The 72,089-nt window shown below is 42.2% G+C and overlaps 1 protein-coding gene across 1 annotated transcript; it reads left to right on the top strand.

The window, feature by feature from the left end:
* The first annotated feature begins 24,819 nt into the window (after positions 1-24,819).
* On the top strand, positions 24,820-25,614 carry olig3 (oligodendrocyte transcription factor 3). The gene has a single exon (XM_041188611.1). It carries the CDS (start codon positions 24,820-24,822, stop codon positions 25,612-25,614), a length of 795 nt encoding a protein of 264 aa, XP_041044545.1.
* Positions 25,615-72,089: the final 46,475 nt, after the last annotated feature.

Here is a 72,089-nt window from a genome sequence, read left to right as displayed (position 1 = left end):
TTAGTTTAAAATGTTCTGTTGACAGGATCAAGAGTGTTTATCATCCTGTTCCAAAGCAGAAACATCTGCATTTTTATCTACCTCCCACTTAACAGATATGGTTAATGTGTAATTAATGAAACAACCTTTCTAGTGGATACATGCAGTCATCAACAGGTATCCTTCCAGCCTTGCTGAAGCAAAAATAAAGCTGGCCTGCCTTCCCTCCTTGTACTGCCATTCAGCTATAATAAACCCTGTTCCCAGCTTATCTGGCCAGCTTACATCTTAATCTTTTTTTATCAGCCTCCTTAGGGAGTTGAGATGAAAACCTTCATTTTCTGGTCACATGAGCCCATTGGAAGTGGATGAACCAAATGCCAAGTGACATACAAAGCAGAATAGAGGTTGCAGTGCTGAAAGGAATATAGAAAGGAGCCAAAAAGAGATGGACAATTGGCTGGATTGAAAGGACAGTTAAACAGTAGGGATTGGGATGCAGGCTAGTTCAGAGCTGTATCACATACATGGATTTGGCTTCAGCTGTCAAGGGAAGAGGCAAATGTTTGCAGCGTCATGAACCAATCAAATTTCTGGAATTTGGAGGGCAAATTAATCCTATTTGTTTTTTTGTGTTGCTGTTTTACTAAGGTTTTAATTATCCTGTCCTTATACCTGTTACATTGCATGCAACTTTATTTGCGAATACATTGTATTTGTGTATAAATTGCAGTTTGGATTATTTTCAAGCATTATTTTTTACACACTGTATTTAATATAATTGTCTACAAGTTTGAAGGGTTTACACTCATGGGTATACCAAAATTAACAATATTTCATTCTAAAATAGAAACAGAAAATGTTGGAAAGTACAAAGCAGGTCAGCCAACAAGTGAAGTGAAAAATAGCTTGTTTTTTTTTTGCACGTGACCCACCGGAACCCTAAACTGTCTTTGTAGGGCACATTGCCTTCATTTCCTGTTTCAATTCTGATTTCCAGAATGTATTGGTTTTCTTCTCATTCCATTAATACAGCCATTAATGCTTTTCTTTCCAACCTCACAGAAACAGGAGTAAACCTTGAAGCACATAAGGCAGAAATTCAACTCATGCTGGCTTACAGGGTGCAATTCATGGCGTGATCCCAAACAGTGTCCAAATATGTGGGCGTGTGGCTGGGTCTAGTCAGAATCTTAGAAAGTTTGGTGGGCTTTGATGCTGAGTGAGTTAGCTTGTATGTAGGTCCTAATGGGAGGGGTTAGTGTGGTGGTGAGGGTGGGGCAGGGAATGCACATAAGCATGAACCCAGGCAGCTAGCGGCCCAAATCCCTGGCTCCACTAAAATGAAACTCTAAAAAAAATGTTGTCCTCTGGCAGGCCCTTTGTGGACCATGGGTGAGGCCACTGAAGATCTGGAATAACTGGGTCCAAACTTCACCCACTTGATGACTGGTTTCACGTTGCAGTCCAATACCTATTTACATTTACAATATGCCTATGTCAAATTCTCATTCTGTACACCTAGTAGTCACCAGCTTCCAGTGTAGCAATCAGTGCACTTTCAGAGGAGAGTGCATGTGTGAGATTATAACACAAAATTGGTTAACCCATCACTGACTATTTTTCCAGCGCAAATAACGTTCAATTTCCCAGCCGATACATTATGAATGCCATCATTTTAGACTGAGCTGGGAAAGATCAATAATCGATCACAGACTGTCCAAAGTAAGAAACTGAAACAAAACGGGAGGTGGAGGAAAGGAGAGCAACTTCAGAATTCGTTCTTATGCATTCAGTAGGCACTAGGCAGAATGACATATTCACAGTGATCCTGCGATTATGCTGTGCAATGCTAGCCAGGATTTCCTATGAATGTGGCAATGGACTGACAGGACAAGTATTACACTTGCCCAATTGACCGACCGCAGATCATGGTGAATTTTCTCAGATCAGCCTCATTTAAGTTTTTGTGCCAACTCCTGGCAATGATCCTATCTACGGTTAGGAACTTACCACTGGGGGAAGCAATAAATAAATGCCCACTGCTGCAGAATTTGGATGCCTGCAATAATTTAAACGGCCAAGCAGTATTGCCATAGCTATGAATCTGGCCTCTACGAAAGAGTCAATACGGTAGCAATAATGTTTTCTTTCAATTCTTCCTCTTCTGACTGAAATTCCTACTGTAGTTTACAAACTCTATTTACAGGCCTCTCCATTGTCGAGTAATATTGAATGCATCCAACAGAACTTATATTAGAAAATATGTTGGGTGAAAAAAATGGCTGGGAATCCAGAGAGGACCTCTGCTCTATTTGTCACCCCTGCCTGCAACTATAACATTGGTCTTGTTCATTTTCGGGTCAATGGTTACCCCAAGGATCTTAATGTTGTGGGATTCAGCGATTGTAATGTCACTTAATATCAAGGGGAGATGATTAGATTCTCTCCTTTTGAAAATGGTCATTGCCTAGCACTTGTGTGGCACAAATGTCACTTGACAACGTGGCAAAGAAAAAAAGGAAAATCTTGCTTGATGCAATTGTTTTGAATTTCTAAATAGCAGAGGCATGAACTCATTTAAACTAAATAATTGCTCTTTAAGATGACAAAGAGAATAAATTCAGATAAATTTGCTAATTTTTTTACACTAGTGTTCATTAATGTAACTTCGAGTCCAATGCTGTTTTGATCCTGGCAACATTACTCAAACAGTTTGATGTGGTAAATTTATCATTCATGATTGCTCAAGGGATACATATTTGCTTCACCCAAATTATTAACTTTTCACTTTCAGTTGTTGACTCACCTGTAGAGTAGTTTCTGACTTTTCCATTTTGATTTCAGGCTTCCAGCATTTGCCGTTAAGCAAACGTTAGAAATTCAGGCATGTGCTTTGCATGATTTTAATGACTGGTTATAAAATTATATTTTCTGATGTTTTCTGATAGGAGAAGATCCTCTGGATGGAATTTAATGAAGACTCTGAGAATGGGAAATGCAGTGGGCGGAGTAATTTAATCGGGCGGGTTCAGAATGAAAAATTAAGTTGGTGGCATGGCAATAGAGAGTTGGGCCTTATGTTATGCCCTGGTGGGTTTTTACTCATAATACATCTGCATAGTATGAATGTTCATTATATTAAGACATTTTGAAATTAAGTCCTACCTCATGGCATCTGGTTCAGGTTTGTTTAAAGGTGACTTGCACCTAAGTTGGCTTAGTGCGGTTGTGTCCGAGGTGAGTGATTCTCGTTACTGAACTCTGTGGTGCAAGAGAGGGAGCAGGAAATTGACAGCTTGCACAGAGGCTCGGGAACAGCAAGGGCAAGTCAAGGGTGAGGGTGGGTGGGGGGTGTTCAGTCAGGGGCATGGAGGAGGAGGAGAGGGCTCTGAGGGAGTACAGAAGTTGGGGTCGGGGCATGCATGTGTGCAGTGAGAAGGGTCTGGTGTCCTGGGATAGTGGGAGTAGAGGGTGGTGGTGGGGTGCAGTCAGTGTAGATAAACAAAACGAGGGGCCTAAAGGGCGGTGTCAATACTGTTTACATGTAGTCCTTTGGGTCAAATCCAGGGTGCTGGCTGGCAGAGGGGTGCTCACAGTCACAGGCGGGAGTTCGATTTGGAAGGGGGGCAGGTCCATCCTGAGGGAGAGATATTCCAAGTCTTGTAGGATGGGTCACGGGATCCAATAGAAACTCTAAGGATGATGTGAGGAGGGTCTAGAATCAAAGGAGGAATCTCGACGGGGATGAGGTTGGCTCAAGGGGAGAGATAGTGTATGATGACAGGGTCCAGGGTGAAAGGGGAGGTTCAAGAGTTACAAAGGGAAGGCACACAGTGATGTTGGGAGGGTCATGGGTGATAGAGCAGCACCAGAGAGGGAGGGTGATCAGGAGGCAGCCATCCAGGGAAGGCCTAAAAGAATGTCAGTGGAAGCATGACAGTTGAGTCTAATCCTGCCCACACACAATCCGTGGACCTAGGGTGAACTTTCTGAGGCTTTACTGCATTAGCAGAATCTTGGACAAGTAGTGACTGATTGGAAAATCATGAGTGCCTTGCCCATGATTTTTTCCTCCTTTAAAGGTTATGGATGGAAATATTGAAGGCAATGCACGTCTGCCAATAAGTTATTTGGTAGCACAAATCCTTGAGAAGATTAGCTTTCCAGCTAATCAGTTACATCTTTCTGCCATCGGGAACAAATCCGGGTCCTGATTCTGATGACGTCGGCTGGCCACAAGGTTATGCAAGGCGATCAGTTAAGAGGACGCCTCTGTCTTCGCTGTCCAATTAAGGTCAGTGGGCAGGTCCACAAGGAAGGAGACCCCATCAGAGAACCCAAAGCTCTGGATGGACAGCAGCCCCACTGGAAGAGGTGGGCTCTGCCGATGCTGTTGGGGGCCATGGGAGCACCTCAAAATGGCTCTCTGCAGAATCCTGAAAATGAAAATCGTTCAGGGAGGAGAGGTTACATAGCTAGACTTGTAATGCTTGGAATACAGAGGTGAAGGGGTGATTTGATTGAGGTTTTTAGGATTTTGAAAGCACTTGATAGATGGGGAGAATTTTTTTCTGCTGGTGGAGGAGTCTAAAACAAAGCAATGTAACCTTAAAACCAGGCAAGGTCATTCAGGAGAGAAATTAGGAAACATGTCTTTATGAAAATGATAGGGGAACTGTGGAGCACTCAGAAAAAGCAATAAATGCTAGTTCAACTGATAATTTTAAACCTGAAATTAATAGCTTCTTGTTAGACAAGGGCATTAAAGGAAAAGGAGCCAAAGCAAATAGAGTTAGGATACAGATCAGCCATGCACCAATTGAATAGCGGAACAGGTTTGAGAGGCTGAATGGTCTATTGCTGTTCCTTTTTATTTTAATTATTACTTTCTGAGATGTTTGGCCTGCTCACTACTGTTAAATCGAAAGGAAAGCTCTGAAGCTAGCTCACTCTGGGGAGTTGCTCTGCAGGCTGAGAATACAAATTTACCAGGCACAGCATGGTTTTTGTGTAGTTGGGTGGCTGCAGACCAACCCTCGGGCTGGTTTGAAATGAAAGCCTCAGCTGGTTGCAGCAAAGTCCCTCCGGGCTGCATTGGGTGATTCTCCATTATTAATGTCATTAAAGAGGCCTTACAGGGAGGGTGCCCCTACTCATGGGTCTCTAGGTCAATAATAACTTAATATTTGTTTCTTTTAAAGTCAAAGAAATAGCTGTGGAGAAACTAATTTTCCACTATTAAAAAAAAAGTACCCTGAACAAAAGTACACTTATATTTACTGCCCCTTTAAATTAACAGGATTTTTGGATGCAATGCATAATATATCTTACTTGGAAACCAAGTATCTGGTTGTTCTACATGTACTGCATTGAATGAATTCTTTTATTTCAGGAAATAGGGAAAAAAAAACATTGCCAGATAGCTTCCCATTTGATAAAGGCTGATATATCAGTTTTTGCCTTGTCCCACCTGTTCACCAATGTCCTGCTAGGCTGGCGATGACTAAACCCTTTTACTGTGCCCCAGGTTTTCCAAGGCTTCCCTGATAGACTGGAGTGAATTTGTGTCAGCAGTTGGTAAAAGGTGATCAGAGCCACATTAATGAGAGAATGGCTTGATGGGGGAAAGAGTGGACAGCAATGTGGGGTTTCTGTGTGGGCAGATGTTCCAAGCCTCTTGCCTCATTTTCCTGGACACCCTAGTGCAGGGCAACATAAATCTGGTCTTTACTGATAGCCGGAAAGCTACAATCATGCATTGGCAAACCTGAAAGGCTTAACTTTCTTGCCCCTTCTGTGCATCACAAGGACCAGTCATGACAGGAATATGTTCCCTTAGTAGCTTTGAGATGTTGATGTGTTCTGCTTTATTGTAATTTTTATTTTAGTTTCGTATTTTGTTTATCTTAAATGCTTTATTATGGTCAGACCCCATCTGGTATATGGTGTTCATTACTTGGCACTGCATCTCAGGGAATATATGTTGGCCTTTGAGGGGGTAGAGTGCAGATTCACCAGAATGATATCAGGGCTGAAATGGTTAAATTATGAGACAGGTACAAGCCTTGTACTCACTTGTGTAGAAGATTAACGGATAATTCAATCCAGGTGTTTAAAATGATAAAGGGATTTGTTAAGGGAAATAAAGCTGACTTATTTCCTCTATGGGAATCCAAAACAAAGAGGAATAATCTTAAAATTAGAGTAAGACCATTCAGAAGTGAAAGGGAGCACTTCTTCACACTGGATATTAAATTCTGGAATTCTCTCCCCCAAAAGCTTAAAATTTTCCAGGCTAAGATCAATAGATTTTTGTTTGCTTTCAAAGGATATGTATCAAAAGTGCTTAATTATGTGGAGGCTAGATAAGCATATGAGGTGGAAGGGCATGGAGGGTTATGCTGATAGAGTAGCTGAGAAAGGTTGGAAGAGGTTGCGCATAAACCACAGCATAGACTTGTTGAGCAAAATGGCCTGCTTCTGTGCTGTACATTCGATGTAATTATATGTAAAAATGGAGTTGAAGTACGGATCAACCGTGATTTAATTGAATGGTGGAATAAGGGGCTAAATGGCCCTTGTGAGGCTAAATGGTCCTGTTTGTAAACTCCTATGAAATGAATAAGGGCAGGAGGAAGTATCATGCAACTTGATTTTAATAGTGAGCATAGTGATCAGGAAGTGCATGCAGAGTAACATGTTTAGAGGTTGGGAAGAACAGAACAATAAAGTTTATTGATTAAACAATCATCGTGATACTGATAAAATGAGAGAATCATGAAAGGCTGTAATGTAAAGCTGTTTGAAAGCTACAGGTAAGAAACTTGCAGATAACAAGCTTTTTCTTGTCTCTTGTCTAAGAGTGCAAGGGAAATGTTGGAAAACCTTACGTAGATACAGTTTTAGAATTGACATACTTTATCATTAATTAATTTTTTAACTTCAATCAAAAAGGGATATTGAAAGTAACTTTTATTGACTGTTTGGGCAGACAGTAGAGAGAATATGGTCAGCTCTTCAGGGAAGCTACATTGTTATGTTTCAATCGCCTTTACCAGCAAAACAATATTGTATAAGGTGATTGTACCTGTAATCAAAATGTTGTTGTGATGAGTGCCACTTTGATTAGAAATTCATTACACCTTGTAGAACACGCAAACCAATTAGGGCTTTGATACTCCAGGTATGTTTTAGCTGCAGTTTTCATATTGAAACACAGCAGGAATAAATTCTTTATAAACTATATAATAAAAAAGTGTTCATTTATTTTCTGTAAATTCAGTGAAGAATTACATAAGAAGTAAAATGACAGAACTTGCTGCTTTTCATTTGCACAGAGAATGTTAGAATTATAGGTTCTATATTCCTGGCCGGAGTTACCCCAAGTGAGCAAGCACAATGCTCGAAAATTGGGCAAAGCTCTATTACATTGGGTCTCAGTTCCGATTGTGCTAGCTGAATACTCCCAGTTGCATGTCAGCTGCAGGTCACTTTATTACATCTTCAAGAAGTGTTAACATCTGAATTCTATTTAAGTGTAGCCCAGCACTGTCACCCTAACCTGCAACCTGATTTCCCCTGTTTCCACTGATCTTAGTCATGTGTGGGCTGCCGCTATTTAAGCTTCGCACTAAAGTGGCAGAAGTAGGGTTTTAAATGATGGGAGATGGACTACAAGTGTCGCACCATTTCAAGGAATATATGGCCTATTCTGTTTCTTTTGAGGAATTAACTCTGATTCAGTTCAGTTCTGGTCAGAATTGTTTTAGGACATTTTGAAGTTCTGCGAATGTACCATCAGCTTTACAACAGTGACTACACTTTCTTTGGCTGTGGGATGTCACCTGGTCATGAAAGGCACTATATAAATGCAAGTTTTTATTCCTTTCTTTTATCTCTAGAAGCAGACTGGGTGTTCCCAATTAGGATTATCCTATTTGTGTAAATTAGACTAAGAGAAAGAAGAAAACTTGGAAACCCTCTTGGAAGCTAGGCAAGTGAGGCATCACCAAAAGAAGAGGGTGCATTCATTCTATAACCATGCTGGAAGAACAAATCGTACCTGTAACCTTTTCTATACTTAACAAAGCAATATATTTTCACTGCCAGCTGCCCAGTTACAATTTTCAAGAGCCACTCGCAAAATTTTGATTGAGGAAACATCCTCCTGACAAACCCCATAAGTCTATCCATCCTCACCACACTTCAGTGAGAATCAGTACCTGGAAGAGAGGATATTTTTAATATATATTCCACTGATGAAAAACTGCAATTCATTGCTTTAAAAAAATCATTTTGTGATTCGATAACTTGATTGAAATAGAATGGCATCAGTTGTTAATTGCAATAATTGCATAATCATGGAAGAATGAGTCTAAAGCTAGTATTTGACCTCAAGCAGGTTTATTTTCAAGACAGCTCAGCAAAGTAACAAACTCTCCCAGTTCCTTCCCCACCCCAGTGTTTTTGCTGACCCCCTTTACTGATGAGCCAATGCCCAATAACTGTTTTAACAGTGCAATTGTCTTAACAATGTAATTGATATACAATGTAATTGCCAGTCAACATGATTGTTATTGGACCTTGACAGCGTAATTACTGATTCAGTGACATCAGTCGTGTGATATTTCAGTTTAATGCCAAATTAATTTGTTTCAATTTTTCTAAACAGGTCATTTATTTTTGCATTTCTTAAGATATTGTGGATTCCAACTTGGACCGGTATGATGGACTTGTTTGTCTTGCTTTGTTAATTATCAGGAAATTTTTATTTGATCATGAATTGGGTCAGCGTATTTACTTTAAATGACTCCTCATCTGTATGTTTATGGCCTCTTGTTTGTCTTGAAAAAGTGGATCAAATAATAATTTGGAAGCAAGGAGGAAGAAATGTTCAAATTGCTAAGTGTTTAATGAAGGATTTATAAATGAATTCACTTGGAATACTAACCAGGAAAATCTTTGTGAATATATTTAGAAGATCTCTATAGGCTGCAGTCAGAACATACTGCTTTTAAAACACAGATTCCTGTACTAGTTACTTTGGGAGTTTAATTTATCATGCTGCACTATGATGTTGGTAAGATTTCTGGGATGATTATACGAAACCTGAAAGAAGACTAAATATCATGCGACTGAAAATCTGTGATCTTTTCACCACATTTCACTGGAACATCCACGAGAGTGTGTCGGGGGCTGCAAATTCAGCTCGGATCTGAAAATGTTGGATCCAGCCTTACACTGGGCGTTCCCTAGGGACTTGTAATAGACCGAGAACTCTACCCACTCCATAGAAAGTCAGTGGTGTGACAACAGGCACAGCTTGGAGCAGGAACTCTCAATGCTAAGGGATAATGTGTTCCCAGCTTTCAAAGTCCCAGCAAATCTTTGGCACCCAGTATACTCATGACAGCAGTCCTAATGATTGTTTTACTGATACTTAGGGTTTATCTAATCCATCTTTAGATCCAGGCCAAGAAAATAAAGGGAGCCAATAAGGTATCCTGAAGATGTTTCAGAGAGGTGAATAGCAGGGAAGGAGATAGCACACCCCACGCCCTGCCATACCCCCACTCCCAAATTCACCATCCATCATTGTAGGTTGTAGCCTCTCCAAGAAGGTGGGCACCCAAAAAGCACTGCTGGTGAGACTAATACTTGCCTGGTTCTTGCACATGAAGACATCGCCCACTTAACCCCAATAAGTTTTGGGCCCGAGGGAGGCAGGCCAGCACTTTTGTTGGAATGGCTTTCTTGCCCAGTTCTCCTTTTCATCTCCAACTTCTTTGCCAATATTGTTAGAACTTTAATTGCTGTCAGCACCCAAGTGTATTGGACGTCCTGGGCACAACACATACTAGGAAATCAGGCAAAGAAAATCATACATACAGTTTTATTCATTCATTTAAAGGAATGGAAAATGAAATGGGTTCTGTTGCAGTTACATGGTTCTTTCCAATCAATTTCTCTCTGTGTACTACACCCAGACAGCCCATTGCACCCAAACACAATAATAGTAAAATCAGACACATTGTGTGAAAAAAAAGGTTTTAAATTTGAACGAACTGCACTGAGTTGACTAAAATGTGAGAAATGTTTCTGAATTTTCAAAATATTTTATTTGTTACAGGTTGGTCAGTTAGGGGTGAATGATAAGGGCCTTTTTTCATCTCATATGTCAGCTTGCCTCAACTTGGTAGCACCTGTGTTCTTCAGTCAGGAAATTGAGGGTCCAAGCTCCAATTCAGGATTTGAGTGCCTAATCTAGGTTGATTTGGGGAAGGCAGCCATTCATGCATTTTGTTAAATTAAGGCCCTCTCTGCTGATTGAGATGTCTATTAACAGATACCATTGTATCTTTTGAAGAGTAGGAGTTCTCTTGGTGTTCTAGTCAACATTACAACCTCACTTAAAACAGTACTGTGTACCAGATGGCTTAATGTCTGGAGTGGGGGAACTGGTTGAGAACATTTTAAGAGATGCTTTCCACCCTCATGTCATTTGCAGAAATAATTCATGCTTCACTGGCCATTTGGTATTATTTGACAAGGCTTCGAAACTAGTGGTTAAGTGTTAACCTGTATAGTTTACTTAAATTGTTAGAAGTCCTTTGACAATGTGTCACTCATATACAAAAAATTAAAGAGCAGAAGCTCATAGAATTAAAGCCATCAGTTATCTGGATTATAAACTGGCTTGTCAATTGATGTCGATAAATGAAGAAGAATTCAGTTTGGGCAGAAATCTGCTCTAGGAGCCCAGTTATTGACAATTTGAAGATGCCAGAACCTGCAGATGTACTTGGTATTTGTTTTTATAACATAATAAGATTTGCTGACTATATCAAGCTATATGCAGCATATATGAGCTTTCAATGAACAATATCCAACAAGATTCTGGGAAATTAAACATAAAGGTATGAAATGTCAAATAGGTTTTAATTTTAGAATGTCAGGTAACATTCAAGAACTCTCTATCCCCAAACATCTTAAAGATCCTTCTCCAAATCTCTCCATCTCTCTTTGAATGTTCTCAATAGCCTTCCAAAAACCCATCTTTCTGACCAAGTTTTCTATCAACTCTCTCACCGTAACAAGTTTTGCTTTTTATTCCGTTCTGCAAGCTCTTTGATATTTTTTTTCTGTTAAGGGTACTATCTAAATGCAAGCTGTTGCTACAAATTATAATTCACACCTTTACCATATTCACACATAAGTCCATTACAACACAACTCGCCTGCAAGATGCATGATCACTTTTTGAAGTACAGAATAGGTTGCAGGATGGATATAGAATGTCATCCATGACCTCTCCACATTGGGAAACCGAGCAGTGCAGTAATATTGGGTAGTTATGTCAGGCTGCTGCTGCTGTTCAATAGAAAAGGTAATGAAAAGCCCTAGTTAAATGCATATGCAAACAGCACACTGCCTAATACTATAGGTGATCCCTACATTAGCCTAGAAGGAGGGAGAAGATGGTCTTGACTAGCAGTGCTTTACTGATTGTGCAGGTTGGCTGCCTATGCCCTTAAAGCAGATGGCAATGACCTCCAAATGATTTCATGCTGATCCAGAAGCTGCATATCCAGTTTCTCAGGGTCATTGCCTGGTAGGCATGCCAGAACCTGCAGATGTATTTGGTGATAGACTGACAGGTGGAGGCAATCTGGGCTCTGCTGCTGGCAGATCTCCCTGTCATGTCTTTATCTTGACCATTTCAGCCATGATATGCTGCATATATTTATGGTGCTTCAAACTCCCATCATTAAGCTAACTTGATTTGCTGACTACCATGAGACTACTTATTTGCCTGCTGTTTCCTGAGCTCACACGCATGTTTGTATTGTAAGAGTTAATCTTTCATGCTCCTCGTTTTCCCAGCTCCTCCTATTACAATAAAACTTCAATCACTTGGTTTTTCATTGAATTGCAAGTAATATAGTATATTTTAGGAGAAACAAAAGACTGCTTCAAACAAGGGTTTAAAACTAAAACCATTGATAATTAAAATTGATGTAAAAATAACAGGTAAAAGAAAGTTGTACTAAAGAGAGGGTGGAGAAATGACTTAATAGAGGTTTTCAAAATTAAGCAAGGCTTTGATTGAGTAGGCAGAGAAAGAGTTTCACTTATGGGGAAGAGCAAAACTTAAGCCCCATATTATAAGATAGTCTGAAAATAAAAAATGGAATTCAGAGTAAACCTCTCTACTCTCACAGTGGTGAGAATGTAGAACCCACTATCATATGATATAGTTCAGGTAAATAGTTTGTTTATAACGTTTATGGGGAAGCTAGAGAAATATATGAGGGAGAACAGAATAGGATTATGCTAACAGAGTTAGAAGAGGAAAAATGTGAGGAGGCTCAATGGAGCATAAATGCTAGTAAGGACTGGTTGGGCTGAATGGTCTAATTTTATACTATGTTTTTTTGTAATTCCATGTAACCAAAATCACAAATGACATCTTCTTATTATGACTAAGTATATTTTCCTCCTTCTCCTTCTTGACCACTCTGCAACTTTTTTCACAATTGACCACATCATTACCTCTCTGCCATTTTCCAGCTCATGGGTAATTCCGTCACCTGATTCCATTCACAACAATCTAATCATAGCCAGAGCAGCCCCATCAATGACTCCCTTTCCAACCTTCACAATGTTACCACCAGAGCCCTCCTATGGTGGATCCATATCCCCTCCTCTTCCTCATTCTGTGCAACATTATCGGCAAACATGGAGTCAGGGTCTACATTTACAGTGATAATGTCTAGCTCTACCTCTCCATTATCTCACTTGGTCTCTTCACTGCCTCTGTGCTGTCAGGCTGCTTATAAAGGATGAGCTACAACTTTTGAGTTAAACATCAGGAAAATTGAAGTCATTATATTTTCCCACCACCAAAAACTGGATACCCTTGCCAATAATTCCATTCCACTCCCTGGTCATTGTCTCAGACTGAAACAAATTGTTTACAATGTCAAACTCCTAAGATTTCAACCATATATCCCCTCACTAAGGAGGTGGGTAGTGTACCTGCCTCTGAGCCAGAAGCACCGGTTTCAAGTCCCACTCCAGGAGTGGAATCTTCTTCTTTCCCTGGTGGTAGGCTTGGAGGCAGGAAAGGCATTTAATTAGGCACGATGGTGGTGTATCTGAACCTTCCACCTCTGTCAGAATTAAATTCTGGGCGGGAAGGCCCATGATCGACCTTCTTGCCCCACCTACAATTGAGGCCCTTAATTGGCCAAATTAATGACTACTTAAGGGCCTCTTCCCGCCACCACTGGTATTAACCCAGCTGTAGGTAGGATTGTCTCCATGCAGCATGGCAGCCAACTTCCTGGGTTGGGGGTGTCTCTTGATCAAAGGCACTCACTGCCTGATCAAGGGACTGGACATCAGGAAAGAGGGGCCTGCTGAAAGCCACTCCTGGTCTTGCTGCCAACCCCCTGCACCCCTCTCCCCATGACCCCCGCCCTGCGAACACCCCCACCCCACCCCCATTACTTACTTGTGGTCTAGGTCACTCTGCGGCTCTGGGACTCCAGTGCTTGTCCTACCACCAGCAGCCACAGCCTCCACAGTGGCCCTGCTGAGCACAAGAGCTACCAGCCTCTGATTGGCTGGAGGCTCTCAGTAGGTGAGACTTCCACCTCCAGGGTCTTGATTGCAGAGGAAGGCCTACAACTGGCCTTGCCGTTGCCTGATTGGCATACGGTTCGGCAGGCCTTCCTGAAAAGAGATAGCGTGTGTCTCTTGCCAGCTTTCCAGCCAGCTGGCAAAACTCTGACATTCCAACAATATTCCACCCCAAGACTTGATGGCCAAGTGGTGCATTCATAATGTAGCCAAACGGGTTAAGTGTCAATCTGAAAATCCTTCCAACATATGCCAATGGCAGAAGGCAAGAACTGGAGAAATTCCTGGTCAGCCATCTGATGGAAATAAATTGCAATCTCTACCATCATTAGTCATAGCTCCAGAATACAACATGCATGTAAAAGTGAATGTTGCCACAACAGATTGATTCCTCGGATGGTTGGTTGGATCAGTTGGCCGAAGGCCACTGAGCGTCAGATTAGATCATAAGACCATAAGATGTAGAAGCAGAAGGAGGCAATTTGGCCCATTGAGTCTGCTCCACCATTCAATGAGATCATGGCTGATCTGATAATCCTCAACTCCACTTTCCTGCCTTTTCCCCATACCTCTTGATTCCTTTACTGATTAAAAATCTGTCCATCTCATTCTTGAACATACTTAATGACCTAGCCTCTACAGCCCTCTGCAGTAAAGAATTCCATAGATTGACTACCCTCTGAGAGAAGAAATTCCTCCTCATCTCTGTTTTAAATGGGCGCTCCTTTACTCTTTGATTATGCCCTCTGGTCCTAGACTCTCCCACAAGGGGAAACAACCTCTCAGCATCTACACTGTCAAGCCCCCTAAGAACCTTATATGTTTCAATAAGATCACCTCTCATCTTTCTAAACTCCAATGAGTACAGGCCCAACCTACTCAACCTCTCCTCATAAGAAAATCCCTGCATCCCAGGGATCAACCTAGTGAACCTTCTCTGGTCTGCCTCCAATGCCAGTATTTCTTTTGATGCTAACAGTGTTCGATCCTTGTTCGGGCTGGGCTGGATTAGGGACATGCCTCCTTGCCCTAGCCATGGTGGAGACTGCAGTGCTGTGGGTTTGACCTGCCTTCAAGGTAGAGAACTTAAGAGGAAGAAGATCCTCTCCATCAGAAAGATTGTCTTACTTGCACCTCCATTAGATCAACTGCTTCCACCATGGCCTTAGTGCCTCTGAAACTATCACTGATGCCATTGTTTCTACTTGATTCAACTATTCTAATGGTTTGCTTGCCAGCTTCTAAACATTCACCCTCTGGAAACTTCAGCTTAGCCAAAACTGGACTGCACATATCCTATGCCACAATGAATCCACTCACCCATTTTTTTATTGTCTTATATTGGCTTTTGACTCCCAAGCCTGACTTAAATTTAAACTTCTTTAAATCTCTCCTTGGCCTCACCTCTACTTATCATTGTATCCTCCTCCAGCCCTACAGCACACCGCTTCAAAATCCATTACTCACGTCTCTTGTACATTCCCCTTCACCTTGCCCCACCATTTGTTGGCTATGTCTTTAGTTGTCTAGGCCTCAAGCTTTGGAACTCTTTTTATCAACCCTCTCCATCTCCAAACCCATCTCTTCCTTGAAGATCTTCCTTAAAACAGAGTTTTTTAATCAATAATTTTGTCATTTTTCCAATTATGTCTTTCCAAAGCTCAGTGCCCTTTTTTTATATATACGAGAAGAACCATTGGAGTTTATTTTACATTATAGGTGCTATACAAATGTGGGGTGTTGTTGATGGCGTTGATACTACCTGTGAGAGTGCCAAATTGTTTGTCTGTTTTTTTAAATGCTGGACATTTTGATTATCCAGGCTGCAACTGAGGTGCCTATGAGCGTAAGATTGTATAATACTGACTTATTCTATAAAAGGAAATGCAACATATACTGAAAACTGGGAAAAAAAATATCTTAATCCATTTGATGAGTGGAGATTGAAGATGCTAGGTTGGTTTATTCTCCTGAAACATTGGGCAGAATTTTCCATTGGGCGGTCGGGCGGGTAGACAGCCGATTGCTGCTGAAGAAACAGGCCGCACTGCCATTTTCCGCGGGTGGGCCAATTAAGGTCCGCCCAGCGGGTAAGCAACTCCAGTGGAGAACGGCAAAATAGTCGGGGGGACGGGCAGCCTCAGACTGCTGGTTCCAATGGGGAACAGGCAGCCTGCATAAAGAGTGGCCAGGCAGGCTGCTTGAGGCAGTACACCATTGGCACTCATAGAGAGAGGGAGGGAGGTGCGAGTGGACAGCAGCATGAGCAGGAGGACGGGGGCAGGCTGTAGGAGAGGCCAGTGGGGGGAGTCACTGTGCCCCCCGATTTTCCGATGCATGCCTTGCTGTCCTCCTCCAAGAGCTGTCTATCCGTCGGCACTGGCTGTATCTAGAGCATGGGAGGAGGAGGGCCCCCCATGTCACCAGCAGGCGTGGCAGGAGGTGGGTGACACTGTAAGCACCCATGATGATGTGTGGCACCCTGGCACACAGTGCAGTAAACGATTCAATGATTTGCTGCATTCTGGAAGGGTGAGTACCATGTCTGTCTTGGACATTTGACCCAGAAGGCAGCCTTAGCCTTTGACCCCCCAACCCGCCACCGCCCCCCCACCACCCCCCCCCCCTTCTCACCAACCATGTCCTGCTGTCATTACTGCAGAGGGCATCTGTCGCATGCTGGCTGGGCAAATGGGTACTAACCATGCTTACACCAGCCTCAGTGGTTGAGGTGAAGAAGGGTTCTCCCCGCAGCTTATGTTGGTCTTTGTGGCATTTGAGTAGTCCGGGGGCAACCTGCAGGGGAGGCCGCACGACACATACTCAGAACACCAACACATGTCATATTGATGGTAATGAGATGTTGCAAGGGGTGCCTCAAGATGTTTTGGGCAAATGCCATCTGCTGGCATCGGCACCGCACCTAGTTGTGCCTCCTTGCCATGGGCGCTAAGACCCGTGTGATATTCAAATTGATGGACGCTGAATGTGTCCGAGGTGGCCGTTGGGGGAAGGGGTTGAGACCAGCCGTGCTATCTTCTGGGGACTGATCACCAGTAGTGTGGACAGAAGCCTCTGGAGGCCTCAGATGGGCCACTGTGGTTGGTGTGCGGCGTGCGCATGCAGACTACATGAGTGAGCAGCCCCAATAAATCCTATTCTCTGTTTTGCAGGCAAAAAGTCACCACAATGCCCAGGAGCACCAGAGGACTGGAGGTGGGTGCGCCCTCCTGTAGCGTCTCATGCCTTTTGAAGAGCAGGCCATGGAGCTGGGCAGGAGTCAAGAGTCCAGGGCGGCCTGGGGCGGTGAGGCTGGGGTCCAGCGGGCAGGTATTTGAGGTCCACAATCCCGTCCACTCTGTCTGCCCACAAGCAAACCACTGATGGTTGCTGCAATCATTAATGCTGAAACAAAGCTCATTAGTAGACTGAGACATTCTGATGTGTGGGTGATACAGAAGGAACCCTCGTCCTCTTGAGGATTCATGTCTCCACCACCTTCCAAAGTCACCTTATCCCATTTGTGACCACTATCCCCATGGTGTAACATGCCATTGGATCGCTGCTACACAGCCAAAGACTTATTGCACCTTAGGGGATTTGGGACCTCCACCACCCTCTCAGCCAGTGCGCCCCACATTACTCTGCCCAAAAGGTCCTCAGCACCTCAGCTGTGAACCTCATGGCGCTCAACTTAGATAAATGTCACCACGTTACTCATCCCTGCGCCAAGGGGAAATGTTGCCTTCTGCCCACCCGGTCTATGCCCCTCCTTACAGAATGAAGGCCAATAATGTGACCTCTCAATCTCCTGTGATCAATGGCAACTGTCGCTACTGTTTGCGATGTTTCCTCGCCCCACAACTATCCAGGCCACAATGCATCCAGGTCAGGTACCTCTGCACTCTCCCCACTCCAATGGTGCACAACATGCCATGTGGCATTCCTGAGGCCATCTGACCAGCCTGTCTGCATGTGTGTTTAATGTTTGGGGCTCATCTTGACTCTTATTCACCTCCTTAGGGTCTTGAAGGGTGAGTGACTTTTGAGGCTGGGGGGGTGAAGGGATGAAATGTTGAACTGAATGTACACTAACTGATGCAGTGTCCTTGTTGTTAATTTCAGCGTCACCACTAGAGGGACCCACACCTCGACCCTGCGGCCCCCCCTCCACACCTGAGGGCCAATTTGTGGCATATCATTTCAGCCAGCCAGGCACCAGCGCAGACACACACACCTCGGCGGGAACTTTACCGTTGACTAGTGTCCCAGGTCACATTGGAGAGGGCACATCACAATCGCTGGAGGAGATGGTAGGGACAGAGTGTGCCGATGGCTCCAGTAGCCGGAGGGCTGCAGGGGATGAGGCACATGCTGAGTCCGGCACTGATGACGTGCCTCTGGAATTGTCTCCATTGCAGCAGCTGCAGGACAGGCAGCAGGAAGTGTGTTTGCATCTCGCAGGGTTGCATGAGGGAATAGTTCAGTTGGTCTCTGCGACGGAGGAGTCTAGGCAGAGTGCAGGGCAGAGCATCAGGATTCCTTCAGTGAGAGACTGGCGACTCTCATAGAGAGGGGCTTCCACCAAATGGATCAAAATATGATTGGGATATGCTCTGACCTGCAAGCCCTCACAGCGGTTCTGACCCCAGGTGGTGTTTTCCATTGTGGAAGATGTTGTGTACACCAAGCACCGGCACTCAGTGCCCATGCATCTGTGGTGAACAGGGTTGTAGATTTGGACCTCACATTGGCGCAGCAGCTGCCTGCCGTCACTGTGAGCTCCTCTCATGGTGCTCCGCATGAGGGCAGCAGCTTCTCCGCCACTCTGCCAGTCAACATTTCTTCCGTTGAGGCTGCGACACCTGGGGAGGTGTCAGTTCTGGAACTGGCCACTCTCTTCCAGGCGGGGCCATCACAGGGTCCACAAGCCAGAGGACGCCCGCCAAAGTCACCGAGCCCAATAGGACAGCAGAGTCAGCAGGCTGTCTCACAAGCCACTCTGAGTGATGGGGCAGCACCTAGACGTAGCACCCGAAAACATAAGCATAAGGCATCTTAGGCACTCCACAGGTTTGTCACTGGTGATTTTGTGTTGGCCTTAGAATAGGGAGCCATAATTTTGTGATCACTAAAAAGTAGTGTTTTTATTTTGGACAAAATAAAGTCTACCTTTGTAACCATGGCTGACGGTCTTTTGTTTGTGGTACATTTATTATTTTTCACATATTTAACATGAGTATTTGAGTGGATATTGATGTTTCAGTACTAAGCCCTTATTTGCAGCTGAAAGGGTGGAAGATGTAGCACCTAAAGTGCCACGTGTGGAAGTGCCAGGCAATGCTGGTCCTGCTGATCCATGTGTGTGGAGCCAGCTGAAGGTTCTTTGGATTAAATTGTCACGGGTGTCCCTGCCTCCTTGGTGTAATAGCAGGTCAGGGTGCTGCCCTTCATCATCGCCCTGTGCTTCCTCATCCTCTGAGCCACTGCTGGATTCATCATGTGCAGCTTCATCCAGGGCTTCAAGGTCTTCAACATGAACTGCATCCCCCCTTTCCAGTGCAAGATTGTGCAGAGCGCAGCATGCTACCACAATCAGAGAGACGCAATCTGGGGGGTACTGGAGTGTGACCCCTGAGCGGTCCAGGCATTGGAAGCACATCTTGAGAAGACCGATGGCTCTCTCCACCACAGCCCTTGTGGTGCCCTGGCTCCTATTGTACCGATGCTGAACTTCTGTTCTTGGACGGCATAGTGGTGTCATGAGCCACCTTCCCAGGGGATAACCCTTGTCACCCAGCAGCCAACCATCCAGCCGAGCTGGAGCACTGAAGAGCCCCAGCACCTGGGAGTGTCTGAGCATGTAGGCGTCTTGGGAACTGCCTGGGTACCTTGCACATACTTGTAGAATGGAGTGGAAGCCCTTCCTGTTGATGAAGGCACCAGGTTCACCTGCCATGGAAGATTTAAAGGTACAATTTATCTTCCAATTTTTTTCCTCAGTCTTCCAATTTCTGGAGTCCCTGTGACGAACAATTTCTGTGACCAAAGGAACAAAAAAGTCATCAGGTGGCAGGCCTCTGCCTGCAGGATGTGCACAGAAACGGCCGGGGAATGACACTGCCCCAGTCCTTCCTCCCCACCCCCGGGGAGTGCCACCCAGGACCTATTTAGGTGTCTCTTCACAGCACTACCGCTGAGACCAGCAACTCAGTTGAGCGGGGTGGCGTCAAACGCGCCTCCCATAATTTAGTGGCACCATTATACTCCAAACCTAACTTCCTTAAATGTGTTGATTTTACTTTATTCCAGCCTCCGTTAGTTATTTTTAATCCCCTGCATGTTGACTTGATTGGAGGACCATGAGGCTTTTCACCTCGTCCTGTCTCTGTCGTGAACTAATTGAACCCTACTGAAACTTTTCTTATAGAACAGAATGAGGAGTTGAAAGTTTCTTTAAGGAGATTGGGCAATATGTTGATTTTTGGAAATGTTGCATTTTGATTATGGTTCAGCAGCTTGTAAGTAGAGCTTAATAAATATATTTCACTCTAAAGGAATCTGCCTTGTAATAAATACACAATTTCATAAAATTATTTGAATTGCAAAAGTCGCCTGCGTTAACACTGAAACAAACGGCGGATTGTTCCAAGATGTGTGTGGCGGAGGGGTATCTTAGTGTACACATTGATCGAATTAAATGTGAAATTTGTACATTTCTATGCTTATCAATTCAGCATTAAGTTTCGCTGAATTTTAGGCGGGGGAAGAGGTAGTGGAGAGAATCTGTTAACAGTATAGCAGTGTGCTGGTACTTTTGGGCTAGGCAGCATTTTAAATCTATCACACTTTGGTATCTGAATTATAGGCATCAATGTAATCACAAGCGCGGTGACATGATTAAACCTAGGTGCGAATCAGTGATCAGCGGTCATTGCCTGGTAGGTTCTCTATTGCAGTCTCATTCATATTCCTTTGGAGGGCACGGGAAACCATATACAATATACTTTTATGCAGAGATTATTGTCATTGTGGTTGAAGAATGCTTTCCTGTTTGGCGATTATTTTAATTTTCATTGTGTGATAAACTGCACCAATAAGTCTAAAAGGATATCATTCAGCAAATGATATTTTACCATTTCAAATATGGTCCAACTTCATATTATGAATTGAGTTCTCCCGGCTGTTAGCTATCATATTTCACTTTATAGTTTATTAACTATTCCGGAAACCTTTCAATTCAAGGATAAAGGTTGGCCTATAGTGTCTGTGACGGTACGACTGGTGTTAATTTTGCTCAGTGCCCCCCTCCTGCCAGCCACGAAGAGCGGAGCTTCCAGCACAACCCAGGCACAGATAGCCAGCCCCGGCAGCTTTCCTTCTAGCTGTGCTAAATTGTGTAGTGTGCAATCAGTGTGTGCTTCCCTGCTGGGTTGATTTCCTTTCCTGGGATAGCTGGGAGTAGGCAAGAAGATTCCCTAATGTCCTGCTAAGAGAATAGAGATTCCAGCAGCATCTCTCCCAGAAGCCTTCTCCCCTTGTCACCTCTCTCACACTGGGCCACTTTTAAAAGATCTTCAAGACCCTGAGCCACTTGCGCTTAGATCTATGTGTGCTCCCCACTCGTACAAAGAAATCCAGATTAGTAGGATTAGAGGAGATTCACATATGTCCAGTTCAAGCAATTGGTATTCAAAGCTTTACACTTTCAAATGCCACCAAGAAAGAAAAGAGAGGAAAGGATACCTCCTTCCCCCTCCCCCTAATGTTTGCGTTCAGCACGCTTGCAAGAGACAGCGCTGCCTGAGCACTGTGACACCGAGCTGAGGTGTAAACGGGCCGATGGGCATATTGTACACATATCAGTAACTTGCACCACCGGGAGACTCCGACAGGCTTAATCCCCAATGTGAATTATGAATATCTCGGTACTTCTTTTTCTTTTCAGAAGTTCTCTATAAATGCACGTTATAGCACTGTCCGTGCCCGCTGTCGAAAGCACAGTAATTAAACAAGACATGGAGTATAAACTCAGCTTCGCATTCAACAGACATTGCGTTTCACCAGAATTTCCCTTCCTATGCATGGAGCGGATGAAGCTATAGAAACAATTTTCAAGTAATTTAAACTGCAATGTATTTACCACACTTACTAAAGGCGAATGGCAGGTAACAGAAAATAATCCTGTCTAATGCCTTTCATCTTAATTATTTGTATTTGAGTATAGGACATGTAGATAGTAGATGAACTACATTGGATACAAGTAACATCTTTAGGAAGCTGTTAAGTTCACACAGTAGAAAAGTAAAGACATTTATATCTGAAACAGCAGCCAGACTGTGTGTGAATTAGCCAGCAGGAGTTTGTAAATATCCGTTTTCTCCTGAAGGATATAAGAACATGTTTTTTTAATAGTGAGCACGGTCCAGCTTTGTCTGTAAAACATCCCATTTTCATAAAATATGTAGACTTATTAGCCCTGACTGGTCACAGTTATTCTTGCCTCTCATTTTAAAAAGTTTCGCCCATTCACCAAGGAAAAGACAAGTGATCTGAAAGAAACCAGAGGGTAAAACTTCCAAACACACTTAACACACAAGAAACGTGAGATGTGTCAACGCCTCTGTCCTCCTGAACACTTACATTTGCAAAGCAGGTCACTATGAAGGAAATGGGGTCGATATCACATGTGTGTAAAGAGCTCATTTATATATCGACAACAGCTCGACAACTTCTGGCCACCTTCTCCATTTAATCAGCGCCTGCAGGTGACTGGATAACTGGTTCCGAAAGGTTAGTGTCTTGTAGCCCTTTCCGCTTCGGCGAGAATTAGCCAGAGCAGAGAGACTTGTAAAAACAAAACTGACCATCAAACTTCTGTAACAGTATCTAGCTCCCCGCCACTGTTCTTTCCTAAAGGAGATATTCGCACATGTAGTGGGCTAGTCAACAAACAGATTGCTCCAAGACTGAAAAGGCAAAATCATCCCTAGTTATGGAATTTAAACTAAAGTGTCGGCCTTGGACACTTTATTTGGTGACATTCACACGGAGAGATATGGTAATCTCGGGGTGAAATAATGAGCCTTAATTTCAACCCACCTTGAGGAAGTGGTAATGGGCATTCCCAGATGCCAGTGCCGGTTAACAATTTAATTTACAAAGTATCCCTTTTTATCACTCAGAATATAGAACTGTGAACGGTTTGGCTTTTGGGTTGTACTTTCCTTGTTTTCCAGAGGGCTGGTAGCATGGTTTCCGCTTGTTTTTCTTTAATTTCCCCCTGACCGATTATTTACCATAGAAATAAATGAGAGCCCAAGGGAAATACCACTTGCCTCGGTGTGCGTTTACCTTTTAATTATACATTGGCAAAACACACACACACACACACACTCATGATAAAGTCACAGTTATAACACAGTAACAGGCACGCATAAATAAACACAGGCACTAAATGCAGATTGAAACACAGACACATACTCAAGCGGAGATGCACACATACACGTACAGGCCGAAGTGCACATCAATACGAGAACAGTCCCAATACTGGCAGATTGAGAGCAGTGGGTGAGAACTTTCTTCTCTGTCCGTACTCCTGTGAATATCCTGTTCGCAGCCTGCAGAGGGTATTCAGGATGCTACTTACTAACCATTTGCTTCCACGATTAACGATCCGACAGTCTGGTTTTGATGATTTTTCGATTATCTTTAAATATATAGGGTTAACCTTAATGCATTGCCTACAAAATGTGATGACTCATTTAACCAATTAACTAGTTTACTATAACCGAAAGAGGTCATTTGGATCGTACACAGCTGGTTGACAGTGTTGTTTATTTATCAGGCATTTCGCCTGGAATGAACACATCTTTACACAGTTAACACTCTGATCCAGATCAACGCGTGATGCAAATAACGTTTGACAACAAAAATTGCGTTCGTTTAAAAAAAGTAAATTGTGTTTACGGTATTTTCAGAGGTGTAAGAGCTGATTCCGTTCATATTGGTATTTTAATTTGTTAATAACATAACATCTACATGCCCACATCATGCATGTTGTTTCATCATTGGGATCCTTACTAAACAAGGTATCCTCAGGGTCACTGATCGGGCTGTCCTGTTTCCCAGGATAACACTGTGAATGTTAGTTTTGTGAGTTCGCTTTCCCCTGCAGTTCTGTTCTCTTTCTCTCGGTGGGCTCTGCGGTTTTCAGTCGCTGGGAGGCGGTATGTTTCTCTCTCCTCAGACCCTTGTTTGCTCTCATCTTCCACCCACAGGCTCTGTAATCCCCCGTTTCTTATTCAATTGTCCCATTTCTTGATCCGAATCGTTATCTCACAACAAGGATTTTCTTGGAATCTGTTCCTCGATGCTTGTTCGATTGCCTAAGTGACCACCTTTTCTTAACAACATAATTACTTATAGAGATGCATTTTTCACGATAAACACGAAGCACTGGTGGGTTATTTGCATATTTTCTTCCAGTTGTCTGTCAGCAATTGCATGGTTTAAACTGTAGACTTGAAACGTTTACACAAAGTCAGCAATGTTTAGTTTAAAACTGCTGGTGTATCTTACTCTACAGCACACAAACTACAATATTGAAGAAAACTCGTGCATAAACCCAGAGATTCTGAAAGGCCTGCCTGCTGCTGAATATGTGTTTCTTTATGCGGGGATTTCTTCTAAATGGTAACTTCTAGCTTATCTGAATCACAAACTTGAAAGTCTGGGCCAATTCACATACTGCTATTTAAATGTTCGCTCGCTCCGAGGTAAGTCTCTCTCTCTCTTCAGATCGCCCATGGCAGGGTGTCCCATAAAGAAAAGCACAATGAATATGAATAGGACAGAGCTAAATGGAACCGTCAAAGCTGCGCCGCCCTCAATGATCTCCACGTCATACTAACAAGACCATTATGTATAGGAGGGAGCTTTGTTTCCCTGCACTCTGCACCTCTATAAAAAGCTTCTTTTAAAACCAAATCTCGTTCAACATCACAACTGGCCAAGAGGTCCAGCCTGCTTGGGGAGCGCTTCTGAGTTTATAGGAACCGCTGTGTGTGTGTGTGTATGTGTGTGCGTGTTTTTTGTTGTTGCTCGTTTCTGTCACTGACGTTGGAGGTTGGCATCAAAACAAGGTCTCAAACTATTGACTAGAGAACATCTCATAATAACGAGAGGCAATAAAATGAATTCTGACTCGAGCTCTCTCTCTAGCAGAGCTTCGTCGCCAGACGTGGACGAAATTTATCTGAGAGATCATCTCCAGCATCAGGACTCCAGGATGAATTCGGTGTCTTCAACGCAAAACGATCTGCTCCAGCAGCTCGCCAATGAACACAATATAACAACCCTCAACAGATCCGAGGACAAGACGGGAGGCAAGTTCAAAGTGAAAAAGCAACTCTCGGAGCAAGACTTGCAGAACCTTCGACTGAAGATCAACGGGAGAGAGCGCAAAAGGATGCATGACCTGAATCTGGCGATGGACGGGCTCAGAGAGGTCATGCCTTATGCCCATGGACCGTCAGTGAGGAAACTTTCCAAAATCGCCACTTTGCTGCTGGCCAGAAACTACATCCTGATGCTGTCGAATTCTCTGGAAGAGATGAAAAGATTAGTAGGGGAGATTTACGGCGGGCATCATTCAGCTTTCCATTGCGGGACAGTAGGACATTCTGCTGGGCACCCAGGACACTCCACATCTGCCCATCAGGTCCATCCCATCTTGGGCAGTGCCCTGACCTCCTCTTCTTCCTCAATCTCGGCTTCTCTACCGGGCATCAGCGCGGTGAGACCTCCTCATTCACTGTTGAAAACGTCCTCCGCGCCTCCTGTACCGTTAGGAAACACCTTTCAGCACTGGGCAGGATTGCCATGCCCCTGTACCATCTGCCAGGTGCCACCGCCACCTCACATCGCAGCCCTAAGCACAGCCAGCATGCCAAGGCTCTCTACAGATGGTAAAGACTTAATGAAGTAAGGTCTGATTTTGCCAGCTGTGATTATTATTAAAAGAAAGACGCCGCGTTGCATAAGAAGATTGACTTTTGAGTTGCATTAAAAAGACTGACCTTGTGTTGTATAAAAACCAGACTGTCAGCTAACTCCAACAGCGAGATCTGATTGCATGCATGCTTGTTTTTTTTGAATTGTGAATTTTGAAATCGGCATCTCGTGTAGCTAAGCAAGTTACGAAAAATGCAATTCCTTGTAACAAGGATTTGGTACTTTTGGGTATTTCTTTAACTGTATAAATAATTCACACCGACAGACGCATGGGAAGCAGTGCAAATACAGCAAGAGCAAGCAAGAGATAGAATGTGATTTTGCCAGTGTTTCGAATTCCTATAGTGCAAGATTGCTGAAATGTAGTTGTTAGCTGAGGTGTGTCTATGTTGTCCACGTCTGCTCAGATCCGCATGGCTTGTGGCATACAAATTCGTTGTAAAAGAAATCACACGTTCTTCAACATTTGCTGCAACTATTTTGTTACACATTGAAGACAACACTCGTGTCTTTTATTTTTGTATTATCTCAATGACTTATGGATATATTTATTAAAGCCCGGTGTCCCTGAATGATCACATTTCAATAAAAGTCAACTTAAAAACGAATTAGCCCAAGCGGTATTTTTTATTTTAAATTTGTTATTTAATTTGGAACGACTTTTATTTGACCACTGCCTGCAGCCCGTCGAGTTGGTTTCTGTCTGCAGCTCGCGAGAAAAGTTTGTGTTTAGATTAAGCTCCGTGCAAATGATCAAATTCAATTTACTAATCAACAGTACCATGGTTTTCTCATTTTGCCGAAAGTCAGGAATGTGCAGTTTACCGAACAGTCTTTAGCGTTTATAATGAGTGCTGTAGTAGGTGCCTGTAATACAATGTATCGAAAAGAATGAAAGGTAGCTAATGAAGCGCCCGCATTAAAGGATACACACCAATTTATCAGAAAGTTTACGAGACAGCTTCCTTTGTTGGAACTATCGCTATTACTATTTTATGTTACGGCAAATCTGGCGTCTACTTTATATGTGCCCATCAACAAGGGAAAACTTGTTCAGTAGATTAATTGGTAGGAACGGTATTCATACTGTATTATGTGTCCATATGACTCGCGTACAAATGTTTGTGAATACCTCCCGAAGAAATGTCCGCGTGTGAGACGGAAGGCTGCCACCATGGCTACAGATAGATCAACCAAAGTCTAAAACATAAAATACTGTGCTGTCTCTAAATGTTACACTGCCCTGCTCCATAATAGGGTAAACTCAAAGTTTTTGATAAGTCACTCTGAAATTGTGAGGGCACTTGCCACTGCAATAACGCCAATATCACAGGCACAGTGGCGAAAACAGGATAGTGCCAAAGATGGTGGTTAACCTATCTGTGTAAAAGCGCGCCGTTCCCTTTTCTTCCAACCCCTCTGGCGGTAGGTACAGGGCTGAGTTTTGTTGAATTTATTGTGCCCGCGCTATCTTTGCTCTTTTGCTTTAAAAGTAAGCCTGCGTTGCCCGAACTCCGCGAATTTCGATTAAAAGAAATTTCACTGGATTTAGTTTGACCGAAATCTTCAAGTTCAAACACGCTACTGCCAAGAGGATTGGTTGAAAGTGGGAGGCGTCGTCTCTGTGTTCAGAGTCGCCGCATGTTTCGCTGAGGGGAAGATAGGAATTGCACACAAGGGGGACCTGAAATGGGAACTGTAAATCGCATCTGCTATTGTGAATGTGTATATTACATACAAACATTTATGGTTTAGGAAAATATCACGCACAGTCTTGCATCTTTAAACAAAGATGCTAATAATAGACAAAACAAACCTGTTTTCCTTTATTCCACATCTGTTTGTGTTGTTGGGGCGTGGCAGTGGCGGGCGATGTAATTGCGTGGAAGCGGATTGTTTTGGAGATCTCCAGATGTGACATACCCCAGCAGTTTAAAATATAATTCATGGGAGTCTCAGTCTACATCATACTGAGATTGCAGATGCTACTAGTTCTTTTTTCATTCTCTCCAATAATAATGTCTGACACAGAGAGGAAAAGATTAGATTAAATTGGAGAATATTGCCATGTAAAACCATACATTTACTGCTTCGAATTTCTAGATGGCGATTTTGTTACTTGGTTTCATTGGGATTCACTACCTATGGAAGAGTAATGGATACTTCGTTATATCTTAACCCTTTTCCTTCCTTACACTCCCGAATTTCTACATCGAAGAATTGACAACGGGGCGGATTTAATGAAATTCTTCAGGGGTGTATCTTTAAATCATTAATCCGGGAACGACAATGTATTTTTTCTGGCCTTCTTGTCTCAGATGCACCGTTTGTCCCACACGAAATATAAATTCAGGACTGTAACTGGGGGAGAAAACCCTGCAGTTACTGTATTGTGAAAGCAACGTTTTGTTTAGTAATAATCTGCAGCATTACTCAGAGTAGCCATGACTTTAGATAAAATATTCTTCTTGCTTTCTCCCGGCTCAGGAGGCAGGATCTTTCCAGAAACTTTAAGTTGAAAACCGCCAGGGGAGATATGCATTGGTTCTGTCATTTCGTAGACGTGCACTTGCGTCTGAAATCTGTAATAAAGTCAAGCGTCCCTGTCTGCGTTTGATTTCTGTGACACTGTCACTTGGGCCTTTTTGATTTTACAAATGATTTATCTGTGATTGGTAAGGAAAACACAATTCCCATCGTCTATGTTTAATACATAAATTACGCGAGAACATAAATCCATCGATTGGAAATTAAAGCCAATGCAAATTCACACGAACAGGGCATATTACTGTGGAGTCGTGCAAATACTGGGATGATTGATTACAATACGGCTGCAAAGTGCTATCCTGTGAAACGAATACAGTTTTCACGTCTTTGCCCTCTTTTAAATTCGGCTTTCGTGTTTAGAGAAATTCCACGCAAGTGTCTGTTTGCAGAGGTTGCAGGCTGATTGTTCTCGGTGAGCAATGTGAGTACAACAGAGAGTCAGAAGCGTGTGCATTGCACAATGATGATTCAGAGCAACCATAATGCAAGATTATGCATTCCATCCACTTGTTAAATAATGGAAATGAGAGTGCGGATTGAGTCCCTCTTGTGTGTTTATAGATTGGAATCCTCTTGTTTTGTTTCCCCCAGATTTACTGTTAACACCATGAGCACAATAAAAGGTTTGTAATTTAACATTTTGGTTTCGGCTGCAAACAGCACCAAAGAGCAGCGGAGGCGCAGAACGAACTGGCAGATGGAGCAAGATTAACTTTATGCAAATATGCTCCTTTTGTTTATGACGTTAGCCAGATTGCTACCAAATAATTTTATTTTTTTACTACCTTCGCCCCACAGTCTCATAAATAGATCACAAATTTACGGATTACAATTCAAAATGTTAATAAGCGCCATCCGTTTTAACGCTTCGTCAAACTATTTAACAGAATCGCAGAGCTACGAGATACAATTTTCGTTTTATCTTGTGAAAAGCGACAATTAATGAACTTCATGTTGCCCAGAAATTGGTGACAGTCTTTTCTTCCGCTCAGTTAAACGCTGTTCATTATCAGAATATCGAGTTATTTTCTGAACTCCCTTAATAAATATAATACATGAAGGAAAACAATGGTTCTCAGGTAACAAAAACAGAATTACCTGGAAAAACTCAGCAGGTCTGGCAGCATCGGCGGAGAAGAAAAGAGTTGACGTTTCGAGTCCTCATGACCCTTCGACAGAACTGTCGAAGGGTCATGAGGACTCGAAACGTCAACTCTTTTCTTCTCCGCCGATGCTGCCAGACCTGCTGAGTTTTTCCAGGTAATTCTGTTTTTGTTTTGGATTTCCAGCATCCGCAGTTTTTTTGTTTTTATCTAATGGTTCTCAGGTACTGTTCACATTTGACTGAAATGAACCAATATATTCCGTAGTGGCATTCTAGTTCAGTATTACCTTCTGTGCAACAAATTTTGGAAAAAAATGTTTTTTTATATAAGTTTCTCTGGACATCTCACTCAAATCGTTTTGGTTTATCTGTGATTTGTAGTAGTGATCACTGATCTGTCCACTTATATGGAGATCGTTAATTGGATGCTTTCGAATAAATGAAGTTGATTTGAAATTGACTGGTGATGATTGGATCATGAGCACTGCGGCTTCCCTTACCATGTTGCACTTCTGTCTTAAGAACAAGCTCGTGTTCAACGGGATTTTGCTTTCTAGTTTACAAGATACATCTGGCAGCATCCCTTCTATTAAAATTATCACATCGGCACATCTCAAAGAGCTTGACTTATGACTTCTGTTATGCAGCCACATCGAAATAAAGTGCCCCCAAACGATGAGAAGAAAAAGTTTTCAGGTCATTTAAAAGTTCCCAGTTTAAAAGAATGACCTTTATTATTTGATGTACGATCATCTTCAAAAATGAAAGAACAACATCAGTGGCAATACTTTTTTGTTATAAAAAAAACCCCTTGTTTTGACTGATATTTAAAAAAAAATCCTGCATCTCACTCGTAATCTTCGTATCATTTCAGCTCGCCAAATAGGTAGACCTCGGGAGAAACGTTTGTGTTATTCTTCCCACCAATTTCTCAACGAACAACGCCAGCACTAATAAGAACCCTTGTCCTCGAACTGAAAGTATTATCTTTTCTTATTTAAAGGAGTGGGTGGGGACTGCATAACGCCCCAGTGCATCTCAGCGGGGATTGTCAGAACATTTTTTACTTACTAAGTGAATAAATCTATTAAATTATTTGCAAAATGTTTCGCCGTTTTCTCCAAATTCTCAAAGGGCACACCTGTTGGCCGAGCAGTTTTTAACCAGTTTTGCTAAAGCAGATCTGACAGATGAAAGGATCCGGGCGACACACATGAACTTTAACAATGGACTAGCCCTTAGCAAGGCGCTGCTGTCAGACCCGGGCTTGTGCCAGGAACATTAAGCCTGCAATTGAAAATAAATTTTATTTGAATAATAAGGACCTCTGCCTGATCAAAGGGTTCGCCGAGGCTGAAACAAAGGCAGTTGGAGATAACTTATTGACTGAATTGACAGCCTGAATACACTTCATTATGCCTGCCCACTCTCACTAAATGTGACAGGTTTTAAAAGTGAATTAGGCGGCAGGTGCACAAACCATTTTTCTTTCTCTCTCGGGAAAGCAGCGGACCAGATATCACCTGATTCCTGGCACACCAGTGTTTGCAGTTCGTGCCTCGCTTTCCCCTCCCTGTCCCGTGAAAGGAAACACTGAAGACAGACTAATAGAGGGGACCAACATTTCGTTACATTTTGCAATTTTATTTTTGTCCATGTCACTAGCGTCCAGTTCTAAGTTCCGGGGATGTTGTATCTCCCTGTTTTCTATAGCAGATGGCGTTCACTAGTCGGTCACAAATGGCTGTCATTGAGTGCTTGTCTGCCTGCCAGTAACCCATAGTTCAGGGAATCCCTCAGAGAGGGTATCAGCACTTGCTCCACTGATAGAACAATCACTGCGAATGAACTGCATTTACTTGTCATTCACACGATGATGTTTCCTGAACGTCTTTAAAAGAAAACTGTTGACAAGGGTTGTGCACCGGCTTGATAAAAATGTTTCAAGTTTTTCGTTCACTTTAAAAAACGAGCAAGCGCTTAAATGTTACGTGAGAAAAATCGCAAAGATAGGATAACAGATGTATGTGTCACAATAAATGTTGCCGAATGGTTGTGACCTGTCTCTTTTCGACTCGCATATTGATGTTCAGTGCCATTTCCCAACAAGTCCTAGCTGCATTCAGGGACACAAATGTTTGAGGTGTCATAACCTTTACAATAATGCTTACTGAGGGCAGCTCTTAATTTCACAGTCCAGTTCTAACCAGACACATTTTACTGTAGCTGAACAAATGCCTTCCAACACGGCACCAAACAATCCTCCAGGTGGTCGAATTTCGCTTTTTGAGCTGTGGGTCCCTCGTTTAAAATAATCAATTCGACAAGGGACAATCGGGGGCGGGTCTATCAGTGAGTTTAAAGAAACTTAAAACAAGTCCAAATATACAATGTTAATCTGACCAAAATCTGCAATTTCAGTAATATAATGATACTCCTGGAGATATGTTGTGACATTTGTGGTAACTTTAACCATTAAACGATGTTCAAGGGTATACCAGGATAAGGATCAAACTGCTGTGTATCTGAGCGCTTTTGCACCATCAGTATCTTTGTGCATTTATATCATACACAAAGTCATGAAGTAATACCACTTACTAATATGCACCCTTAACTTCGAAAAATCTGAAGGAAGCTTATGATCATTGAATCTAGTGCGCTTTTCGTTGTTTCTCTGTCATATTTTATGTAGGCATATAGAAACAAACCGTAGAATGCCACGGAGCTATTTATATTCCTACCAGGGTGCAACTCAATCACCAGTGACTTGTTTGACGTCTAATATCCCTGGTCTATAAATTTGTGGAAAAAAAACTTGCTTTGTAAAGTGGAAAATCACAACCCTACAATTATTGATAAGACCCAATATCTCAATCACTGTTATGGCTGGTATGTGAGATGAAATGCAGATTCATTCATTCCTTAAATATAGGAGAAGATTGTTTTTGGCGGGACGGTGGAGAAAATGAGAAATCTTTAATATGTAAATGTACAATTTAGCCATACTTAGAATGGAGTGTGATCTTGGCTGTACTTTTTTTAATTATTTTTATTCAAAAAGACGCATTTATCAGATGTAACAACATTTGGCTGAAATACAGTGGGGAACAATTGATTCTTTGTAGAAAAAGAATATAATTGAGGAGGAAATTTAACATGCCTTGCACCTCTGCTTGCTGAAATATTTAATGTCTTCCCACTTTCCTGTCATTTCTCCACACTATTTAGAATTTCCAATATTTATTCACTTCTCTTTTATAGACTTTGAAGGATTCTGTTACGGCATTACATGGTATACTATACTTTATTTATTTTGCAAACTAGTCATTCATTAGACATATGAGGAAAAGTAAAATAATTTTGCTTACTGGTTTATGCAACTTACACCACTCACTGATTGCCACTTTCTTACATGCATTGACCTGGTTGAATTTGGTTTAGTTTAGTCTAGTTATTGTGCACATTTCTGAGAGATTTTTGAGGATCTATCCCAATAGGCATATTCATATAGAACTTCAAAAAGGAATTTTTTTCATCTTTGCTTTACATGATGTTTACAAATGGTGATGTACAGCTCTGTTTTTAAAGTTTAAAGGATATATCTTGTTTAGTAACTCACAATTTACATTGTCATACCGATCTACTCAACTGCGGAAACCATCCACAGCTGTAATTGTTATGTCAGTTTGATGTATAAATAGTAAAGGTCCTCTGAAAGGTAACCTGTGCCTCTGTCTCAAATGCCCTGTGTTTGTACCTACACTCCTGCTTCTGAAGAGAATGATATACTGCAGCTGTGTGACACATATTTCTTCCTATGTCTTATTGTCTTCCAGAGTTAGATTGACCATTTTAATGTTAGGTTCAACATGAAGGCTACCTTGCGTTAAGGACTTTTAACTACAAAAACAATTAAAATGCCTCCAAAGTCAAAAGTCATCACATAAATATTTTTCTCTACCACCAGTGGAGAGAGAAGATCAATAGTTTATTCACATTTCCTCCTCACAACGCTAATTGTTTTAACAGTTCTTTTTGCATTGCACAACACCAACAACAACTGAACCCTCACAGGGCTGAGGTAAGTGACATAAGTGACAATCTGTCTAGTTGTCAGTCACAGTTGGCTGCCAGTGTGTCCAAAGTATGCAATTTAAAATACACACGTAAGGCAGTCACTACAAATCCACGTAAACATTTATGGTAGAAACCAATTGGATGACTTCGGCAAATCGAGATTACACTATATTGTAACACTGCAAAAATGCTTTAATGGGTGTAAAGCATTTTGGAATGCCCTGAGGCTATGAAAGAAGACATACAAATGCAAGGGGCAAATGCTGACATGAAATCTAGCTATCCTGCAGTGATAATATGCTGGGGGCGGCCTTAACTGGACCAGAGTGGGACTTTCACCCCTCAGGGACAGGAAGTCCGGCTCCAGAAAGCTGTCTGCCAATTTGATTGTAATTCCAGCAGCGCCAGAAGAGGGTAGTGGCCACTGGTGGAACTACAAGTAGTCCTGAGGAACAAGTGGAGATGGCTCTCAGACTTCAGGTAAGTCCAGTGATTCTGCGCAGGCATGGCTGGAAGACCCCGGTGAGTAAGGTTGGGGGGGGCGAGGAGGGTGTGGAGTTGTGGGTAGGGTGCAGTCAGCTTAGAGAGGCCAGGAGAGAAGGTCAAAAGGGGGTATCATCTTTAGGCGAGAGTGCCTCCGATGGGCACAGGGGACCTCCCGAGGCTTAACAATTCTAAATTTACCAGCAGGGAGCTTAGGAAATATGGGATTTGGTTGATTTCCACTCCTAGAGTTCCTGAGGTCAATTATTGCATCCCCTATGCCACCGTAGTAGAGAACCCATGGCCTTTGTTGACTTTTTTATTCAGCCGCTCACTGCTTTAATCAACTGAGCCCCATCCCAATAATTTGCAATGATCAACGTTGATACAGTGCCAGATCAGAACAGTCTAAAACTGTAACACTCAATGTCATAGTTATACAATTAAAGATGGTGGAAGCAACACATAGATACCTTTCCTTCCCCGAGTTTTAGCCCTCAAAGCAAAAAAGTTTTTATTATGCTACTTTTCTCTACAGCCCTCCATCCAAAAAGCATTGACCCATTTCAAGAGTATGTTTCCATTGACATTAGTCATCACCCAGTACCTCCCACAGGAAGATACTCTTCATGTGTTGACCAAGACAGTGAGTGTTGGTGGACTATTCAAACATAGAGCTTGATCCTGCCCTCTCCAACATCCATATGCATAGACTTCCAGCAGAAGTCACTGGATAACAAAGTAGAAGTGGGAAGCTTGGTTGTTTTCCCCTACTCTACTTTGGGATACTGGGGAATAATTGAATAATGAGGCAGCACCTTTCATGCCACTTCAGTTGAAAACCCAGGGCCTTTGTTTTCTTCATGGTTCAGCTACTCCAAGCTTTAACCAGTTAAACCCATTCTATCAATTTGCAATTCTAGTAAAACAATAAATAATGAACAGCAAAATAGTTGTGGGCTGGCATTTCCAATGAAAAATCACTTAAGTTGTTTTCAAAATGATTTTCTTTACTGAGAAAATGCACATTCAATTTTGGAAAGTATTTTACTTTGAATATTTAAATCCTATTATTTTTTCTTGATGACTGCAAAGATAATATCTATTTGAAAAGAAAGGGCTTGGTTAGAAGCCTTTATGCCTGAAACAGAAATTATTGTCAATGCATCTGAAGACATTGTAGATCATGGTGCATAAGTCGACATTTGAAGCTTTGAAAAATCATTCCAAAAATAGGGGTAACTTACATGGCCAACCTGAATCACCAGTGTTGGTGCAGAAGGGTCCATTTTTGTTTGCTGGTCATCATGCATGCTCTGTTTTGTGTGGGCATCTTAAACTCATGTGTATCCTCTTGGAAACACAGCCTGTGTTGCCTGCTTGATCCTATGTGCCAACTTATGACCCTAAACATACATTACTGAGCTGAAAAATTGAGGCAGACTCCTAATGCCAGTGTAGCCTTAAATATGCATTTATTTGTTCAAAAATAGGGGGTCAACTTATACACCGAGTATCGGCTTAAATGTGCATTTTGGCATGAAAAAGAGGTTGCTTTATACACTGGGTCAACTTATATGCCATGATCTACAGTTGTAAAAACATAATCTCTTCCAGCTAATTGAGTGAAAATATATTGGTGAATTAGTCTGAAAAACCTTCTGTATAAAACATGGGAACAGTTGCTGCATGTAGGTAGGAGTTCAGTAAAGAAGACCATTACAGACTGAAATCAGAGATGATATCAGAGATTAGATGACCATATTGGCTGAGTCTCAAGGGAAGTGTGCGAAATGAATCAGATTAAATGAAATTGATACAGTGAATACTTAATCAAACAGACAAAGGTAGTCTGCACAGCTAATTAGGGGCAAATAGTGTGTCCCTCTTGTACCTCATTTAACTGACAAATTGTGCAGACAATTTTAATGGTAAATCTGTTTAGCAAAGAGATGGCTGATCAACTGACAGCTTGGCAAAATGTGGTTTCTGCAACACCACATGATGCTTATGTAAATGAGGCCTGGTACAGCTGATCTCATGCGCTGACAAGGTCTGTTTGAACCAATGTCAGATGGGGCTCTTACATGGAGTTTATTGTAAACTTTCATTGTTTCTTCTTCCTTAGTTTTAATTACTGAGACCTAAACTGATTGAATTAGCCTTATTTTGAATGATATATTATGTAGTACATTTCCTAGTAATCTGACAAAGCAAAACTCCAGGTTTATGACTGGACTGTAATATGGGACTTGAAGCCGTATGGTGTTCTGTTATACCATACACCTTCAGGTCCATAGTAATAAAATCATTATTGTCCCATTGTGTATCTCACATTGCCTTTATTACACTCAGCACAACCATCATGTAATAGTGAAACAAGGTAAAAATATATTTTTAAAAATGATTTTAAAATGTTGTAAAAGTAACAGATTTTTGAGCATGATTTTTTTAAATTAAGGAGAATCTAGTGTGAACACTTTTGATTTAAAATACTAAAAACACAAACAATTTTTGAGGTGCTTGGAGACCCACAGTTCAGGTCTTCCACCTTGCCAAGTTCCTCTTTGACATTGTTGTGGAAGTGCAAAATTATGTATTGCAAAATGGCTCTACTGAAAGCAATGGGGTTATAACTTTGGATTGGGTTGAGATCTGATCATGACTTTCACCAGGAGAGCATGCTACCAGCTGGATACTCTGCAGTCCCAGCAGGTAATGTCATTTTCTGAGGCCAGGCAGTTCTGACTGACACTCAAGCCTGTCTGAAATGTGACCCACATTGCTTTAATGGAGTTTCTCTGGCACATATTATTAAATGGCTGAGTGCTTTCAGCAAAAAGTATTTTCCATAAACTTACTTTCAGCTTTAAAGCAGTAAGTCTGATGACAATTTGCCTTTCATTAAATACTCAGATTTTGTTGCCATGATTTACAAAGTCATTGGAATCAAATACTCAGTTGAATTTCTGGTTGATGAGTCACTTCAGCCATCAAATACCCTAATGATGGTGTGTGCATTTTCAAATAAAAGACTTGCCTTTTTATGCTGTCTTTCATGGCCACTGGACATCCCAAAGTGCTTTACAGTCAATTAAATACTTTTGAAGTGTAATCACTGTTGTAGTGTAGAAAATGTCACAGCTAGTGTGCACAGTAAATTCTCATAACCAGCAATGTGATAATGGCCAGGTAATTGATTTTTGAAATGTTGATTGAGAGGTAAATATTAGCCAGGGAACCAGGATAACTCCCTGCTCTTCTTTGAAATAGTACCTGGGGTCACTTATATCTGTCTTTTAAAGCAGTTTACATTGCACTAAGATCCATGATAGGAGCTTGGACTATGCCATGCAAATATCTTGCAGCTGGTTGCACCCCCTGAAGAAATCTTGCTAGGATTTCCAAAGGTCAGTTGCCAAGAGGATTCACATTCACTCAGCCTTTCCCAGACCCCAATTTTGTCAAATCCTGTAGGTTTTGTTTTCATGTTGCACTGTGCAATGCCTGCATGTTGGAAAATGTTGACACTGTACAACTGGGTTGGTCCTTGAACACATGGGAGAAGCCATCACATACTTAACTGATTTTTTTGGACTAGGCTGTTGTGGAGCAATTTGCATCAATGCTTTCTTATTTAAAGTATGTTGGCCTCATAATATAATTCTTTGTTTAAAAGGATATTATTACTCACCAAACACAGCTAACCCTGACAACTTTATTGACACAATATAGTGTCTGTCATGGAAACTTTTAGAACATAGTCGCACCTCTTTTCATTAAAGTTATAAATATTACAGATATAAGTATCAGACATAATTACCTGTGCAATGACAGTTTTCATTGGTTTCAATTATAGTAAAGAACTCCAGCATAACTTGTAGCAATAACATCAATGCTTTATGTTCATGATATGCAGTGTGATAGCACATCTATAATGCTATTGCTGCAAATGAAAATTACTAGTACAGTGGTAGGATATTGATATTCTTCAGAAGTCAATTTTCTTACAATGTGACCGCACCCCCCCCCTCCCCCCCCCCCATGGAAAATGGCCTGAATAGGCTTTTATATTCTTTTAGTTCTAGGTTAAACCAACCTAATGTGGATTAAATCCGATTTACCTCATTAGTAACAGAAGTCTAGCGTTCCCATATGGGAGAATAAACTGGCACTAGTAACACAGTGCTGCATATTCTGGGGAAAGCTGGTTGCACACATTTAGAACTCTGATTTGATCCAAAACTGAAAAAGCTATTAAACATGGCTAAGCACAATGAAACTTTAAGGGTGTTAATTTGACATGGCCAGTGGAAATGAAGTGGTGGTGTTTAATTTCTGTTTCATTTGTCTGGAGTTAACCTTGTTACATTCCTGTGCCAACATAAATATGTAATGATACACAGTATCTTTTAAATAAGACAATGCTATTGTTCATTAAACATCACATTCTTACTTATGGGCTCTAGAAAGTATACAAATAGTTACCCTAATCTAAATTTCTATTTCTAAAGCATTCCTTTTTGAACCTTGAGAATTTTAATGCAACCTGATATATACCCATGTTTAAAAGGCTTAATATAACCTGCATGTTATATCTAAACAACATTAAGCATCAAAGAGTCATCACAAACTGTCTCTAGAAATTTACTTTCCTAACTACATTACATTTACAGAGCCTGTTAACAGATGTCATTGTGTCTGTAATGAGGATTGGTTGTGGACCCCAGACTCTCTCACAGCCTATTTGGCCCCACCCAAATGTAAATGTGCACCATAGGCTAAGGGATAACGACAGGAACAAAATACCTCAGGCATATCTGTCACCATTTGTGTGCACTGTACTAAGATTGATAACAGCGACAATTTCTTTGCCATTTATTATTGCATCAATATTATTGATGCAGTCATGTTTATCATTGTCTCTCGATGAAATATATATTACAAAACTAGGAAATGTATTTAGCTACAGTATATGTATTTTAAAAATATTAGATTTAAAACTAAATAACCATTTGACTGAAATCAATCTGACTGAATCTGAGAATGAAGCAATTTGTAGCATTTCAGCTGGGTTGAGATATTTAGAAAAAAATGGAAGACTTAAAAAATTGACAATAATAGCGAACAATGTTCTGTGGGATGTTAATTCCACTCAGCTATCTATTAATTATATCTGAAAGCAGGAGAACTGCCACATGAAAAATGAGCAATACTTCTTTATTGAACTTAAAAATAGGAGAATTATGCTACATGGCACAGGTGATTTGTACGTTTAGACCAGTCACTTGTGTTACACTGACTCTGCACAGCCTGATCTCTGATATCCAGTGACACAACATCAGAATTTTGACCTGCCAAAGCTCCAGATAGAAGTTTCGCTCTAGCTATTGGCTGTAATCCTCTGAGTGACAAGCTTCACATTTGAAGTCCTCTCCCAATATTGGTTCAGCAGTTTGGTGGCACAGTTTGATGAAGCACCAATATACACAATGACAGGAAATGAGTTTCATGCCTGTAGTTCCTTGAGTATTGAACTTCTTATACCATCAAACCTACCTATAAGAGGAAAACATGAAGTTTGGAAATTTCACTGAAGGAAGATAGGGGAAGGAAAAAATTGCTCGGAAGGTTGCTTTATTTAACTTTCTATGAACCAGTGATCGAGTAACATTGTCATTTGGCCAAGGAGGATGTGAGGCAAAGATAGGGGGAGGAACACTTTTTTTTACAAAGGGGAAACAATACAATACTGCTACTCTGACTTGTGCTATGAAGGCGTCTGTGGCCTTAAATTATTCTACATGACTTCATTACAATGAAGTGACTTGTATTGTAAAATACTATTAATGATATATATGAGGCATGATTTCCACAACTTAGCAACGAAACTTTTTTAAACCAGAAATCACACTGCATTATAATGATGCCTTCTGTTTAATATAATGCATTTCCTGGGATTTCGACCAATTTCTCAGGGGTTGCCACCAGATACAGTTAATAATGGCACTATATGAGTATTGGCCGATTAGCAGAATTGACAGCACCAATGGCCTTGCCCCACCGTCTCAGTGAATGTTCGCAGTGAGCAGTGCCTCGAGCCTGGGATGCTTTGTATACATGACTAATCACACTGGAACAAAAAGGGAAATACAGTTCCTCCATCTGCTTGAAGTTGTCTACAGGAAGGGCCACTGAACGGTTTCTATCGGCGAATAGCGTTTCAGGAACTGTGCAGGATCAGTTTTGAAGCTAAAAACAGACTATTTATTTGTGAGCTTTTTCACACTGTCGCACAACGAGTCATTACGTTCCAGCTTTATCGCACTGTTTGAAATCAAAACAAAAAGGCTGCTCGATTGGCATTTGTTATACAGATATAAAAATATTTTGACTGCAAATTCTTCATCAAGAATCACAACCAAAGCCATAGTTGGTTGGAGCTGCACACATTTCCAACAGTTCTCCTTACACTTATGGGATTTTGCAGTCCACCCCCACCGGGGACATTGCTCAGCACCAGTGCAGGAAACGAAATCATCTCTGGGACAGAACATGACTGACTTGCAGCGAATCATGCAAGCGGGCCTAAAGGAAAGAGACATTGCAGCGTCGGGACTGGCGATTAAAAGTGACAGCATCCAAATCTGTGTTACTGGCCTCAAAAGCTGGACGAGCCAACAAATAATGAGGTGATTTGCTTGAGTAGATGCCACTATTGGAAAATCAGTATCTTTCACAATTTAAACACTGTTTTGCAACAGAATAGGGTAATACACCTGAAATGAATGATTTTGAGGAATGCATCAACATTTGTGTGATTTCAGATTTCTCTTATGCACTGACCAAACACCCCCTTTGACCATAGGTCCAATGCTGTTCCCACGCCCCGCCTGTGCTACCCACCAACTGGTCCTGAAGTGCTAGGTGGTAGTGGAGACGTGAGTCTCTTGTAAATGGATACAGCCCAGCGCATTAACAACCTCCCACCATTGCAGCGAATGTGCTACTTACCATAGTAAGTATTGACCATGTTATCACCCTCTGCCCTTACCCTTCAAAGGATCACACTGACTCTGGTTCAGACTGATGGGTGAAAGGTGGGTGAAAATAATTAATCTCAACCTTGCACATATGGGCCAAAAGTTGACCAGAATTTTCACATCGGATTTCGAAAAAAAAATTCGCATGTTTTTGAACAAAGCACTTTCGCGCAAAACCGTCTATTTTAGTTCCTGAATCTGTAGTTGCCGGTTTTTTTGATCCCAAGAAATTCATAATTATTCAGCAAATGAAGAATTGAAGTATTATTTCTGCACCCGGAGGATTGTTGTCGTCTTACAGGTTTATCGTTACCCAAATATTCGCTTTTCTTTTTTTTAAATGTCATGCAAGTTGATCTCTCATGATTCTGATGAAAGGTTATCAGTCTGAAATGTTAACTTTACCACCCACTCTGCTGTCTGATGCGTTGAGTGTTGAAGGATATCTGTGGATTGCACTCTTACCTCCGCCCTGCTGGTCTCAGTGTACAATGGCTGCATGTTGTGTCCTTATTCTTTCTCCTCCTCCTTCCACTGGATCAATGCCTGCCATCGAGTTGATTTTCTGCCCTCTCTGCTTGTTTTCATTCAAGATTCTTCTCGCTGGAACTGTGTTATAAACTTCACTTGCTGCAGGCTTGTTCTTCTAAACAGGTTCCTCTCCTGCTGGTTCAAAAAGAAACAAAATCAGGAATTGGGCTGGAGCTGCAATGAGTCCCTGACCTTATGTATTCATCTTCAACAAACTCCCAAGTTCAAATATTTTTCTAGGTGGACCTAACGGCATCTATTTAGTTTTGTGAGATTCATGGGATTGGGTGAGCTGTTTGGGGCAGTTTGTTGGGAAGCCAAGTTATTGGAGTGATTAGAATAAGGAATATCCTACCTTATAGATAAGGCTGTGGTATTTTCAGAATCTTGTTTTATTTGTGGGTTTATTATAAGCTTTGTTTTTAGAGTTATATGGTGGAGGGAAACTGTCGGTGAAGCTTTGCTTCAGAGAACTTTCAATTGTTGCAATGTGAATTGGCCCCTCGGTCCCTTGAGCCTGCTCCACCATTCAATAAGATCATGGCTGATCTGACTGTGGCCTCAACTCCACATTCCTGCCCACCCCAAATAACCTTTCATCCTCTGCTTATCAAGAATCTGTCTACCTCTGCCTTAAAAACATTCAAAGACTTTGCTTCCACCGCTTATTTGACGAAGAGATTCTAAAGACACATGATCCACTGAGAGAAAAAAATTCTCCTCATCTCTGTCTTAAATGAGTGACCCTTTTTTTAAAACAGTGACCCCCTAGTTCTAGATTCTCCCATAAGAGGAAACATCTTTCCATGTAAATGCTATCAAGACCCCTCAGGATATTATTTCAATCAAATCACCTCTTACTCTTCTGAACTCCAGTGGATACAAGCCTAACCTGTCCAACCTTTCCTCATAAGACAACCCACAAATTCCAGGTATTAGTCTAACCTTCTCTGAACTGCTTCCAATGCATTTACATCCTTCCTTAAAAAAGACCAATACTGTACACAGTACTCCAGATGTGGTCTCATCAATGCCCTGTATAACTGAAGAATAATCTTCCCACTTTTGTATACAATTCTCCTCACAATAAACAATAACATTCTGTTAGCTTTCCTAATTACCTGCTGTACCTGCATTCTAACCTTTTGCGATTCATGCACTAGGACACCCAGATCTCCTGCACCTCAGAGCTCTGTAATCTCTCACTATTTGGATAACATACTTCTTTTTTATCCTTCCTGCCAAAATGGACAATTTCACATTTTCCCACATTATACTCAATTTGCCAGATCTTTGCCCGCTCACTTAACCTATCTCTATCCCATCGTAGCCTCCTTATGACATCTTCACAACTTACTTTCCTACCTATCTTTGTGTCATAGCAAATTTAGCAACCATGCATTCAGTCCCTTCATGCAAGTCATTCATATAAATTGCAAAAAGTTGTGGTCCCAGCACCATGGCATTGCCAACCAGAAAATGGCCCATTTATGCCTACTCTCTGCTTCCTTTTAGCTAGTCAATCTTTTATCCATGCCAACATGTTATCCCTACAAAGATCTACAAAGAAAAGGTACCTACTAGTTGACCTCATGACATGCATAAGAGGAATTTGTCTTTAATTAATCTCATGAAATGCCTCTGTATGCCAATTAGATTTTGCAGCCTTAAAAATTATACTGTAATATGTCAGCAGCAGAATAATACATGGTGCATTGCATGACATAAGATTTTATCATTATTAAATAGCATATCCTCAATTTTCAATGAGCAATGTTGTTGATGTGCCATATGTTCTTATAAAGACACTAAAATGGACTCAGGTCTAAAGCCTGGCCTTTGCGAAGAACAAAGGATTACACCTCAGTTATGCCTCAAGAATTTTAAACCCATTAGAACTTGGTTTTCCAATAACCAAACTTGCAGATTATAGCATCCACCTGCACTAATAATTTTTTTCATTGCTTGACAAGATTATTTCAAACATTTATCACTCTTTGAATAGTTAGGTTATTCTTAATAGTCCTACCTTAAAAGTTTACTTTTCATTCACTGAAATGTATGTCCTCTAGATCAATTATCTGGCTTATTTTGAAATAATAATCTTCAACTGTTTTCCCCATTGTCTTTGGAAGTGGAGATTCTGCAAAAGAGAAAAGTTCCTTAAATTTTGTGATAGAGCACATGATTGAAGCTGCATTTAACCTCATTAAGTGCCAGTTTTGCAACATAAAATGCACCCAGCCTGAATCCTTCACCAGTCAATAGTCTTCTGTTAGAAAAAAATGTGCTTCTTATTTAATCAAAATTGCAAATCTAGGTAAATTTGTGTTACATCTCTGGCTGCAGTGAATAATGTTGCTCTATTCTGCATTTTTGGCATGTGTGATATCTTTTTAGGTGCCAGTCAGACACTGATAGTGGAATATCAATGTGACACTTGCAAAACTACATGGGAGAGGTGGTTCCTACTTTCCTATTGGCTGCAGTAGAAAAGAGCTAGCATGAGGCCTTCTGAGAAGGTTTCTTAAGTCAAAATAAATTGCTGCAACATTCTACACTGCTGTTCACATTTTATTGATTGAAAAGAGTTGGTTATCTCATTATAAAAGAATAAAAATATTGCCAAAGTTTGGAAGCCAATGAACAGCAAAGACACAATGGAACTCCTCCTTCTCCACTTTCGCTGTGATGTGATTGGTCAGAGTGAATAATGTAAAAAACGAGTTACTACATCTTGATGAATAAGCAGAGCGGGAAACCAGAATTCACAGCCAAGGGCATTTTCTTTGGCAGTGCAGGGAACTATACACTGGGACTCTTTAGTAGTGAGAGTCCTGAAAGCATCGTGATGCAAAGCATACCTGTCTCTCAAAACAAAGTACTGGTCAAAACTACCCAGTTGCCCAGGTTCCTTATCAACGTCATACAGGTGGGTGAGAGAATCTGAACATCAAGATTTGGCAGCCTGACCCAGAAATAATGTGGTCCCTATGGAGGGTAAGGGAAGAAGGAGATAATAGAAGAAAAAAAAGAGCTGTATCTCTGATTTTTAAACATTTGGCTTTGAGAAATGCAAATTTAAAAGCAGAATCTTTTGGCAACATTCTTGATTTTGCAGGGAACATAGGAAGTGCTAGATGAAAAGAGATTGTCTCACCAATTCATCTACAACAAACCCAGGAATGACACAAGGAACATCCCAGTGGTGGAGAGCTTCACAACCCATAATTCCAAAGTTACCTGTTACTGCCCTGCACACATGTACCTTACCATATGCCATGTCGCCAATTGCTGATGTACTGTACCCAAAAATTGTTTTACGCTATGGTAAGTGCTACATATCCATGCACATCTTATGAACAAGAACCTGCTGGCTGAAGAAGTCACTGAATTATCAAGTGAGAAGACAAAAGGTGTTTAGGTTGGGCTTGAAGTACTAAATTACTTGCTCTCTTTAGAGTGATCTTACTGTCCCATTGGGTTTTACTGAATCCTGTTGCTGCACTGCCCTGTTAAACCATTCCATAGCTAATGTCTAAGCGTATTACAGTGTGTTGTGCTTTTATAAAAACTGTATTTGTTTTCCTTACAGAGTCACAGATACATTTGCTCATCTGGGTTCTGTCATGTTCCAGGGCTGCCATTGTATTTACTCAGTAGCAATGAGCAGTAAGCATGTCAACCTACAAAGTGGGAGCCTCTCATTGACTGAAAAATCATATCTAGTTAAATTTTCTACTGATGTGTTGCTTACATTTCCAAAAGTGCACTCTGGGGCTAGAGAGGTTGAAGAAGGGAGATAACAGAAACTTCTATAAGAGGCAGAACACATTGCAAGCTTAAAGAAAAGGGTTACAATAGAGGAATAAATAGAGGAAAGTAAAAGTAAGCTCAAAATTAAAAAAAAACAAGAATAGAAAACAGAGAAGGGAAAAATCAAGCAAGAATAAGGCAAACTCAGAAAGTGTTTAAACCATTTTGTTATGTTAAATTGTATTTTAGTTGTTCAATTTAGCATTTTAAGCTGTAGAGTTACAGCATTAAAGGTATTGCGGATATTTGAGTAGATTTGTTGCATTAGTACTAGTATATAATATTAACTTGTGAGTTGCATTAAATTGAACTCCACATAATTATAAAATGTCTCCTCTGACTCTGTGAGAAATGTCACTGGAAATCTGGTAATAGATACAATAATGAATACGTGTTGAACAGGTTGAGAAAAGAAGAGAAAAGAAAATAATCATTAAAAAAACAGTAACTGCTTTGTTACTTTACACCCAGCAATTCAACTCTTCACTGATATCTAGCATCAGAATGCTCAAGCATGTTACTTTGCTTCCAGCAAGGAAGATTTCACCAATATCTAGCTCAAACATGCTGTTAACTGTCATACAATCACCAGAAGTGGCCAGCTCCTGTGGTTGTAGATTCTTCTCCTTATGATCAGTTGGGTTCTTTCTCTCTCTCTCAGATCTCCTTCCAACAATTAGCCTCTTAGGGTCTTCTTCCACTTTGACAGCAGTGCAGGTCTCTGATGTGTTCAATTATTTTATACCCTATTTCAGGGGATTGAGTTGGTTTATTATATTGACAAGTCATACTGTTCTATGAAGCTTCTTTAAAAGCACAATACCCTAATATGTTCTGCAGCCTTTGTTTAAAAAGATGATTTGAATCATCCCAGAAAGTTATCCATCTTTCTTTTGCTTCTTCCAGTAATTTTCCATTATGTGAAGCCCCTTATAGTCAATTTTCCAGGAAGGGATGTTCACAGAGATAGATGGAAATGTGGACTGTGGAATTTGAAACACGAAGAGATCAGCCATGATCCTATTGAATGGTGGAGCAGACTTGAGGGGTCGAATAGCCTCCTTCTGCTCCTATTTCGTACATTTGGATATTTTGCAGGAACTCAATTCAAGGCCTAATCTTCATAACTAAAATGCAAGTGCCTCTGGTTATCCTGTAATCTCTGTTGTTTTCGTGGGTGGCATTGTTTTCCTTTCTCGTTTTGGTGAAGGTTATTTTAGAAAAACTGCACATAAGTTTCTTCCTCAGTCCAGGTCAGTTTATTGCAAAGCATGATGGGCAGCCTTGTCAATCATTGCCCTCAATTCATTTAAAAGGAGTTTTTTTCATGTCTACAGTGCTTATTCATCACTTCCAGGTATCTGACATTCTCCATACAAAACCTCAATGTTGCACATTCTCTTCATTGCGACGTATGGGTCAGTAATGTGTGTGAAAGAGGATGGGCACCTGTTCATCACTTACACTAAAGGAGTTGTGTGCTTTGATTTTTTTTTTAATGTTGGCATATATTGTAGGTGGACTGGCAATATTGGCAGATGGTGCAGCTATTGACAGTATCATTTGGAAGTGTTCAGCTGGCATGTTCCTGGGACGATCAGCAAAACTCCCAGTGCTGGCTGTTGATATGTTTGACAAGATGCAGCAGCCAAAATAATGACAGCTTGAGTGACTTGACTGTTGGTGGTGACTCACCAGGAGGTAATGACATTGATGGAAAGTGATTGATAACCCTGACAGAGTCCCACCCTAGCCACTTAACCATGTGCATTACAGTAGTTCTAGCAGGCCTGGGCTGAGCAGTGGAACAATGACCAATATAAGTATTCAAATGTGTAAAAACAATGCATTTGGATCCAACAGGGATTTTTACATAGATTTATGACCACTAATGAGTTGCTAATGTGAAAATAATTTTCTTTTCTGTCTCTGAATTGCAGGGAATAAAGACAGATGTAGGGAGCCTATTGGGTTGATGACGGCTTTGAGGGCTCTTCAGGAAATGCAAAACAAAATCTGAACATTCCACTGTTGAAAAGTGACAGCAGCTAAACGTGATGCTTTTACTTGTTGGCCATATTCTGTCAGGCCTACTATGAAACAGTTTATCTTTAAAAAGAAAGCAAATCAAGTGGAAATGCAAGTTTCCAGTAGGAGCTTACAGGAAGGGTTTGAGTATTCAAATCCTGTTCAAATCCCGTTGTAGACAGTTACAATATTTGCTGCTGATTACTTGAGATTTCAATAATAGGGAGAAGAATAAATAAGATTAGACTTTTGATTTACTGCCACTTCTATTCCAGAAATAGCAGCTTTGAATAGTTCTGTTCCATTCTTTTTGATTGTCTCTTTCATCTTGTTCCTTGCTAGTGTTATCCCTTTCTCTCTTTGTTCATGATTTGTTATGAAAAAGTGTTACACCCAAAACATTACATCACTGGTGCTATGAGTGAGCGAGGCAGCAGACTTCATCACTCACACTAATTTACTTCATTTTAATTTTTATAAAAGACAGCATTTAATACAAAATAACTTGCCTGTTGTTTTCTGATGTGTTCGCAAATAAAACCCTTCTCTACTCTTTGATATTAATTGCGTTTTGGCTTAAGTGACCTTTAGGCACCGTATGTGGAAGAACCATCTTTGGAGATATGAATGAAGAGTTTCTGTATCGAGTTTTGGATAAACTGCAGATTTTACTCTAAAGGTGATCCGGAACACAGTCTCATAATTAATTTACTTTCAGCCCAGCAAATAATATTGGACACAAGACATTATACACGAGGTATTACTAACATGCCTACAATAAGACTTTGCTGTGTTATGAAGGAGTGAAAATGTATTGAGCAGAATGAAGTTTCTGTACTTGCACTGCAGATTTTCTTTATTCATTAATGGGATGTGGGCTTCTCTGTCTAGGCCAGCATTTATTGTCCATCCCTAATCGCCCTTGAGGAGGTGGTGGTGATCTGCCTTCTGGAACTGCTGCTGTCCATGTAGTATTGGTGCATCCACAGTGCTGTTTTGGAGGGAGTTCCAGGATTTTGACTCAGCAATAGTGAAGGAACAGGGATATATTTCCAAGTCAGGATGGTGAGTAGCTTGGAGGGGACCTTCCAGGTTGTGATGTTCCCATGTGTCTGTTGCCCTTGTCCTTCTAGATGATAGTGGTCGTGGGCTTGGAAGGTGCTATCTGAGGAGCCTTGGTGAATGCCTGCAGTGCATCTTGTAAATGGCACACACTGCTGCTACTGTGCGTTAGTGGTGGAGGGAGTGAATGTTTGTGGATGTGGTGGCAATCCAACTGTGATTGCTACTCCATGGAAGTTATGGTGCAGAAGTATGAAATAATCACACTTTCAGACTCAAAATGATGGAGCTTCATCTAGTGTATTTCTTACAGATCTCCATGTGGCTGGTTGACTGATACATTCTTGCTCAGTATCTGGCTGCAGTGCTGCAGTAAATGTGGCACTCTGGATGTTCATCCTCATAACAATTAGTTCCTAGGTCTTTACGAATAATATAACAATATAACATCGATCTTTCTTTAAAAAAATAAAGGACAGAATTGGCATGTGGGGCAGGCCCGACACGCTGACGCATAAAATGACACGTGATGACATTAGTCGTGGGTCCTGATGTCATCACGCGCCGTCGCGATATTTCGGAAGGTGGGTGCGCTATGAGATCGGAGGTGCGCCTGCCAATAATTAATGGGCCAGTTAAGGCCCTTGAGACAGCAATTGGATTGGATTTTTCGCAGCAGGTGTGATTTTCAGGACGTCACACGGGCGCAACGGGCAGGCAGGTGGGCCACGTTTTTAAAAACCTCATCCACGGATGGGATGAGGGGTGAGTGGGCTCGCTAATGTGAGTTGTTAGAACTTTAGTTTATTGCTTACGGCTACTTGCTTGTGTGAACAGGACAACTTCATTTCACTTCAAAGCTGCTTTGACAGAACTAACAGGCCCAGTTCAGGACTCTGGAGGAATCATAACACTTGGGGCCTTCCAGGTATCAGACAGCCTTCCTTTACCCTGGGAATGGGGACGGTGTTCTCCGCTGGAGGTACCTCCTCCTCTGAGGAAGAGAAGGTCAGAAAGGGGAGAAGGCCAGCAGTCCATATTCAGCCTCCAGGGAAGCAACCTGTGGGAGGACAGGTGCAGACACAAGGGGTGCAGGGCCAACAGGAAGACCAAGGCGGAAGGGGCCGTAGAAGACGCCACTATCCTGCTGCCAGGGTTTACAGGCAGTGATGCAGCTACCTCAATATGTCTGAGGTGCAATGCCAAAGGAGGCTCTGTCTCTCAATGGAAACAGTGACTTCCATCTGTCAGATGATCGGCCCTGAGATCAGCTCCAACTGTGTGGGTGGACATCCCATGCCAGTGGCGCTGAAGGTCACAGTTGCCCTCAATTTCTATGCCTCCAGCTCTTTCCAAAGGTTGGTGGGTGATCTTTGTGGAATCTCCCAAGCAGCTGTCCACAGTTGTATCAAGCTGGTGACAGACGCTCTGTTCAGGTGGGTATTGACTTTCATTCACTACCGCATGGACGGGGCCAGCCAGACAGAGCGAGCCAGAGGCTTCGCCGCCATTGCTGGCTTCCCCTGCATCCAGGGTGCAATGGACTGCACACATGTGGCCATCAAGGCACCAGCAGGTGAGCTCGGTGCCTTCGTCAACAGGAAGGGCTTCCACTCCATGAACGCGCAGAAAGTGTGTGACCACAGGATGCAGATTCTACAAGTCTGTGCAAGGTATCCAGGCAGCTCCCTTGATGCTTACATCCTGAGACACTCCCAGGTGCTGGAGCTCTTCAGTGCTCCAACCCAGCTGGATGGATGGCTGCTGGGTGACAAGGGCTATCCCCTCAAAAGGTGGCTCATGACACCTCTCTGCCATCCAAGAACAGAGGCTGAGTGGCAGTACAATAGGAGCCACGCCTCCACGAGGGCTGTGGTGGAGAGAACCATCGGTCTTCTCAAGATGCGCTCCCGATGCCTGGACCCTTCGGGGGGCTTGCAGATCCGAGCGCATCCCCAGGAAGCCCTCATTGTTCTCCTGGAGGAGCCTCTCCATGAGAGTCGCCACTCTCTCCATCATGTGTCACTGATAGTGGTTGCATGTTGCGCTCTCCACAATCTGGCGCTGGAAAGGGGGGATGCAGTGGAGGAAGAAGATGTAGATGCAGCTGCTCTGGCAGCAGACGCTGAGTACAGTAGTGATTCTGAGGATGAGCACACTCAGGAGAATGCTGAGGGGGTAGACGCTGATCTGGGCAACCTCCAGGGAGGCAGGGACACCCAGGAGGCTTTGGTCCAACACTCCTTCAGCTAGCCTACCAAAGATGAACTACCAACACATGCCAGGGCTGCAGGCTCCATACTCAGTACCTGACAGCAACATTTGCTTAGTCAGCAAGATGAACTATGTGCCATTTCAATAAAGCTCAATGACAAACAAGTCAGTCATAACATCATGGGCTCCCCTTCAGCTGCAGAACTAATGAAGCACCCAGATGCTTGTTGAGAACCAAAACATTTAATGATTTGCAGCTTGGCATACAGAAATCAAAGTAAATTAAAAGGTGTTGAACAGCACACAACTTAACAGTAACTTAGAAGTGGGACAAAAGAAAACCACGAGTGATAAGCCCGTGTTGTGTCTAAGATGCTTTATGCTTATGCTTATGTCTAGGTGCTTTCCCCTCGCTGGCACTGGCATTGGAGATAGCCTGCTCACTCTGCTGTCCTGCTGGCCTTGATGACCTTGACGGGCACCCTCTGGCCCATGGAGCCTGTACTGGCCCCTCCTGGGAGGGAGCGCCCAGTGGCACGGCTGGCATTCCCCAGTCACCACAGCCTCACCAGATGCCACGGTCACTGGCAGAGGGGCAGAGGAGCTGCTGCCGTCATCCAGAGTGCCCTGAAAGGAGCCCACAGAGACAACAAGTAGCTCGTGAGCCAATGTGAGGTCACTTTGGACCTCCCTGCTCCCTTGACGGCACCTAGCTGGGATACAGGTGCCCAATCCACTTCCCACACTGACATCAACCACCTGAGGTCAATGCCGCTGTGAGGGCTTGCAGGTCCGAGCGCATCCCCAGGAAGCCCTGATTGTTCTCCTGGAGGAGCCTCTCCATGAGAGTCACCACTGTCTCCATGGAGGAGGCAGTGCGCTCAGCCATGAGGGTCCATGCATTGCTTATGCTCCGCATGGACTCCTCCATCATGGGGGGCCATGTCACACATTCCCTCATGTATCTCCTCCAGATCCTCCTGCACACCCTGCTGGACTTCCAGCATTTGCTGCCTCAGGGATGATTCCAGAGGCCCATCATCAGCCCCCAACTGAGCATGTTCCTGGTCCCCAGCAGTTCTCCGACTGCCAGCACCCTGGGCACTCTCTTCCTCTGCCTGCACCCCAAGCGAGTGTGAAGTGCCCTCACTGCTGTGCACCGAGACACTAGCCGATGATTTTCTTCCCACCGAGGTGCTGGTATCTGCGCTGGTGCCTGCCTGGCTGAGAGGGTGTGATGCTGGTGCATTAATGTCGTCTGTGCCCTCAGGGGTCAGTGGCAGTCCCTCAGCCTCCTCTGGTGAAGCTGAAAGGAAGAACAGGCATTTGATTAGTAGAAGCCGTTACACTGTTAATGTGTGTGCCTGGCACCCAGATCAGGATGTGCTCCTCCTTCCATTATCAGTGGGGATCCCATGGTGGAGCCTGAAATCAATATACAGTCAACAGTGCAATGGTGACCTCAGTGCACGACACTCTGACCTCCCAGTGGCACCCCAACCTCACTGCAGCCACTTGACCTGGGCAAATGGCACCTCTCCAGTTCGAGTGCTTCCTGCTCGTATCTGGTGATGATGAAAAGGTGGGGCAGCCCTCCGTCAGTCCGCAGCCACTCGGCATTATTGTGTGCAGTCTTCTCCTGAAAGGAGGGAGGAGCATTGATTAGCCCACCCTGTACCTGGATTGCCATTACAGCCTGGCCACCCCCACCTGAGTGAAACTTTGCAGGGCTCACCTGATTCGTAACCCTGGAGCCACCATATACTCACTCCAAGCAGCCAGGGCTGACCCCCTTGCCCAGATGCTGCCTCCATCACATTTGCCACTCACACTCTAAGAACTTCCAAACCCACGACCATTAACATCTAGAAGGACAAGGGCAGCCGATTGATGGGAACATCACCACCTGGAAGTTTCCCTCCAGATCGCAGGAGGTCATTAAACCGCTTGCAGCACTGCACTCAGGAGCGTCGCACCACATCCTGGGAGCTGACCCATAATGCCACCTCCTCCCAGGCACATTGCGTTAGGTGGTGGTGGGGGGGCCTCCCCCTCCCGTCCCTTGGGACCAGGACCTTGCAGCATGCTGCCACCTCCTTGAGGGGGGCAGCGAGACACTGCTCAGAGAAGTTCGGGGCCAGCTGTCCCAGCGACCTGCCCGCCCGCTGGTCTGCTCTCCGAAGACGTTCTGCATTGTGTGGCTACCAACCAAAATCAGTGGCAGCCTTAGGTTGGCTGTCTGGGCTGTTTTTAAATAGGCTGCCGGGTCGCCATTGGACCCGGCGGACATTAGCTTCCTGCCGTTGCCCGCCCCTTCCCGCCGATCTCGCCTTAATTGGCCCACCCGCGTAAAATGGTGGCACGGAGCTGATCACGGGCGGCGATTGACTCTGTGCCCACTCCTGCCGAGCCCACCCGCTGACTGAAAAATTCTGTCCATAATTTCTCATATCATTAACTTATTTATCCAGACTAAAGAAGATTAAGAATCAACTTTTATAAATAAACTGAATACCTTAAGAATCTGATATAACTTGTTTTCTTCTCTCAAGATATTATTCACACTATCACTTAGGTGGTAAAATGCTGTGCTTCTTCTTCTGCGCTAAAGCAGTGCACTGCAGTCAATCTTTGGCCTGACAGTTCTTCTCCTCAAGCTCTGCGTTACAGTTCTGCAGCTTATGTTTCTTTCCAACCACTCCATGCGTCTGGCTTCCACCAGTTTCTCAGCTTCCTGCTGTGCCCGCTCTGCTTACCCTTTAGCATTTTGTGTTTCCTCTTTTAAACACTCCAGCATTTCTCTCAGTTTGCTATTGGTTATTGGTTTGTTATTTGGAAGGTGCTGTCAAAGGAGCCTTGGTGAATTACTGCAGTGCATCTTGTAGATGGTACACTGCTGCCACTGTGCGTTGATGATGGAAGGAATGAATGTCTAAGGTGGTGGATGGGGTGCCAATCAAGCTGGCTGCTTTGTCCTGGATGGTGTCAAGCTTCTTGAGTGTTGTTGGAACTGCACTCATCCAGGCAAGTGAAGAGTATTCCATTACTCTCCAGACTTGTGCCTTGTAGATGATGGACAGGCTTTAGGGAGTCAGGCGACGAGTTACTATCCACAGAATACCCAGCCTCTGACCTGCTCTTGTAACCACAGTATTTATATGACTAGTCCAGTTCAATTTTTTGGTCAATACAACCTCCAAGGATGTTGATAGTGGGATAGTGGATGCAGCAATGGTAATGCCATTGAATGTCAAGGGGCGATGGTTGGATTCTCTCTGGTTGGAGATGGTCATTGCCTGGCCCTTGTGTGGCATAAATGTTACTTGCCACTTTTCAGCCCAAGCCTGGATATTGTCCAGGTCTTGCTGCATTTGGACATGGACTGCTTCAGTATCTGAGGAGTCACGATTGCACAACATTGTGCAATCATCAGCGAACATCCCCGCTTCTGACCTTATGATGGAAGGAAGGTCATTGGTGAAACAGCTGAAGATGGTTGAGCCTAGGACACTACCCTGAGGAACTCGTGCAGTGATGTCCTGGAACTGACATGATTGACTGCCACAACCACAACCATCTTCCTTTGTGCTTGGTATGACTCCAACCAGCGGAGAGTTTTCCCCCTGATCCCCATTGACTCCAATTTAGCTAGGGCTCCTTGATGCCACACTCAGTCAAATGCTGGCTTGATGTCAAGGGCAGTCACTCTCATCTCACCTCTTGAGTTTAGCTCTTTTGTCCATGTTTGGACTAAAGCTGTAATGAGGTCAGAACCTGAATGGCCCTGAAGGAACCCAAACTGAGAGTCAGTGAGCAGGATATTGCTGAGTAAATGCTGCTTAATAGCAATGTCCACAACCCCTTTCATCACTTTGCTGATGATAGTGGGTAGACTGATGAGGTACTAACAGACAGGGTTGAATTTGTCCTGCTTTTCATGTACAGGACATACTTGGGCAGTTTTCCACATAGCCGTGTAGGTGCCAGTTTTGTACCTGCACTGGGACAGCTTGGCTATGGGCACAGCAAGTTCTGGAGCACAAGACTTCAGTGCTATTGCTGGAATGTTGTGAGGACCCATAGCCTTTGCAGTATCCAGTACCTTCAATCATTTCTTAATATAATGTGGAGTGAATCGAATTGGCTGAAGACTGACATCTGTGACGTTGGGACCTCTGGGCGAGGCCGAGATGGATCATTCACTTGGCACTTCTGGCTGAAGATTGTTGCAAATTTGTCCCCAGCATTAAGGATGGGGATATTCGTGGAGCCTCCTCCTCCAGTGAGTTGTTTAATTGCCCACTACCATTCACAACTGGATGTGGCAGGACTGCAGGGCTTAGACTTGATCCGTTGGTTGTGTGATCACTTAGCTCTATCACTTGCTGCTTATGCTGTTTGGAATGCAAGTAGTCCTGTGTTATAGCTTCACCAGGTCGACACCTCATATCTAGGTATGCTTGGTGCTGCTCCTGGCATGCCCTCCTGCAGCCTTCATTGAACCAGGGTTGACCCCTGGCTTGATGGTAACAGTAGAGAGGGGGCTATGCTGGGCCTTGAGGTTGCAGATTGTGTTCGAGTGCAATTCTGCTGCTGTTTATGGCCCACAGCACCTCATGGATTCCCAGTTTTGAGTTGCCAAACCTGTTCAAAATCTATCCCATTTAGCACAGTGGTAGTGCCACAAAACACAATGGAGGATATCCTCAATGTGAATATGGAACTTTGTCTCCATAAGGACTGTACGGTGGTCACTCCTACCAACACTGTCATGCAACTGGTAAATTGGTGAGGACAAGGCTGAGTACGTTTTTCTCCCTTGCTGGTTCCCTCACTACCTGCCACAGATCCAGTCTAGCAGCTATGTCCTTTAGGTCTCAGCCAGCTCACTCAGTAGTGGTGCTACCGAGCCACTCTTGATAGTAGACATTGAAGTCCCCCACCTACAGTACATTCTGTGTTCTATCCACCCTCAGTGCTTCCTCCAAGTGGTGTTCAACATGGAGGAGTACTGATTTATCAGCTGAGGGTGGGCGGTGGGGAGGGCAGCAGCAGGAGGTTTCTTTGCCCATGTTTGACCTGATGCCATGAGACTTCATGGTGTCCAGAGTAAATGTTGAGGACTCCCAGGGAAACTCCCTCCTGACTATTTACTCTGTGCCACCACCTCTGGTGGGTCAATCCACTTGGTGGGGCAGAACATACCCACGGATGGTGGCGTCTGGGACATCATCTCTAAAGTATGATTTCATGAGTTTCGGACTGTTGCTTGACTAGTCTGTGAGACAGCTCCCCAAATTTTGGCACAAGCTCCCAGATATTAGTAAGGAGGACTTTGCAGGGTCGACAGGGCTGGGTTTGATTTTGTCATTTCTGGTGCCTAGGTTGATGCTGGGTGATCTGTCCAGTTTCATTCCTTTTTGTTGTGGTTTGATCCAGTTGTGGCTTGCTAGGCCATTTCAGAGGGCAATTAAGATTGTTGGCAGTTTGGAGACACATGTAGACCAGACCAGGTAAGGACAGCAGATTTCCTTCTCCAAGGGGCATTAGTGAACCAGATAGGCTTTTACAACAATCGACAATTACCAAATAAACTTCCAGATTTATTAATTGAATTCAAATTCCAAGAGCTGCCATGATGGGAATCGAGCCCATGTTCCCAGAGCATTAGCCTGGGTTTCTGGGTTACTAGCCCGATGATCTTACCCTATACCACTGCCTCCCCATATGCTGCTTTTCAGCTTGCCCCATTATGTCCTACTCAACCTTCAGTCTTTCCAGGTCAGCGACTTGATTCTCTTTTCATCTTGGAGAGCTGTAAGTTTCTGGAAATCACCTTCTTCAGCTGCCTGAACTTTCTGAATTAGTTCTCTTTCATTTTCTGTCAAGAGCTCTTTGCGTCTTTCAATATTGGCCTTGAGATTTTCAATATCTGACTGCAACCCCTTCTTTTGGCTTTGAATGTTATCTCTCATAACAATAGAATTTACTCAATCTGTATGCTCTGTGACTGGCAATCACTTTCCTACTTCTGATCGTTGGGTGCTTTACATTAGCTAAGTTTGTGGAAAGTCCTATTACTGGAAAAGATGTGCAGAACCTTCAACCTTCAGTGACACCTCCCTCATCACATGGTTTGTTAATATCAACTGCAGCTCATCACAACTGCTCAACCCCAAGAAGGCAGGACCATCTGTTTCTGTAATACAGAACATGCAATTATCATCTTTTCCTTTGTGTGTCCCTCTGATTTGGTTTGTTTGTAGCTGTCAAATCTCAGTTTCCCCATATGACTATAACATGATGATGCTTGATTTCAGAGCATCTTTCCTTGGGTAACCATTTTCTTTCAAATTTGTGGAAAACATCCACTGGTATAGTCTGAGCGGGATGATGTCACCATGTGCTCCAGAATCATTCTTCAGCTTCAGATTTATGGTTGTGGGCTTGTTTCTCACCCTCCCCCTAACCTGAATAGTTTTGTGAATTCCTTTCCTTTTGGAATTGTTGAATCCAGCCATTTCATGCAGTTGTATGGTTCCAATGTGTGCTGTGTTCTCAAACTCATTGTCATTATCCAGGGAACGGATGTTTTAGCATCTTCTCCTTCTCTTTCACTTTGTTTCTTTGTCTCTGATAACTTGTTTACCATCTTCTTTCTTTGCTGTGCACATCTTCTCCCAGTGATTGGGTTTACCACAAGCTCTGCAGTTTGAGACTTATGTGGGACATTTCCTTCTGTCTGTGAACTCATGTAGGCATCCACAGCTCCCGCAAACCTTTTCCCTGTCTGGTGTGCGTTCTTTTTTGTTGCTGTTTCACTACACCAACCCTGTTCCCTTTCCCTTGACCAACTGAAAGCTAGCCATTAGGATAGTCAGCATCTTCATCTGTCTACTTGTGGCTTCATGTGCTCTGGCAGCGTCTATACAGCTTGTGATATTGTGAGTTTTTCCTTTCTAATCAAATCATTTTGTATTTCAGGGTGTGCAGAATCCCAAATAAAAACAACATTTCGCTGTTTTTATATTCTATTCCTTTAGCGATAAATGCCAAAATTGCATTTGCCTTCGTTATTACCTGCTGTACCGGCATACTAGCTTTCAGCGATTCATGCACGAAGACACCCAGATCCCTCTGCACTGATACATTCTGAAGTTTCTCTCCATTTAAATAATAAGTTGCCTTTTTATTCTTCCGACCAAATGGATAACCTCACACCTACCCATGTTAAACTGCATCTGCCAAATTTTGACCCATTTCCCCTAACCTGTCCATATCCATTTGTAAATTTCTTATTTCTTCATTGCAACTTACTTTCCCAACTATTTTGGTGTCATCTGCAAGTTTAGCTATAGTACCTTCTTTCCCCAAATCCAAGCCATTAATATAGATTGTAAATAGTTGGGGTCCAAGGACCGAACCCTGTGGCACCTCACTAGTTACAGCTTGCCATCCAGAAAAAGACCCATTTATCCCGACTCTCTGCTTTCTGTTGGTTAGCCAATCCTCTATCCAAGCTGATATATTACCCCTAACTCCATGTGATCTTATTTTATGTATTAATCTTTTGTGCGGCATCTTATCAAAGGCCTTCTGGAAGCCCAGATATACTACATCTACAGGATCCCCATTATCCACTTTGCTTGTCAGATCTTCAAAGAACTCCAGCAAATTAGTCAAACACAATTTACTCTTCATAAAACCATGCTGACTCTGATGGATTGCATTTTGACTTTCCAAATGCCCCATTACTACTTCCTTAATAATGGATTCCAACAATTTCCCAATGACAGACATTAAACTAGCTGGTCTATAGTTTACTAATTTTTGCCTCCCCCCTTTTTTGAATAAGGACATTATATTACCATTTTTCCAATCCACTGGAACCTTTCCAGAATCCAGGGAATTTTGGAATATTATAACCAATGTATCCACTGTCTCCGCTGCCACTTCCTTTAAGACCCTGGGATGTAGGCCATCAGGTCCTGGGACTTGTCACCCTTCAATCCCAATAGTTTGCTCAGTACTTTTTCTCTGGTGATGGTGATTGTTCTAAGTTCCTCCTTCTCTATACCTCTGCACTACCTGTCAATCATCTCAGATGTCTGTACAACAGCATCAGCTTCCTGACTCATTATGGGCTGAGCTGTGCATTCACTGGTGCAGCAACCATTTAGTTTTTGCATAATGCACTTAGTTTTCTCTCTCTTTGTGGCATTAATTCGGGTTGATTTTTCTCAATCTAATTCAGCATTAAAACCACTTAAAATATGAGTTTTTAGTCACAGACAGCCGCTGCCACCATGTCTTATGGTTCCCAGAATTTTGAAATAATCACACTTTTAGAATCAAAATGATGGAGCTTCATTGAGTGTATTTCTTATTAGTGGACTTTCTTGCCAATGGACTGATACATTGTTGCTTGGTGCCTGACTGCAGTGCAGTAACAAATGTGGCACCCCGGATATACATTTGCATAACAATTAGTTCCTAGCTCTTTATGAATAATATAACACATAAACACTCTCTTTTAAGGTACTCCTTAAAATCTATCTCTTTGGCCAAAGTTTTGGTCACCTGTTCCTAATGCCTCATGGTTTCATGTTAAATTTTAATTCTCCTGTGAAATGCCTTGGGATATTTTACCTTATTAAATGCGCTATATAAATGCAAGTTGATGTTGTTGAGTGCCCATGTGCCCTAGGGATTGGATTGAGACATTGAATTGTATTTAACTGAGGACTCTGACAGCAAACAGGCAAAGAAAACTTTATTTTTTGTCAGTCTGGGTTAAACTGGAACCCAGGTTTCACAGGTGAAAGGTTAGTGTTTAACCATCCTGTAGCACCCAGTTCCAGGAAAAGCTACCCCTTGAGATGGTACTCAGTTCTCCAAGAGTCACTAGTAGCACTTCACTTATATTACAGCCATATTATGAAAATGGCTGTCACTGTGTGTAGTGACTTTAGTATAAGTATGATTCAAGGGGATTCAAGTGAAATTATAAAAGCAGCATTCTAATTGTATACTAAGCATTTCGAATGATGTTGCAATCATTCACAGCAATGATATTGATCTCACTGGAATTTAATGTACATTCATTGTAAGTCAATTCATCTGAATTTGTTATGGGATTGTGATCTACCACTTCAATTGGATTCAGCTCAACTTCCCTGTGTGAACAAGTGCACTAAGTGAACCATTTGACCATGAAAAGTTCCAAGGTAACTGCAGCCATCCATGACACCTCATTAATTCACTTTTACAATCGCAACAAGTAATCACACACTGTGATAAATGTAACACACGCTCGTATGGGAAAATATGCAAAAGGTGACAGCTGTAAAGACAGGAATGGTGTTGTCTCATACACACAAAAAGTCCAGAAGAGCTGGATTAACAAGGCGGGGCTAAAAAAAATCTAAAGTGGAAAAAGCAGACATGCATTAGCAGAGCTACTTTTATGGGATAAACTATTTATTGTCATATACAAGAATGGTCTGTGTGGCAGTTTAATTTGTGATCGACAAAAATGGGTAAGTTTGGTTGCCCAAATTACAGTTGAACTCCTGCAAGGGTACTCTCGTCATATTTAATAGCATGGAAAAATTAAATGTATTTTCAGTTAAACTTCAGTTCATCCAAAAACGTTCACCCAGAGCCCATTACTAAATAAGCAGACTTTGAACATCATATCAATATGTGCGTATGCTTATAACTGAAAAGAGAAAGGGATGGACAAATGTGCACTGTGGGCCCCTGTGATTTTTTTTACTGTACTTTCATCTATTTGCATGTAAGTGCTTGTGAACTCGCTTCATATGTTCACTGATGACAGGCAAAGCAACACAAAAGGTGTGAAATCGAAGCTGTCTGATAACTGGATGTGGCTGATTAATAGAAATTTCTCGATGAGGCTCCTGCAGCTCCGAGGCTGAGCTTTGTGGGGGTCACTGGAATGGAGCAGCTGTAGAGACAGCAGGAGCAAGAAGGACAGCTTGACCAGCCCTTCCATGGCAAACACAAGTAGAAGGACTAATACACTCTTTAGTTTACAGCATTAGCAAGAGCGACAGTGAACAGTGCTAATTGGGCTTTGGAACATCAGTGTCCTGTTCACTTTCACTGGTTTAGAAAATGGGTTGAGGAAGGTTTATCTAGTTCAATCAACTTTGTCTCATTAAGATTTATTAGTCATATCACTTTGGGTAGCTTCAAAATAGATTTAAGGCACTGGATGTGTTAACAGTATTGCTGTACACTGTTAAATTAGCTTTTAAACTAACTCTTCAAAGTCAATTTATTCACCTAAATAAACTGCTACTAAATCCTCTAAAAGTATAAGAGAAGACAATTTCTAAATCGAATTATCTTCTTTCCAATACAAAGAGCACACTTTTAATTTGTGTAGATGAAAATGCCGCTGGGTATTCAGCTGTGTTTTACATACCAGACAATGTAATCAATAATTTGTACCAAGCAACCGATTTTTTCACTTAAAATGCAACAAGTTGTCACGCAAATCTGACATAGTAAGGATAGTGTGAGATGATATGATTTGTCGTAACTTTATTGACTGCTCCCAAGTGGATGGCTTTAAGGAGATATTATCAGAACAGCTAGAAACAGTCTGCTGTGCAAACACGACCTCAGCACCATTGTGCTGGCCAACTTGGGAAAATCTGAACTATAATGGATTAACTGTAATTAACTGCACTATTAATTGTCACTATGCAAGTTTGAATTTCCAGCTTAGGTTTTATTGCGCCTTAGATTAAAAATAGTACATTTATTGCACCAGATGCAATCTGCAATGCCCTCTATTAACTGGGTAAATTTTTACGAGATAATTAACCAGGGAAGATGCCAGATTACTTTATTCTCTCTTATCAACAAGCAATATTTTTACAGCTGATTAAAATTCTTTATACTATTTAATCCAACAAAACTATTGTGTGAAAAAGCCCGCTTTGTAATAACACCAGCTGTAGCTTAAATTAGGCCATTATGGATGGCGCCCCAGTGACAATAGAATGATGCCATTTAAATTGCTTTAGTTTTAAATGTACCTAAAGGTGACAAGATGCCAGAAATAAACACACCCCAGGCTTGTGAGAAGAGAGCAAGCAAGAACTGAGAAACGGCAAGCATTTGTTAAAAAACAGGCTGTTCGACTACAGGTCAGGCACAGGGGTATATGCATGTAAATAAATTTCTTTAAACTAGTTCAAAGAAAAGCATCAAAGTAACAGTCTTCAACCTGACATCAAGATAGAAATAATGGTGACCTAGCAGTAAGAGGCAGACTTTTCTAACGCTGAACCTAAATCAAAACTTTCCCAACAATGGGAAACCCTGACATTGATGTATATTTGTAAAGCAAAAGGTGACAACGTTGGGAAGGATGTTCCTTCTCTCCGCAGAAGGACAACTTCCCTAAGACCCAGAAAGAAGTAGTGAGATCAGCACTGATACAGGGACCATAATGTAAGCCTGAAAGCCTGAAAGCATATATTTTCATAACATTAACAGCTTAAAGCATCAATACATCGTTGGTGCAGAAGGCACGTGGCAAAAAAAATCTGAAGGGTGTGAAATTGGCATGATTAATAATTAGAATTATTAGCACATATGCCAGCTGCTCATGTATGGGCTATTCTTTGATTTATGGGATCATGAGATTCTATATCAGTGGTAGTACTGTGCCAAACTATAAAAATCCAGACATTTCTCTCTTGCATTCTTTGGTATCCTCTCTTCACAATGGCCTCTGTTTAGTTTTACTCTTGGCTTAATAATCATTGTGATAATTTTATCTTGGTTTATGCAACAGTGTGGATTACTGGAACCTAGATGTTGCATGACAGAGGGTGGAAGGGGAGAGTGGGATTTAGGATGCTGTTCAAGTTACTAAGGGCTGGCAGACTCTCACTCTTACTTGAAACTGTTGCCAGGCTGCAAACAAGCACTTCATGGGAGATAGAGGAGGTGCTAAAGGAAAGACCATTTACATTAACAATAGAAATAATAGCTGATACCACAGGGGTTGTAAACAGGGGCATCTCTTTTACATCCTTAGTTTTGTGCATTTATTAAACTGCCACCATATATTTATGTATCAAAGTGCTTTTATATCAAAGTAGTTTTTCACCCTTCGAACAGACAATATTACTTTATCACCCCTGAAGCACCCAGGCAACCTCTATAGGCTGTATTTCAAAACTTAACAACAAAGAAATCTATATGTGTGTGTTCAGTTCTGCTGCCATCTTTATTGGATTACAAATCAAATCAAATTCAAATCAGCTGGGGAATAGTAAAAAGCTAAAGATAGACAGCTTTGATTTAGAAAAAAAATTAAAATTAAGAGTTTTATACTTTTACAGGAATTGTTATTAAAAAGACTGTTTCATGTGCTGATTTCAAATGTGATTTATCACTAACGCTCTGCAAAATCTTATCCTTGATGCTATGAGTTGGTGTAAAGTATCTGTGTCAGCTGAGACTTTCAAGGTGAGCTCTTGTTAAAGGATTTATAAAATCTGAATCTTTACAGTGCAGTCATTACTGTCAGGAGGCATTCTTAATAGATGGATATTTTTGGGTGATCATGCTACACATCTGCAATACATTGAATATTTCCTGCTGGCTTTGATTTTCAGTTTTTATTATATGATTAAGCTTGCACTGCTGTGCTTCTCTGCAGATTCTGTTTGCATTGTATTCAAGTCGTAATGTAATGTTACACACCGGCATTTTTTGGCCTCTCAATGTCTTCCTATGTAAGCTCATGCAGGAGATCAGTGGAATCCCTGAAGAAACAATGCAAATAGCTGAAAAGATGTTCTATCTGGTTATGTATTTATGGAAAATATAGAAGACCCATGGAATAGGATGTAATGAACTCAAAATATTCTTAAAGTAACATTAACGTTATGACTGATGATACAATACTCTCCACCAATGCTAATGTCATGTCACTCAGAGGGGGTAGATCTTGAAAAGTGATGGTGTAAAAAAATGGTGACGGCAAGTCAGTAACCCATATTACATCTCTCTTGATTTTTAGTTCCATTGAAGTCAATGCAAATAAAAATTTAAAGAGGCATAAAATGAGATGTTGATCCATTACCTCCTGTTTTATACTAGCACACAAGGTCAAGGCCTACCCCAGAAACAGTAGAACTTATTTACATTCAATGTCATTGGCTCACCAGTGTCTCTAAAATTACCCATTTCTGTTCCCTTTCATTCCCACGGTCCTAGTTCTAGGTTTGCCAGCATTGGCTCAGTGATTGTACTCTCTCCTCAGAATGAAGAAGGTTTGGGGTCAACTCACCACTTTAGAAATATGAGGCTCTGGGATAACACTTCAGCACAATAATGATATTGTTACTTTGTTGCGGAGCTGGCGGCTTTCAGACCAGAAGTCAAACTGTCTACTTTCTAAGGGAAGTACCATGGTCAATATTTAGTCCTTAGTCACTGAGACAGACAAAGAGATTATCTGGTTACATTTGTTGTTTTTGAAATTTTTCTATGTACAATTTCACTGCTATGTTTGCATATTGTCACTTCAAAGTGGTGTCACATAGACTACATCCATTCCTCAGGGATGGACAGCATGCCTGTGCTATCAATCCAGTCCACAGGGCATTTGCCATTGATATCATAGAAGCAACTCATGCGGGCCTTATAGGTAGTGGCTGGCAGTGCTATTTAGCCTAGGAAATAGGTGTAGTCTATATAGTGCTGCTTTGAATTGATGCTACACAAGCAAATTTTTGGCCCTCATATTTATTTATTTTTAAGTTACAGAGATAGAGAAATACAATATCTAGAAAATAATCCTTTTAAAATGGTAATAAAAGTATTACATTACTAGAGTGCAGTACTGGAATAGGAGAATCAAGGAACAGATGATGATAAATGATATTATAATAATTATGGATAGACTTTAGAACTTGTATAATAGATATGGCTATTACAGGTCTACAGTTAATAGATGTAATAAATTAAATATCTGAGTGTTAAATGTGCAATACTTAATTTGTTAGGCCTATTAAAAAGCTATTTTTAATTGTTTCTTAATGACATGGTACCACTTTAATCCTATGAAGTTTAAATCTGATCCAAAACCCAAACCTTCATGAACATCAGATGGCTGCCTATATTTTGAATTTTGATGTCACTAGTTTTAAGATATTCAGCACTTGCATGTTTAGTAATTGCTGAGAGGATGTTGCCTGGGTGAGTGCAGTTCTAACAACGCTCAAGAAGCTCGATGCCATCCAAGATAAAACAGTGCGCTTGATTGGCACCCCATCAACAACCTCAGATGTTCACTGCCTCCACTACCAGTGCACAGTGGCAGCAGAGTGTACCATCTACAAGGTGCACTCCAGCTCCTTTGACAGCACTTTCCCAACCAGCAACCTCTACCACCTAGAAAGACAAAGGCAGCAGATGCATGGGAACACCATCACCCGCAAGCTTCCCTCCAAGCCACACATCATCCTGACTTGGAAATATGTCACCATTTCTTCAATTTCCTGGAACTCCCTTCCTAACAGCACTGAGGGTGTACCTACATCACATGGACTGCAGTGGTTCAAGAAGACGGCTCACCACCACCTTCTCAAGGGCAGTTGGGGATGGGCAATAAATGCTGGCCTAGCAAGCGACGCCCACACCCCATGGAAGAATAAAAAAATCCCCCTTCCTGTGCGATAAAGTGTATATTTACAGAAATTGTAAGCTTAGTTCAACATCTCCCCCATTCTTCTTGCCCTCAACCCATGCCCATTCAACCCCGTGTTGGGTAAAGTATTTAAAAGTTGATAACTTTTTGATAACTCAGAGGTGTCATAACTGTTTTGAAATATTTAAAATCATAATAAAAAAACTCACTGCCATTGAGCTGAAGACTGACCTCAAGGCATGTGATATCTCCAGGAGCGTGGCTTTGCTGCTAATTACACTACACTGGAAGACCATCTTGTTTGTCTCCACACTGGGCCCTGCTGCAGCAAGAAGAGGGAGTTTCTTTGCAGCGGTCTGTGGACGAGGTACATTCAGATTTTTCTTTGTGCATCCAGTGATAAATGCCGCTGCTTCACTGCTGACAGGAAAATTGGGGTCATTAATTCATTCAGAATCCAGGTTTATGGTGAGTTAAGTGACCTCATCTAGGGCAGTGAGTAGCAGTCACTTTCACTTTCATCAGTTGGGCAATAAGAACCCATCTGATGTTCATTTCCATTAAAACCTTCAAAATCAGCAGAATTTATAACAAAAAGGGTAACGTACTTCAACAATTATGCATTATCCATGCAGTGAAGGTTAAAATTGCCTCTGATGAATCCACATCCTGCTGGGCTCTTTAAGAAAAATCAGTTATATTGCTGGGTTACCAAGTGAGAGCAATTTTGTCAATTTTGTCTTTGTGTATGGATGTTGCTTGAATACAGTTTTACCTTTGACTTTGGTGCTCCCTATGGCCAAATAACCTGTTAGTACCTGCTCTCTAAGTTCACACATGGGACAACATTCTCCCCCCGATAGTGGAGGAAGTGCGGGATCGGGCGGCCGGAATTCTGATCGGCACTCCCAGTCGGTGGCGCGCCACCATTTTACGTGAGCGGGCCAAATAAGGTCTGCCTAGCGTGATGTCCACCAGGAAAGGTTGTGCGCTCCCTGTGTGGGCGGGGGTGGGGGGTGGGGGAATTCCCTCAGCCGGGATTGCGCTTTTTTGCACACGTGCATGAAAGAGCGCACAGCTCTCCCTGAGGCAAAGTGCTGCCTCAGGGAGATCGGCTCCAATTTAAAACTTTCAATAAAGGTGATAAAAAAATTTCCCTGCCAAGTCCCCTTATGTGACACTGTCACATGAGTTGGGACATGTCCATAACTTTTATTTAAACGTCTAATAAAAATTTAAATACCCTCGTGAAACCTCATCCCGCCCGTGGATGAGGTTTCATGTTTTTTCCGAAGCCCGCCAACCTTAATTATGTCCATCAGTCAGGTTAATTAGTTTTTTAATGGCCTCAATAGGCCGAACTGAAAATCGAAGTGACGTGGGGTGATGTCGAGACGCATGCTCGACGTATCCCCACGTTATTTTATGTGTCAGCGAGCAGGCCCCGCACCCGCTCACCGATCAGAAAAACTTGCCCCATGAAGAATCACCATTTGCATGTGTTGCTGAAGGGTTGCTGCCATTCATGGATATAAACATCTGTAAGGAGTTTGATTGGCAAAGATCCTGATTGCAGGATGATGACAAGAAAGCTGAAGTATCAGTAAAGCAGTCATAAGTTCATCATTGACAATGCATGTTATATTAGCTCTCTCACATTGTTGGGTCAAATCATGGAGCAAACAAAAATATGCTAATGTTCGTTATACGTAGTTACAAAGTTGACATTTTAACTACTTTCTGATGGTGAGACTCTATTTTTAAGTTCTCAGGCTTCACTTTGATGTTCATGCTTTGGGTAGTAGCTTGAAACCATTTCCTGCTTAGAAAGATACAAAGTCAGCATGCTGAGTTTTGCAGCCAGTTCCATGTTCCTCTCTTATTAGGTAAAGAGAAAGTTCATCCATGCACATGGCTCTGCCACTGTGGTTAAACTATTTGCATTGGCCATGACATAATAGAGGATAATAGAGCAGTATTTGTAAATGATAGAAATTCAGTAATCGGATTCTCACTCTTCTGCTTAACCTTGCCATGTTTTTGCTTTCATTTTATAGGCTACGTTTGGCATCAATACTTTGATGACAATGTTATTAAGTACATGATGATATGCTGATCTTTGAGACCTGCCTAAAGATGCAGCTTTTCTGATGAACTTGGAGGCAGCAGTGTTTCTGGAAGAAAGTATAAATGCTGCTGATAGAGGGAGAGACTGCCATCTTTATAGGCCACAGACTGGAAGAGCTGAGCTGACTCAGTTTAGCCCTTCATTCAACATGCAAAAGGAACAAGATGGAGATAAAATAAATCAAAAGGAACTTTGAATTCAATATTAATGTACTTTTTTTTATTGTGACACTTTTCTCAAGATGTTTGCTGATAACGTGATTAAGTGTATTTTTGTGAATCTCTGTGTCTGACCACATATCGTACACAACATTAGCAGATAAAATTATAACTGATCAATGCCATAATGGGGTTAAAAAACACCTAACATTTGATTTAAGATTGCAAGATGATTTATAAGAATTTTTACTGCAAGGCTCTGTTTCATTTAGATCAGTGAATCAGGAGGAGCAGTAGCTGGCAAGCCTAATTTGTAATGCCCTCCACCAGCAGACCATGCCATTAAGGAGGAAAGATAAGATAATTTGAGCAGCAGACTATTTAATTTCCCTAACTAAAATGTTAAATGGCCAAGCTTGAGCTAAGCAGGACATAAGTGACTCTGCTCTCCTTGCCATTTTCCCCGTCTGCTCCAAACATGAAATACTCCCATGCCCAAATTTCTCTAATGACCCAAGCTTGGCAGAACTCAGAACTAAAGAAAGATCAGTGTTAGTAAAATGTGAAACTAATTTAAACTTTTTTCTACTGGAGCATAATAATTGTATCATCTTGTTTGAGAAAGAATTAAGATAGTATAACAAGCTGAAGATGTAAGAGTTTACAAAATATTCCATAACATTTTGATGTAAATAATTAGCCTGTGCTGTGAGTCTAACACCTAAGGCTTCAGGTCATTAATCTAGATAAAAAGTTGACCTAACTGATTAGGAATCAGACCTCGTTAAGCTATACAAAGGTAGTCTAGCAATCGTGGAGCAGTCACTATTAATTTAGAGGGCTGTTCAAATAGCATAAGTTGTCTATACTATGAGGACAATTTAACAAGGTACAACCTGTGTTTCATCACTAATAATATTTTGGATTTTTTTGTTATTTAATAGTTCCTAATATTTTGTGTAATCCTTTTCCATTCTGGTTAAAAGTATCTTACCTTCCAGCTATTTAGAGCATTGAGGTAACCAATCATACACACAGATATGGTAAATCTCATTGTTAAAACGTTTCTCTCTATTGCTCTATCTAGCATAGTAACTATTACTGAGATGAGAATATAATGTTATTAAGATCAATGAAAATTGATGAACTATGAACAATTTGTATATTTCTAAAGTATTTTGAATTCCAAATTGATTCCAACCATATTGATTTCAGGAACTGTTATAATAAGATTTCATTTATTAAGATAGATTTGCACTGTTCTTATGTTCATATGTATGGGTAACTGCCTAAGTGGTATTTCTAGCATTAAACAATTAAGATCCTATTTATTTAGGCTGGAATTTTCTGCACCTGTTGGCAGTTGGCGTCTTTGGTGGTATGAGTGGACAAAAAGTGGCAAGAAGGTCAAAAATTAGTTTGTGAAACCAGTTTGCGATCGTCTGCTCCACCTGTCAATGGAGGGCCGTGTTTCTCACTACCACATGTCGGGAACCCAATTTCAGTACTTTAGCACCTCATTATAAGCCATGCTCACCAGAATCAGCAAGGGTTATCCCTCACTGGATCATCCGGGCACATCAGTGTGATTGCATGCCAACATGTTTCACACATGTACATAAGCGACATGCACCTGGCAGGCTGCACTTCACTCAGGACTTTGAGGTTTGTTTACCTACCTTGCTTTGGGCAGCACTTACAGCCATCAGCGCCAGGCTTCGCGGCAGCACCACATCACTATAGGGGGGCTCACGGGTAGGTCTATACCGACTAGACCGGCTGTAAGGCGGGGTGGTTTTTCAACGGCTTGCCTGGGGAGGGGAGAGAGGTGGCCTCAGGCAAGGGAAGAGGCTGCACGATGAGAGCTGCACTGGGGAAGGGGGGTACCCCAGGGTGTGTGTGGGGGCACATGTTGATCTGTGCAAGTGACCTCAAGGTGATGAGGGCTGAGGAGGCAGTCTCCAGATGAGGTGAGGCCAGATGGATGAGTGAGAGTGTGTGTGAGAGTGAGTGGTAGTGAGTGAGATGAAAATGTGATGACCTTGTGAGTCTATGAGTTTGGAGTGCCTTACCCTGGCAGTACGGTTGAGATCATTCATCTTCTTTCTACACTAGATGGCCAACCTATGTGTACAGCATTGGCACTGACCACTACTGCCATTGCCTCCCGAGGCAGAGTGATGAGATTGCTGGACCTCCTGCAGCGAGAACGGGGGTGGAGGACATCACGGCTGGCCTCCAAAAGGGTCACTGAATTCTTCTTGACTTTCAGGGCCATGTCTTCACTGGAGCAGTCCAGGGCTGCAAGCATTGAGAACTGTGTGCACGGCTATTGTTTAGATATGACACCCAGAGTGAGGAAACAGTGAGATAATGACGTGGTGGGCAACTCAGAGGCTACCTGCCAGCAAGGCAGTTTCCTATGGCTGCATAAATAATGAGGTGGGAAATGGACGATATGGCACGAAAGCCCGCCTAAAATATCATTTTTCATGCCCACTACTACACTTAGTGTAATTCTGGGACGACTCCGCTCTTAGTTGCACAATGATATTTAACAACAATGTGCAGTTTATAAAGTTTGTCTCAGGGAGTGGAGGACCCAAAGGAATGAAAGTAATTTGGGGTATTGGGGTGATGGTGGGAGTGACCAATGAGGTAAGTTTTAAGAATGCTTTTGAAGATGACAGGTAGCAAGGGTAGAGAGTCTAGGCAGAAAATTGCAATCTAGTATAGAGCCATTCTACAGGATTGAAAAGTTCATGCTGAGGCATTGGATTCGATTGCAGAGATTGGGAAAAACTAAGGCATAAAAGGGAATAAAAATGATCCTGCATATTTTAATTATAGAAATGGCTTTGGGACAGGACATGAGGGGCAGACTTGCAAATGAGTTGATTTTTATTTAAATTGGAACTTGAGAAGTTGAAGGTTTTGACTGATCAAATCTAGAGGTGTAGAAAGTCGAGAAGGTGTGTTATATTGCAAAGATGTTCTCGGGGAGGGAGTGTCCCAGGAACTGGAAATAAGATATTAGTTCAGCTCAATGTCAAGCAGGATACAAAAGCGGAAATCTTTCGGACCAGTAAAATCCTGGGGTGTCAGGGCCATTTCCAGATCCGCACCATGCTGGTATCTGACCTCTGCATCCTGGAGTAATTTTGCGGGAGGCTGCCCCTGTGGTCATTGTCCAATTTGGGATGGCGGTTGTGTTCCAGTGGCTGGAGCACAGGACATGAGGGCTGGACCTCCAATGGAGGCTGGCAGACCCCAGTGTGAGAAACTAATGGAGGGACACAGGGAGAGACGGCAGCCGCCATACGAGTCCATGGAGCGGCTGAAACATTACATACATTTGGCCATGGGAGACATCAATCTCCACGATTTCAGAACTCAATGGTAAGGTTGTGATATGCGAGTCAGCAGCTTTGCCATTCTCTGCCAATGAGGTCTTCAACAGCCTCAGGGGATATGAGGCTCCAACTGCCTGTTGTGAAGCCACCTCTCACCTGTCAGGAGTGGACAAAGCATTGGCAGGGGGTGAGGGGTTGGGTGGTGCGGTGCCATGTGCCACTCACAAATTTTCAACTCCGTCCAAAATTTGGATTTACTTGCCCATTTAAGTGCTTTAATTGGCTATGCCCACCACTGCCGTGCAGGTGGCCCCTGTCACGATGCATCCAGGCAAAGTGCTTGGGGGGGAGCCAACCTGATACACAAGGATCTGAATTTCCATACCACCCAGCATGTCCAAAGCAATCTCGAAGGGACTGGGAAGATTTCAGCTGGTGATTTAGTCTTAGCAATAAAACATATTAATTTAGCACCTTTACAGTGGTACAGTGATATACCCTGTCCCTTTAAGAGAATGCAAGTATACTGATCATGTGATAGCACTGACGAATCATTGTACAGAACGGGCAGCTGGGAACTGTAAGTCGAGTTCTGGAGTGAGCACATATGATCTGGTGCCCTTGCCTATGTCTCAACAAACATTCTCTGTTTATTCTTACATCAGTCTCTTCCCATTATTGATTGCAAGCAGCAATTGAGGAGAACATAGGAAGGTGTGCAGTTAGAGTTTGGTTAGCCAACAAACTCATTTACCTGAGATATAAAATTTACCATAACAGAACATCCAAAGCATTATAGGAACATTACAAATCAAAATTAGGTACCAAGCTACATAAAACAATCATAACGAACATGGCCAAGGGTGGGGAGGGGATGGAATCCGCTCTGAGGTACTATACACAGATATCTGAACAAGATAGCTTCAGTCATGCTGGTGATCTGCCTTATCCAAAACTTGATGTCAGACAAACAGACTGCATAGCTAAAGTCTCACAATGTGCTCCCCAAGTGGGTGGAGCAACTATGGCGCTGGTTGCTATTAGGTGCTGCAGTCCCATTGGGATAGTTGTGGTATGGAATATCTGGGTTCGGAGAAATGCAATGTCCTTGTATCAGTTGGAACCAGGTCTGATAATGCAGTAATTACCTGTGGTTATGTACACTTGGTCCTTCCTTTAAGGTGTCTTGCTGACATGGGA

The sequence above is a fragment of the Carcharodon carcharias genome, chromosome 5 (genome assembly GCF_017639515.1).
Source record: "Carcharodon carcharias isolate sCarCar2 chromosome 5, sCarCar2.pri, whole genome shotgun sequence".
Taxonomy (NCBI): domain Eukaryota; kingdom Metazoa; phylum Chordata; class Chondrichthyes; order Lamniformes; family Lamnidae; genus Carcharodon; species Carcharodon carcharias.
The sequence above is the reverse complement of the archived record's forward strand: the minus strand, read 5'-3'. Positions and strand labels throughout refer to the sequence as shown.

Coding starts and splice junctions, on each gene's coding strand:
- olig3 (XM_041188611.1), top strand. CDS start 24,820: ATGAATTCTGACTCGAGCTCTCTCTCTAGCAGAGCTTCGTCGCCAGAC.